We start from the raw sequence: 72,089 nt of genomic DNA on the forward strand, positions 1-72,089 counted from the left end.
CAGGAATTTGCTTATTTGCAAAGGATTAGAATGTGCATGAGAGATGCTTGGAATTCTGACAGAGTATTCCAGAGCAGTTAATAGGCAGCTGGAGGGAGGGTTTGAGAGAGCAGTGAGATAGTCACAGCTGTTGGACTTATCTTATTATAGTATGGTTTTATGATCTACTTTGATTCTGTGTCCCTGTAAGATCCTAGCCAGTAACTTCTCCATGCTACAGACATCTTTTGAACTCCTGAGAAGACTGCAGTTACCATCTTGTCTACTTCAGTCTGCTAATTTATCTGTTAACCTCAACCTGAACTTTTGGTGACTTGATTAGTTTGGTCACTAGATTCCTGATCCAGCTACTAGATATGCTAATTCATCAAAGACTAAATTGGACGGGCTCAGACTAGGCAGTTATATAGGAAGCTTGGAAAAGTAGACAGAGGAGAAGTTAGTATAGCTCCAGCTTTGCTGGAGACTGAAGAAACCCTTGTGGGTCAGAGGGATCTAGGACAGATAGATTTTAAAAGCTTAGGGAAATTCCTAGCCCACCATCCTTACCCAAAATCCTATTTATCAACTTTAATAAACAAACTGTTAAGAGAAAAAGTCAGATCATTTTTGTTAGAGCTCTAGGCCTGAGGGTAGCCATCTTGCCCTTAGGCCAGGGAGGAGCAGTTAAAACAAACTACTATTTTACAAACCTTTTGTAAGGGTCAATATATCATCTTACAGTTGGCCAAGCTAGCATAGAGTTGAACTGAGTAAAGTTGAGAGGAATTTTGAGAGGTAACAGCCATTTTCCATTAGTTGGAGTTTTCAGCCTACCAGACTTTGTAGAGAGCTGTCCAGCAGTCTCTCTGAGGGTTCAGGGTCCACTCTGGCTAGGTATGACGATTTCTGTTGAATAACCATGTGAGAGACACTATGCGCTCAGTCCTACATGCATAATCATCACATAGTGTTCTGTCATGGCACGAAGGTTCATTTATTATATAGGCTTAGTGACTATACACTTTTTTGGCACACAATCAATTTTCTACACACAAGATCTTCTACATTTAATTAGATATGTCACAATTAACAAATCACTTAATCAACATTCCTGTGATATGGCTACAACAAAGGACTCCAAGATCATTTACCATGTTGCTACAATAGACATGGATAGGGTAGTCTGGAGGTTAGTTCCTCTTGACCTGCTGAGAGAATCATTGTGCTTTTGATCAGCTTTCACAGCCAATCACAGTTACTTAGGAGAAGAATAACAAAACATTTCACATTTAGTACAGGGTTAAAAGGTAACTTAAAGCAGATCAGACTTGGGGGTTTCCTCAATTTACAAGTAGGAGCTATACAAAACTTACAAAAGCTCACAGACAACCAGAAAACCCCACATGAACCTGTTAAAACTTCAAAAAGCTATATGGTTCAGACTTCCTTAGAAAAAATATCTAGCTTGAACCCAGAAGCTAAAATGTTTCATCCTACAATAAATAATTTGGAAATTTCAAATCTAAAAGAAGATAGAGCTGAAAATACAGTTGACATAATTGATCTTAGTCAATGTATTGGAAGTGAAACAGCAGTTAGATTTGAAAATATAAATAGAGTGGAAGGCATAACAATTGCTAGGATGGCCAAGAGTTCAAGAGACTCCCATGAAGCCAACAGACTCCCATGAAGCCAACATTCTAAATGGAGGCGGGAGGTCTGGCTGAGTAAAACTATATAAAATTACAGATAGTTATGGTTTAAATTCATATTCCGATGAAGTAGAAAACATAATACAATCAAATTTAGATGAAGATCACTTAGGAAATTATTTAAGCCAAGAAGATTTAACTGGTTCAACCATACAAATGGCATAAGATAATACTGCAGTGCAAAATGAATCATTAGCAATTAATTCAATAGCTACACAAAGACCAGAACAATATGTATGGATTAAGGCAGGGAAGTCCTAATGACATATCCAGGGGATATCAACATAGGGGGTATGGTTTCTGTGACTGGAGCTATGGGAGAGATACAATAGGTCCCCTAACTCAAAAGCACAATGGTTAAACTAGTTCCTCTAACCATTGATCATACATTTCTATCGATCCCTTCATGTCCAGAAAACCTTTTAGAACTAGAATTTTTATGTCAGATCGGGGCAACCCTACAATGAGAATGTTCTGGAAAGATATACCTGTATTTGCCCAAACATTCTCTAAAACACTACCATTATATCTGGAGGAATAGGAAGAAGAACCTTAGAAAATGCAAATTTTGACATCTATATATGAGATACCAAATGATAATGTGGAAACAAGGGGTGTTTGCTAAACATCAGAATGATGTGGGTAGAATAAAATCAGTGGCACCAGTAAAGATTGTAGTCATGGATGGTGTTCCTCCTAAGATACCTCAGTAAAATTAAGCAGAGAAGCCATATAAGGCATAATACCAATTATAAACAGCTTATTAGAACAAAGGCATTTTAAGACCTACAGTGTCTGAATTTAATAGTCCAATTCAGGCTATTAAGAAAAATAATATTAATGCAGATGGAAAACAATATTGGAGATTTGTGATGGATCTTAAGGCAGTGAATAACTTTATTAAAAAAACATACACTGTAACACCTTCACCAAATGATATTATCACACATACCTTCAGATGCCTGGTGGCACACAGTGTTGGATTTAAGCAATGCATATTTTACTATACCATTGCACCCTGACTCCCAAGAACATTTTTGCTTTCCAATGGGGACAAAATCAACTCTGTTACTGTAGATTAGTACAAGGATGTTGTGAATCAGCTTCTACATTTTGTCAACTTCTTCAAAGAGATCTAGCTAACATCACTTTCAAGCATAGCAAGCTAGTACATTATGTAGATGACTTACTGCAAGTATCACCTGACCCAAAAAATTGCTCAGAAGATTCAAAGAAGTTATTAATAGAGCTTTATAAGAGAGGACATAAAGTTTCTGAAAAGAAAATCCAGTCAGTTCTCCCAAAAGCGAACTATCTCAGATTTATCCTGGAGAGGAGCGCCAGGACAATCTTAAGCAAAAGAATAGCAGATATATAAAAGCTAGGCATCCCTAGTACCAAGAAAGAACTTAGGGCATTTCTAGGGGGTGCTGGTTTCTCAAGAGAGTATATCATAGGGTATTCTCATATTTCCAAGTGTTTAACTGACTTGACAAAGAAAAAAGTCAAAGAACCTTTGAAATTAGACAAAGAACATCTACATGCTTTGTCAAAGTTGAAAGAAGCTATTTTAACAGCTTTGGTTTTGGGAATACCAGACTATAAAAAGGAGTTCCACTTGTATGTCCATGAAGTTAAAGGCATCTCTTCTGGAATGTTAGTACAAAATTTTGGGCTGAATTTAAGGGTATTGTATTTTACAGTTCTATCCTTGATCCCATTGCACAAGGAATGTGCATTGCCTGAGAAGCATTATTGCAAGCTCTCATGATGAAGATATAATATTGTACTGGGATGCAAGTTAAATGTGTATTCTGCACATCAAATAGAAAAACTACTATTATCGCAGAATATGAATTCTTTTATGGATGCAAGTATATCTCAGTATGAAATTATTTTGTTAGGAAATAACAACATCACCATTCATAAATGTGCACTGTTAAACCCAGCTACTCAGATTCCTGATTTGCCATTAGGTGGAGAGTCACTTCATGACTGCAACCAAGTTGTGGAAATGATGTATAAACCTAAAAAAAGATCTTAAAGACACACCTTTTACTGATCCAGATGTGGAATTATACACGGATGGATCCTCATACATATACAGAGGACACAGGGTCACAGGGGCTGCTGTAGTTAACAATGATAAAATGCTTTGGTATGCATCATTACCAAGTCATGTTAGTGCCCGGGGTGTTGAGTTAAAAGCTCTGCTCGAAGTCCTGGAGTTGTCTAAAGGCAAAAGAGTGAACATATATGTAGACTTGTCTTATCTTTTTACAACAATTCATTCATCTGGATTTATTTAGAAGAACAGAGGGTACTTCCGGTCAAGATGGCAGCTTAGAGAAAGCTAAAGTTCAGATCTCCGGAAAACCCTTCCCGACCGATCTCAAACTATAAGCTCCTAAGGCGCCGAAATTCAAAACGATCAACAGCACAGACCCTGGGAATCCTCCTCCTGGACCTGGACCTGGATCAAAAGGTACTGCCCCCCTCAAAAGCCAGAACCTGAGATCACTCGGACTTGCTTAATAAAGCAAAGCCAAAATACCAAGAAATTAGAAGAGAACATAAAATATCTCACCAACAAGGTGACAGATATGGAAAATAGAGGGAGAAGAGACAGTTTAATAATAATTGAACTACCAGAAAAGCCAGAAATAAACAGCAAACTCGACATCTTAATACAAGATATAATTAAAGAAAATTGCCCAGAGATTCTAGAACAAGGGGGCAATACAGCCACTGAAGGAGCTCACAGAACACCCTCTACACTAAACCCCCAAAAGACAACTCCCAGGAATGTAATTGCCAAATTTCAAAGCTCTCAAACAAAAGAAAAAATCCTACAAGAAGCCAGAAAAAGACAATTTAGATATAAAGGAATGCCAATCAGCATCACACAAGACCTTGCAAGTTCCACTCTGAATGACCGCAAGGCATGGAACATGATTTTCAGAAAGGCAAGAGAGTTGGGTCTTCAACCAAGAATTAGCTACCCATCAAAACTGACTATATACTTCCAAGGGAAAGTATGGGCATTCAACAAAATAGAGGATTTCCAAGTTTTTGCAAAGAAAAGACCAGAGCTCTGTGGAAAGTTTGATATTGAAAATCAAAGTGCATGGAATACCTGAAAAGGTAAATATGAAGGAAAGGGAAAAGGAGAAAAATGTTATCTTTTTCTTTTATTCAAACTCTCTTCTATAAGGACTATATTTATATCAATCTATGTATATTAATATGTGGGAGAAATGTAATGTGTAAATAGGGGGAAAAGAAAGACCAAATAGAATAATCTTTCTCACACAAAGATTCACACGGGAAGGGGAGGGGAAGAAAACTCTTATAAGAAGGAGAGCAAGAGAGTTTTTACTTAAACCTTACTCTCAGGGAAATCAACTCTGAGAGGGAAGAATATCCAGATCCATTGGGATCTTGAATTCTATCTTACCCAACAAGGGTAGGGAGAAGGGAAAACCAAAGGGGTAGGGGGGAAGGGAACATAAAAAAGGGAGGGAAGAAGAGGGGGGTGGGGGAGGGAACAAAAAGGGAGGGGCTAGAAAGGGAAATATATCAAGGGAGGGGATAAGGGGGGCTGATTTAAAGTAAATCACTGGATTAAAAAGTTAGAGCTGAAGAAGAAAGGTTAGAATTAGGGAAGGATATCAAAATGCCAGGGAGTCCACAAGTGACAATCATAACTTTGAATGTGAATGGGATGAACTCACCCATAAAATGTAGACGAATAGCAGAATGGATTAGAATCCAAAACCCTACCATATGTTGTCTCCAAGAAACACACATGAGGTGGGTAGACACCCAAAAGGTCAGAATTAAAGGATGGAGTAAGACGGGCCTCAACTGACAGAAAGAAGGCAGGAGTGGCAATCATGATATCTGATAAAGCCAAAGCAAAAATAGACTTGATTAAAAGGGATAGGGAAGGTAATTACATTCTGTTAAAAGGGACTTTAGATAATGAGGAAATATCACTAATCAACATATATGCACCAAATAATATAGCACCCAAATTTCTAATGGAGAAACTAGGAGAATTGAAGGAAGAAATAGACAGTAAAACCATATTAGTGGGAGACTTAAACCAACCATTATCAAATTTAGATAAATCAAATAAAAAAATAAATAAGAAAGAGGTAAAAGAAGTGAATGAAATCTTAGAAAAATTAGAATTAATAGACATATGGAGAAAAATAAATAGGGGCAAAAAGGAATACACCTTCTTCTCAGCACCACATGGCACATTCACAAAGATTGACCATACACTAGGTCACAGAAACATGGCATACAACTGCAGAAAAGCAGAAATAATAAATGCAGCCTTTTCAGATCACAAGGCAATAAAAATAATGATCAGGAATGGTATGTGGAAAACCAAATCAAAAACGAATTGGAAATTAAACAATATGATACTCCAAAATCATTTAGAGAAGAAATCATAGAAACAATAATTTCATCGAGGAAAATGACAATGGCAAAACATCCTTTCAAACCTTTTGGGATGCAGCCAAAGCAGTAATCAAAGGTAAATTGATATCCCCGAGTGCATATATTAACAAACTAGGGAGAGCAGAGATCAATCAATTGGAAATGAAAATAAAAAAAAACTCGAAAGCTATAAAATTAAAACCCCCCAGCAGAAAACCAAACTAGAAATCCTAAAAATTAAGGGAGAAATTAATAAAATTGAAAGTGATAGAACTATTGATTTAATAAATAAGACAAGAAGCTGGTACTTTGAAAAAACAAACAAAATAGACAAAGTACTGGTCAATCTAATTTAAAAAAAGGAAAGAAGAAAAGCAAATTAACAGTATCAAAGATGAAAAGGAGGACATCACATCTGATGAAGAGGAAATTAAGTCAATCATTAAAAATTACTTTGCCCAATTATATGGCAATAAATACACCAATTTAGGTGATATGGATGAATATTTACAAAAATACAAACTGCCTAGACTAACAGAAGAGGAAATAGAATTCTTAAATAATCCCATATCAGAAAATGAAATCCAACAGGCCATCAAAGAACTCCCAAAGAAAAAATCCCCAGGGCCCGGCGGATTCACAAGTGAATTCTATCAAACATTCAGAGAACAGTTAATCCCAATACTATACAAACTATTTGACATAATAAGCAAAGAGGGAGTTCTACCAAACTCCTTTTATGACACAAATATGGTACTGATTCCAAAACCAGGCAGGTCAAAAACAGAGAAAGAAAATTATAGACCAATCTCCCTAATGAATATAGATGCAAAAATCTTAAATAGGATACTAGCAAAAAGACTCCAGCAAGTGATCAGAAGGGTCATCCACCATGATCAAGTAGGATTTATACCAGGGATGCAGGGCTGGTTCACTATTAGGAAAACCATCCACATAATTGACCACATCGACAAGCAAACCAACAAGAACCACATTATTATCTCAATAGATGCAGAAAAAGCCTTTGATAAAATACAACATCCATTCCTATTAAAAACACTAGAAAGCATAGGAATAGAAGGGTCGTTCCAAAAAACTATAAACAGTATATATCTAAAACCATCAGCTAATATCATCTGCAATGGGGATAAACTAGATGCATTCCCAATAAGATCAGGAGTGAAACAAGGATGCCCATTATCACCTCTACTATTTGACATTGTACTAGAAACACTAGCAGTAGCAATTAGAGAAGAAAAAGAAATTGAAGGCATCAAAATAGAAAAGGAGGAGACCCAGTTATTTCTCTTTGCAGATGACATGATGGTCTACTTAAAGAATCCTAGAGACTCAACCAAAAAGCTAATTGAAATAATCAACAACTTTAGCAAAGTTGCAGGATACAAAATAAACCCGCATAAGTCATCAGCATTTCTATACATCTCCAACACAGCTCAGCAGCAAAAACTAGAAAGAGAAATCCCATTCAAAATCACCTTAGACAAAATAAAATACGTAGGAATCTATCTCCCGAGACAAACACAGGAACTATATGAACACAACTACAAAACACTCTCCACACAACTAAAACTAGACTTGAGCAATTGGAAAAACATTAACTGCTCATGGGTAGGACGAGCCAATATAATAAAAATGACCATCCTATCCAAACTTATTTATATATTTAGTGCCATACCCATTGAACTCCCAAAATATTTCTTTACTGATTTGGAAAAAAACACAAGAAAGTTCATTTGGAATAACAAAGGATCAAGGATATACAGGGAAATAATGAAAAAAAAAACACAAATGATGGGGGCCTTGCAGTCTCAGACCTCAAACTATATTACAAAGCAGCAGTCATCAAAACAATTTGGTACTGGCTAAGAGACAGAAAGGAGGATCAGTGGAATAGACTGGGGGCAAGTGACCTCAGCAAGACAGTATACGATAAACCCAAAGATCCCAGCTTTTGGGTCAAAAATCCACTATTCAATAAAAACTGCTGGGAAAATTGGAAGACAGTGTGGGAGAGATTAGGAATTGATCAACACCTCACACCCTACACAAAGATAACTTCAAACTGGGTGAATGACTTAAACATAAAGAAGGAAACCATAAGTAAATTGGGTAAACACAGAATAATATACATGTCAGACCTTTGGGAGGGGAAAGACTTTAAAACCAAGCAAGACATAGAAAGAATCACAAGATGTAAAATAAATAATTTCGACTACATCAAATTAAAAAGCCTATGTACAAACAAAACCAATGTAACTAAAATCAGAGGGGAAACAATAAATTGGGAAAAAATCTTCATGGAAACCTCTGACAAAGGTTTAATTACTCAAATTTATAAAGAGCTAAATCAATTGTACAAAAAATCAAGCCGTTCTCCAATTGATAAATGGGCAATGGACATGGATAGGCAGTTTTCAGATAAAGAAATCAAAACTATTAATAAGCACATGAAGAAGTGTTCTAAATCTCTTATAATCAGAGAGATGCAAATCAAAACAACTCTGAGGTATCACCTCACACCTAGCAGATTGGCTAACATGACAGTGAATGCTGGAGGGGATGTGGCAAAGTAGGGACATTAATTCATTGCTGGTGGAGTTGTGAACTGATCCAACCATTCTGGAGGGCAATTTGGAACTATGCCCAAACTATTGTGCTAAAAGGAATAATAAAGTGGGGGAATTCCATGGAGACTGGAACGACCTCCAGGAAGTGATGCAGAGCAAAAGGAGCAGAACCAGGAGAACATTGTACACAGAGACTAATACACTGTGGTATAATCGAACGTAATGGACTTCTCTATTAGTGGCGGTGTAATGTCCCAGTGGAATCACACGCCGGCTATGGGGGTGGGGGAGAGGAAAAGAAAATGATCTTTGTCTTTAATGAATAATGCTTGGAAATGATAAAATAAAATATATTTTTTTAAAACCCTTACCTTCCATCTTGGAGTCAATACTGTGTATTGGCTCCAAGGCAGAAGAGTGGTAAGGGCTAGGCAATGGGGGTCAAGTGACTTGCCCAGGGTCACACAGCTGGGAAGTGTCTGAGGCCAGATTTGAACCTAGGACCTCCCGTCTCTAGGGCTAGCTCTCAATCCACTGAGCTACCCAGCTGCCCCCTAAAATAAAATATTTTTAAAAAAAAAGAGTGTTAGGATCTTACCTACCAGTTTCCCTTACTCCCTTTATAAAATAAACTTTGTTTTTTTATAAGCCAAGGGGTTTGCACTTTACTAGCCTTGGGGAGTTCCTAGGTGGGTTATATCATCTCACATCCTTCTAGGACAGTTCTCTATTAAAACCCTATCATTTATTTATAAATGTTATAGGATTGTGATTAATGATTGTATCTGATTCCAGGAGAAGGGAACAAAAAGAAAACCATTGCAATGCCAAGGAGAGCACAAAGAACAATCTGCATAGTGCCTATGAAGACCAACCTATCCTGGTGGGATTGATTTGAATATATGCCAAGGCAGAGGACTTGAGGTTTGAGGTTGTGGTTGTTTAATATATATCAGATGTCTTCCCTGTGCCACATGCAGATAATTACCAAAGTTTGGCTACCATACTTGCTCCCCCTGATCCTGAGAGTGAATCAGACTGTGGAATGACACTTCCCTTTTACATGAAAATCTAATCCTTTCTTCTCTCTTATAGTATGGCAACTTCTTGTAGTCCTGGCTGCCAATGGGTAAGTGCAATATTATTGCATTTTGTCCTACAGACTTGTGGGACAGAAACTACTTTAACTGGACCCTAATACAAGAAGGGCCTGTTAGGAATTTATTCTTGTTTACTCAGAAATTTTTATATACATAGATTTTTGATACTTTGATTCTGATTTTGATTTGATACTTTGATTCTGATTTCTTTATCCCAAAGTTTAATTTTTCTTCTATTTGTTTTTTGTTTTATGCTTTTAATTTTTTTCTTTTGATAATTGACTTATATATCCCATAACTCAACCATGTATCCTGAGCTGATCAGGGTGTTGGTCAACACCCTCCTCAGGGGGGATTATATATATTTTCATAAAATCAACAATTTAAAATTTGGTTTGAGAAAAATTTCAGGGAAAGAAGTTTGCTAATTCCTTGAGTCCAGAAAATGAACTGTTTGGAGAAAGATGCCTGCAGAAACCTACAGCGCATCAAGAAGATCCAGAATGAACTTTGGGGTTCAATTGATTGACCTGAAGGGGGTTGAACACAATTATTTTGAATGTACACTCTTATGCCAAAGGGGACTGCCTTCAATTGGCTTTTTGTCAATGCACCTAGCAAACATTGGTTTTGCTTTCTCTCTTATTTCCCTCTTATCTCTAACTATTGTAGTTTCCTTTTAGAGGGTGTAATATTGTGTAGACCTGTAGTTTGAAGAGTTTTAGAGGTACAAGCCAATTATGTTAAATGATCAATTGGGGAGACTAGTCTCTCAAATGATCACAGGGTGAAATGTGAAGATAGCATTAACTCTCCTCTACCCATTTCTAGATTTAATCACCAAAAGCATATTCACCCCACTTATCTTTAAGTATAGGGAGGTCTGTGACCCATGTGTGCTATAGTGGGTGACAAATCAGAAACCCACTGACTGCCCCCCGTGCAGTCCTAAACATAGCTTCAATTGGTTCATGTAAAGTGGAAGGAAGGTATACAAAGAGATGAAAGGAAGGGTCTTTAAAAGTGGCAAGAACTTCCTGTCATGGGGTCTTTTGCCTTTGTTGTAAGGGATTTTAGCAGTAGCAAGCTGGAAGCAGGAAATACAGAGGCAGAGGGAGAAAATTCCAGAACACTGAGGAGACTATCTCTCTGGAGGACATTTGGGGAAGCTGCTCTCTGAAGAAGGATATTTGAAACTACCAGGAGACTGGGACTTTTCTTCAAGCAAAATCATCTTCAGGAAGTGTTAGAGGAGCAGTTGAGGATTCAGTTTCTTCCCTTTTGAACTGAAAAGAGGAAGGAGAAATTTCCACTGACCATATCTAGCTACCAATCCCTCATTTCAACTAACCATCTGTCTCATGGTGATTAGATAGAGACTTTTTTTCCCTTTGGGGAAGGAAATTGCCTATCTTTCAGAAGACTCCTTCAGAGCTATATCACTGTGCCAAGAAATACAATCACCTTGAACAAAGGATAGTAAAATTGTCAGGGATTTCCTATTCCCTCTTTCCTAACCTATTATACCAAACCCTTTATCTAATAGATATTTTAACTAGTTGAGAAATCAGATATCCTCAATGTACTATCAATTAAAGAAGAAAATAGAAGACATTGAAGGGGATCATCTCTTTCCCTTCACCTCTAGTCAGATCCAACTCCATTTTTCTAGACAGCTCTGCCTGGGAGCAAAGTGGTGTTTCCTTTTATCTGTTCCCTCCCTCTTAGCTACCTGTAAAACTTTAGTTTATGATCCCCAGGTAGTACACTCCAGACCCATCAGCAAGAGGACATCAGTTGTGAGACTTCTTTGGCCTTGTTCCTGTTCCTACAAGCCCTCCCTAATCTTAAGTAGTAATTAAGGAATCGATTAGAATAGTATAGAAAGTTGTTAGTGAGTTGAGTACACTGACTTTGGGGTTTAAATTTAGATCTCCCCAATTCCCTTCCTTTTCTTCCCTTAGCTTATTAGTTAATTAGTTATAAGTTATTTATTTAAGTGCCTATTATTCTACCCATCTATTTCAGTTGGCGAGTCAATAGGTCAAAACTATAAAAAGTGGCATAGGCCAGAGTAGCTAAATAGGATCTGTAGACCTGGTAGTTGGAAGATCTTGCAATATTCCAATGTCCTTCCCAACACCTAGTTACTCTCCAAGGTCCTGGAACATAGAATACTGACTTTTGATTGACACTAGAGGGTATTTAAAAAATTAAAGGGGTAAATTTAAAAGGGAAAGTTAAAGGGTAAAAGCACATGTGCTAGAGGAATTTTTTTCTTTTTATTGCTTCTGTTTTATTGACTATTACTATTTGTAATCAAGGTGGATACTAATAACACATATCCTATCCTATATAACAACTTTATATATTTGGCATCATGTCAGGAGATGTGATAAATGCTATTTTCCTCTTTTTCTGGGACTGTTTCATGTATATTCCTTATGGGATTTTCACCCTATTCCCTTATGTGTGTTACATGATACTAGGTTATGAATGGATAGAGCCAATTATGTCCTTAACTCTAAGAACTATTTTTGCCTATGTACCTTTACTATGCTTATGTTTGATGGTGTTATATGTAGAATAAGAGAAGAGAGCTTGCATTGAGTAGAGAGACAGGTCTCTTGGAGGGACTAACTGAAGAGAAGTGGAGGAGGGGCAAAGAAAACCTAAGGAAGAATGAGAAGCTTGAATCCCAATTGACAACTCACTTTCAGCCTGGGAGGTAGAGGACAATGTTAGATTTCCTGAAATTGGGAAGAAACCTATTTCTTTGAAGATTTACTATCCCTTCTGAAACCCTGAACACCTCCTCTAAGACTTTCAGTTACAGCAGTCTAAAATCCTCAAGAGGGATTGTGAATTTGGACTTTTGCACAGAGCTATCCAGATCCTTTCCCAAGATTTGTAAGATAAGAGTTAATCCAATATGAGCAAAGAGCAGTCTCTGACAGAAATCAGCTGCAGAGAGGGAGAATGGAGATGAACAAGAAAAAACTGAAGGTTCCAGGAGGGAACCTGAAGCAGGGAGAACTCCAACTGGTCACTCACTTGACCTCACTTCCAGCTGGAAGCCAGAGAGAAAAGGCAGATCTCTTAGGCTAGGAAGAAGCTTGTGTTTCTCTGGAGATAACTGTTTCCTTTTGAACCCCTGGACACCTCTTACTCAGCTCTCAATAACAACAGTCAGAGACATCAATGGATATTGTGGACTGGGGCTTTTAGAAAGCCATCCACAGACATCCCTTTTCAAGATCTCATTCTTCATCTCTCTCCCTAACCTGTTCCTGGACTCCTGTATTCAAAGTTAGTTAACTTAGAAGTAGGGACCAACCAGCAGCTAGCAAGAAGAGGGATCAAGGCTGAGAAGCCTTGAACCCCTAGACCTTGGGGGGGCCAGCCTGCCAGAGGGGACTAGCCATAGGGATCCCTGCTCCCCCATTTTTCCTGCCTGATACCTTTACCACGTCTTCCCTGTTTGAACCCAAATAAATTATCTACTACTTTAGATTTAGGTCTGGCTAGCTTCTAGTACTAAGAAAAGGGTCTAAACATTGGGGCAGGTCATAACTCTCCCCCAAAACAGGGGTTAACCCCAGGATCCCAGTGATCTAAACTACCAGACCCAAGGAACAAATAACTCTCCTGGGCTAGACAGGTTCTAGCTCCACAAGTAAGGGCAGAGAGGAATAATCCTTTCACTCTTTTTCACCCCTTTTACCTCCTTCTCCCCCATTTCTTCTCCTTCTTTACATATACAAATGCAGATACTTGGTTTTTGGAATTGGTAACAAAATAAGAGCACTTGTACAATGAATGACTAAGGGTTCAGAAATGAAACAAATTGCTAAAGTTAATGAAGGAAAACATTGAAGCAATGGAACAATGTATGAAGGATAGAATGATTCAAACAATGGTGTTAAGCATGATTTACAGGGAAATGTTGTTGATAAGGAAATTAATGAGGTAAATGTTAAAAAAATTATCCAGATTAGACAGAGAGAATGTTGAATTTAATAAGACCCAGACTACTTTGTTCCCTCTCAGAGATACACCAGTTGTTACCCAGGATGAAGTGTTTAAAATTAAGACCCATAAGTTATTCTATTCATCGTAGAAATCCTCATTTTTTGATGAACCTAATAAAGTCATAAAGGAATTTCAGAGGGAAATTAAGATCTTTGACCCAGGCTATGTTGATTTTTTCTTGCTAATGGAGGAATTACTAAGAGAGAGAGGAACCAATTTATTGAAGAGACCAGAAAGAATCCACCTTTGACCCTATGGCCTAAATTTTTGAGGATATGGACATGAATTCTGTTACTGCTTACAGACAAATGAAGCAGGCAAGGAGAACAATAACTGAAGTAATGAAAGGCACTCTAGGCATCCCAATGCATGGTCAAAATTTTAAAGTATAGGACAAAAGCAGGATGAAACACCAACTAGCTTCTTGGATAGAATTACAGAAGCAGTCGAATTGAATTTAGGACTGGATGAGTAGGCAGAAGACACCATTGCCCACATCAAAAGATTGTTTGTTAAAAATACATGTCCCAAGATAAAGCAATTTTTTAAAAGAGCAATTGTACAGACTGGGAAGAGCTAAGTTTGGAGGAGTTAAAAAGAAAAGTGACTTATTTATGTTTAGATAATGAGGACAGATCTTATGAAGACAAAGATACAGTGATTGAAGATTTGAGAAAGAAATTAAGGGATGCTGAAAGTAAAACCAGAGAAAGTGAGATCAAAGAGATAAAAGCAGTGGCAGCTCTTAGATCTGTGCAACCAAATAATCAGTACATACCAAAAGAAAGAAGATCAGGACTTCCAAGGCATTATTTATGTAATCGTGTAGGGCATTTCATAATAGATTATAGATTCAGAGGACAATTTTCTAGGCAAATTAATTGGAATAATGAGCTTTTTACTGATGTTTCTGTGCTAGCACCAGTATTAGAAACATTTCAACCACTAAATAGTACAAAACCATATGTATCTGTGACTACTGGAGGCCAGATTTTGGAGCCAGTAAATCAGTTTTCCAAAATCTTCCTAAGAATTATAGAGCTGTTGGTACAATGGAAGTAATAGGTGCTACTAGTAAACCTCAGAGAGTAGCAAAATTACAACCAAAAATGATTGATCCAATAGCTGCTGGTACAATTCCTTGTCTAAGGGGTGTAGCAACTACTGCAATGTTAGTCCAGAAATCACCAGATATACTTTTGGGATGTCCATTGACTACATATTGTTCACATCAAATAGAAGCACTAATGAGGGAATTTTGTACTCAAGCTTATTCAGATCAACAAATTTCTAAATATGAAATTATTCCCCTGGGTAGTGAGAACATCCAGTTGAGGAGGTGTAGTGTATTAAATCCAGCTACACTTTTTCCTGATTTGCCAAATAATGGTGAACTATTACATGAGTGTGTAGAAGTAGTAAATCTAGTGGATATGCCTAGGATGGATTTAAAAGACTTTCCTATTGAAAATCCAGATTTGGTGTTATTCACTGATGGGCCTTAGTTGTGTAATGGAATTAGATGTACAGGTGCTGCAGTGATCACAGAATTTCAGACACTGTGGTATGGCTCATTACTTAGTAACCTTAGTGCTCAAGGGGCAGAGTTGGTCACTTTGAAGCAAGCATGTCTTTCAGCTGATGGTAAAAGTGCAAATATTTTTATAGAATAACGTTATGCATTTTCTGTATGTCATGCTACAGGACAGATCTGGAAACAATGAGGTTTTATTACTGCATGATGAAAACCAATTACTCATGCAGAAATAATAACCGAGTTGGTGGATGCTATCCAAAAACCTAAACAACTAGCAGTGATCCATTGTAGAAGTCATATTTATGGCAGAGATTCAGTCTCTAGAGGAATCATAGAGCTGACTGCAAAATTTGCAGCCAGAAATGCTCCCATGTATGTAATGAATTTATCAACTATTGAATCTGATGGTCTAGAAAAAGCTTATATAGACTCAGAAATTCAGAAGTGGAAGGAGAAATTTGGATCAAGGAAAGAACATGGAACATGGACTGGAAAACTGCTATTATCAGAAGATTTGTATACCTATTTGTGTCAAGCCATTCACACAAAAGGTATTTTTTGTACTCAAGCTGTAGTAGAGTCTGTCAAAAGGCAATGGGTAGCACCAGGAATAAGTACTGTTGCAAATAAGATCTGTACAAGTTGTTCTGTTTGCCAAAAACTCAATCAAGGAGCATTCAGAAAGAAAGGTTTGGGTGGTAGACATTTAGCATATTGTCCATTTGAGAGTATGCAAATTGATTACATCAGCATGCCAAAAGCTGGAAGATACAAGTTTTGTCTTGTAATTGTAGATAAACAAAATGGCCCAAAGCTTTTCAATCTAATACTAATACAGCTAGCTTTGTGGTGAAAATGTTGCTTGAGGAAATTGTTTTTAGATTTGGTGTACCATTTACCATAGATTCTGATAAAGGATCTCATTTATAGCAAGGGAAGGTAAAAGTAGCAAGAGTATGATTGACAGGCCTGGATTCCAAAGGCCACTGGGTCAGGATTCTAAGTTGTTGAAAGGAGGAGGTTTCCAACTGTCAGTCTAGAGCTGAAAGTGAAGTCTGAAAAGTGAAGATCTGATCTCTCCTGGACTCTCCTGGATATCTTGCAAGTAGCCTCTTTGAATACCCTCTGGTGAACAGAGTAGAAACTTGGAGGAACCTCTCTTTCCTGTGACATTTAAAGACTCAGTTGGATTCCTTTACCTGACCCACCAAAGACTCTGTGTGTGTGTGAAAAGTCTGGTTCCCTGTTGTGCTTACCTTTAAGAAACTTGGTTATTTAGTTTAGGGTAGTGGGGGTTTAAAAACTGGGATGTCAGATCCTCCCTTACCTTTCCCTTCTTTGTTAATAAATTAATGTGATGTAATGTAATGTGATTCTTCCCCTGTGTATAACCTTCCTTTCCCCTTTCCTAAAAAATGCACAATAATGGTTTGGCTGAGCTCAGGTAGGTTTAGGACTTAGAAATATAGATTTTAAATAGAAAAATAGAGAGCCAAGAGTCAGTTACAAGCTGGAAGGGAACAACTCATTGGCAAACTTAAGATCCCAAATGGGACACAAATTCAGAGCAAGATTACTTATGCCAGGCTAGAAATTCATTGCTAAAAGCTTTGAAAGACTGTTCTGATAGTCCTAGTACATGAACTAAATTTGAAAATCTTAAGGAAGAAGACAATGAAAACCCCTCCCAGTTTATGGATAGATTTATTAAGCTGGGAGGGAGATATATTGAGTTCGATCTTGATAGAGAACAGGACATTAGAAAAATCAGAATACAATTTGTAAAAAAAAAGTTGTAAGGTAGTTAGGAATGATTTTATGGCTAGCTGTCCAAACTGGCCTACTATGGACCTTGAAGACTTGAAAAGAATGGCAGTTTATGCTTTTGAGGGACATAAGGAAAAGGAGAAGGAGAACACTGATTTAGTGGAAGCATTAAGGAAGGAAATAAAGGAATTGACTGTTAAACAGGGTGAGAAGAATAAAGATAACACTAATTTAATAGAGACATTGAGGAAGGAAATAAAAGAATTAACTGAAACAGTTGGAAAGTCAAAGCAAGGAGAAATCATAGCTCCCTTACAAGAATCCACAAAACAACAACTAATATGTTATTTTTGTGGAAAAGTTGATCATGTAATTATGAATTATAATAAGAGAAATCAGGAAAATAGGAATAGAAGTTTTAGGAACATTGTTTCAATATTCAGTTGTATTGATAGGAGGAAGTTATTCCAATGAGGCAAATCAAGACTCGCAACTGAACATTTGTATTCAGTGCAGGAATTCCCCTCAGTATGGGGGACCCCAGAGGCATGGTCAAAGGAATTGTAATGACCTCAAAGGGTCTGGAGATAAATTTTAAGCCTTTTCAGATCTAATTGCCTTATTGATGTTAACTGTTTTAGTTTGTTCCTCTTGCCAGAATGAAAAAGTCTCTAACACAATTCTAAATACAAGATGTATATAATTTACTGTCAACTACTTCATAAGCTATCAAAATTGAAATATTCTGCTATATTATCTTTATTTGTACCTCCCCTATGATTATATTGAAGAACATATTGTAAAAGCCCATAAATAGCATTTTGTTCCTTTTTTGTGTTTGTTGTCACAGGGAGCTGATGGATGGACTCCATCACATTGGAGTCACACACACACACACACACACACAACATGTATACAAGTTTTGAGAATTTATTTATCTAATAATTTAAATTGATTTTCACGAGTCTTCAAAAGTGATTTTCATATATATGGCAGCATCCCTACCTCTGACTGATCATTTGCCTGCCTCTTGTTTATAACAAGGTAAGGGTCCATTTGTAGTTGAAGTAGAGTGCAATTGCATTGTTGTATTTTCCCATCTCTGCATTTATTGTCAAAGTAATGGATGACATATCTGCAGTGATTTTCACTTTTTAGTCCTTGGCTCCACGTGAAAATGGTTGGGACATATTGGAGACAGTTCTGTCGCACTGTTACAGTCTCATACCAAGAGGGAAGGAGGTGCCCAAGTGGCTTAGTTGCTCTGTGATGTGTCAATCTCATCCAGGAGGTGGGAATGATTTTTCCTGTGAAGTCTTACAATTTCAAAATAGATTTCTTATATTTGTAATTCTTCATGATCAGTACAGAGGTTTTTTTTTGTTTTTGTTTTTCCTACCAAATTTGGTAATAATACCTTTGCCAAGGTTGAATGTTTTTGTTTTTCCTACCAAATTTGGTAATAATACCTTTGCCAAGGTTGAATGATTGACTAAATCTGCAGAACACGTGACAAATATTCATGATTTCAAAGGTTTTTACAGGTCACAGAAAGTCATGTGAATCCTAATCATAGTTGGTTTGTTTGCTATTGTCATTAAATGGGCTCTTATAATTTTGGGGATTTTGGTACTTTCTGGAATCTGTATTAATTATTGTACTACTGTTTTTTGGTAAAAAAAATATGTACACTCACACTGTGGATCCTGGCCAAGTCTTGAGTGAGCACCTTTTGTGTTGTGCCTCTGCTTGGCTAACACAATGTCACATAGAATATGAACTGTGACATGATTTTTTTAAATTATTTTTTTCTCTTTATGCTTACAATAGGATATTTGATTTTTCCCTCTTTTTTCCTAATCTTGGTGATACTTGAAGTACATGAAATCAGTACTAATGTTTTTTTTAACTTTAAGTATATAGTTTACAGTATAAGTTTACAGTATCAGACCTAGTAACTATGAATACCCAAAGACTTTAGACTATAGAAACCTGCCATACATTGATAAATGTTATGGGACTTTGTTAAATGATTGTGTCTGATTCCAGGAGAAGGGAACAACAGAGCCAATATATAGTGCCAAGTAGCATGAGGTCAAAAGGACCAAATTCAATCCAGGGAGGATTGTTGAACTTCTATGCCAATACGAAAGGACTTCAACCTAGTGTGAGAATTGTGGTTGTGGTGCTTGACATATATTAAGATACAGGACTCCTTGTACCACATTCCATGTGCAATATTCTGAGTCAAAATACCTCACATTGGCTATCATTCTGGCTCCCTGACAGTGAAGGTAAAATCAGACCAGGGAATGATTTTTCCCAATTGCTGCTGAAACTTAGTCCTTTCTCTCTTATAGTTTGGCAATTTTCTGTAGTCCTGGCTTCAAACGGGTAAAGTCCTATATATAGCTGCTATTGTGCTACAGGCTTGTGGGACATAAGTCACTTTAATAGAGCCTTGCTGTGATTCAAGAACCTGTTAGAGGTTTATTTTTACTCAGAATTTTATACACATGAGATTTTTATTTTATTTTTATCATTTCTGTACTACGTATTATTTTCATATAGAATTTAATTTTTACTATTTTATTTTTGGATTTTTTGAGGTTTTTTTTGTTTTGACAATTGTTTCATATACCTTATAACTCAGTCATATATCCCAATGTGATTCTGGTGTTGGTCAACACCATGCTCAGGGGGGATTATGTAAATATCCTAAAATCCAAGGTTTAAAGTTTTTTTGGATAAATTTCAGGAAAAGAAATTTGCCAACACCCCAAATCAAGAAAGTGGATCCTTTTAGAGAAGGTGCTTAAAAGATGCCTGAATAAGCCACACACCGCATCAAAAGATCCAGAATGAACTTTGGGGATATAATGAACTGAATTAAGGGGGTTGGACATACCTATTCTGAATGTAAACTCTTATGCCAAAGGGGACTACCCCCTAATTGGTATTTTGTCAATGCGTCTATCAATCAGTTTTTGTATTTTACTATCATCTCTTCTTAGAAAAATGCAATATTGTATGTACTTTTAGTTAGAAGATATTTAGTTATAAAATAGTTATATTTAAATAATCCATTGGGGAGATGGGTCTCCCAAAGGATAACAAGGGGGATTGTGTCAAGGATGTTCATACCCCCTTCTCCTGGATTGTTGATGTGGTCCATCAACATTCTTAAAATGCAAGTGCAGTGTCTGCGAATGTCAATAAAAGAGAGAGGGTTTCTTCTTTGGAATGGACTCGGGAGCAGAGGAGGCAGGTGAAGGGAAAAGAAGAAGAGACTTGTAGGCTAGGCTCCTTGTGGTCAGGTTACTTATAGGAATGATGCGAATTAAACTATGTCTACCCTTTCTAATAAATTTTATAAAACCTATCTGGGTAGAAATATTATTTCAATTCTTACACTACTTATGTTAGTATAGGAATATAGGTAGATAGGAGATTTTATGAAGATAAGACTGTAGATTAATAGGTTAGAATTTAAGATAGATAATTGGACTAAACCTGTCAGAAGGAAGAGAGGAGCATATTTTGCAGGTTGAAGGATCAGCTGGAATGGAGGAAGGGCAGGAAGGAGAGATAATTCTGAAGGAAAGAAGAGGAAGGAAGAGAATGTGGACAGTTGGAGATGGGACTTCTTTCTGGGAAGCTTAACACTCTCCTCCTGTGACATCTGACCCAATTTCCAGAGAAACAATCTGAGTGAACAGGACTTCAACTGAAAGCTGTTCACTCTAAGAAGAATTCCTCTGAATCCCCTGAAAGTCCTTAAACTTATTAAAATAGCCATGGCAGCTAGAAAGTCAAGATATCTTCACAACTTACCCCAGGGTGTCAGGCAAGCAAAGCCTTATCTATAATTCATTAAAAAGACATGGGAAGATGGCAACCTTAATAGCTGGCCAGAAGTTTATGAAGACTTTGATTTTTCTATACCCCTTAACATGACTTTCCTAAAAAAAAAAGCTAGGGAAGATTTATTGGAGGTGATCAAATAATTTTGTACAAGACCAAATACTTGGGGAAAAGTTGATAAATTGAGACAGGAGCAGACAGAACATTCATCTGTATACATCAACAGGCTTCTGGAAAATGCAGAAGCTATTTTGGGTTTCAGTCAGGATAGCCAGGAAGCAGTCCCCCATGTTAAGAAGCAATTTCTGAAGGAAATTCAATATTTAAAGTAATTCTTCAGGCATTTTTGTCCAGAGTTTGAATCTCAGACCTGAGAAACTCCTCCACATATCTGTACAAGACCCATTTAGAACATCAAAAAGTGGAGGAAGAATTAAAACAAAGGCTAGACGAGACCAAAGAAACCCTTAGACAAAAAAGAATAGATGAAGTCAAGAACCTGGCTACCATTAGAACCTTCCCACAACAAACAATACAATACCAACCAAGGGGGCAAAGAGATAATAGGAAATGATTTTTATATCAGAGAGTGGGACACATACTGAGATCATGCCCAATAAAATCTAAATATGAGAAAGGTTACAACAGAGGTTCAAACTACCAAAACAGGTCCACACAGTATAACTATGGAAGACAGCAGATATACAATGAGACAAGACCAAGTGCTGTGACCACTGCAAAATCTGCTTCTCTCTTCCTTCTGACTGGTTGAGTCCAATTCCTCTCTTATAATAATATGAAGTAAGTTACTGAACTATACTACACAATACATTGCAACATACATATACATTACATAGCACATATGCCATAACATCACATATCATACAACATTGTAAATACATATGCAAATATATGTAAATAGTTTGTATTACAGTTAGGATTGTAAAATTGTGTAATAGTGTACATATGTGTGTATATGTAACATATGTAAATGTGACATGTGTATATATGTACCTATATCATGCATATATTATATTATGTATTATGTGTATATATGTAAATTTTATGTAAATAGATAACTTATGTTTAATTTCATCTATTGTTACATGTATTTTGCCTAAGTGACTTTGGTGGTTTGGTTTACTTTTTTGAACAACTTATGCAATGTGTTTATTGTATTTTTCAAAAGTTTGATGTTTATGCATTGCAACAGTGGTAGAATTTTCTGTATTAGTTGATAAGAGTAGGATTTTATGTTTTTCATGAAACTTGTGTTTATCTTTTGATTTTGATGTTATTTGCTTGTTTTGCTTTTGAATATGTTTGATCTATATTTTGAACTTTGTAATTGTTCATTGTATACTTTCCCCTTTTTTCCTTTCCTTGATTAAATCCCTAGAATAGAATAGTATTAGATAGGATATGATAGTTGAGTGTAGGCCGTTTATTATTTTGGGTGCAAATTTTAGTTTAACTAATATGTAAGTTAGTGCACAAATGCCAAAATAGTGTTCTCAACACAATTTAGGCTTTGTGCAAAGGGGGGACTGTAGCAAGGAAAGTTTGCAAAGCTGATTGACAGCCCTCAAACCAAAATTCTACAGAGCTGGCTGGGTCAGGATTCTAAGACAGTTGGAGGGAACTGGCAACTTCTCTGTCAAGCTGGGATTCAGACAGAAAGGTGCACGTCAAAGAGTCTCCCTGAAGAAAAGGTTAAGTATGTGTTCCCCTTTCACACTGGTGGACAGATCTTGTAAGGACCCTACATCTGGATTCTTCAATCTGACCCTATCAAGGACTCTGGAGTTTGTGAGAATCTAGGCCCCTTCTGGACTTTATCTTTTATTTACCTTTTAGTTAGATTAAGCTTAGATTAGAAACCTTAAGTGTGTTAAACTCTGGGTGGTTAAAGATAAGTCACTCCCTGATTCCCCTTATCCCTGTTTGGTTTAATAAACCCCTTTTATATTATTGGGATCCATCTGTTAGCCTTCCCTTTCCCTTTCTCTCCTAAAATATCCCTATTACAGAACTTGACCAGCTAGACAGAATTTCATGTGGATGTTGAATTTTTCCAGTCACAGAACTTCACTTATCTAAGAAAAGCATGTGAGAACCTCCTAGAGGTGATAAAATCCTTCTGCATTCACCCAAATGCATGGAATTTTGAGAGGCTTAGGCAGGGGCAAAAAAAGCATCCATCAGTATATCTGGACAGGTTAATGGAGAATGAAAAAACAATTTTGGGATAGCCACAGGAAAGCCAGGAAGCTGTTCCACAGGTTAAGAGGCAGTTCCTAAAGGGATGTAATGCAACACTTAGGAATTTCTATAAGCATTTCTGTCCACAATATGAGTCACTATCAATCCTGGACTTAAGGGATTCAGCCACCTATCTGCATGATACACACACAGAGCAGCAAAAAGAGAAGGAAGACCTAAAGCAAAAACTAGAAGACACAAAAGAGACTTTAAGACAAAAGGAAATAGAGGAGGTCAAGAATTTAGCAACCATTAGGACCTTCCCACAACAAAGACCCCAATATCTACCAAAAGGGCAAGGGCACACTAGGAAATGCTTCCTGTGCCACAAGATTGGACACATAGTCAAATTTTGCCCAATGAAATCACATTATGAGTAGGGAAACAACAGCGGTGCACAATACAGTAACTGCTCAATAAATATAAGGGATACAGGAACAACAACAGAGAACAAGCATATTATAAACCAAGCAAGCCAAAATGCTCTGATCACTGCCAATTAAAAGAACAAACTGTCCCTGATCTGAAAAAATAAAATGCAACGTATGATCAGTGAAGGGACAAAACCCAAATATTTGGCTGTACTATCTAAGGGAAACTCCAAGTACACCACATGAAGCCAGATGAAAGCCACAGTTAATGCAAAGAGAGTAAAGGGATGGAAAACAGGGGCTGTCACACCAGGGAAGGCAATAAGGGAATTGTTGGTGGGAGAAATAAGGTCTGTAGAGGGAGACAGAGAAAACAAGAACTTAAAAAAGAGGGGAAATAGAAGAGAGGGCGAGAGAGTTACAAAGAGACATTTAGACATGAAGAACAACATATTTGAATCATATAGGAGCACAGAAGAGAGCAATGGGAATGATAAAGAGCAGATCAAGAAATACCTAGAAAATTTCCTGATATACAAATATGGATTGGAAATAAATACCACAGGGATTCCTACCTAGTCTTTCAATCAAATTCAGCACCATAAAAGAACACTAACTAAAAAGAAACCTTGCACTGATTCTCCAAACCACAAAGAGAAAGAAACAAGAAAAAACCAAGAGACAGCCCAAGAAGAGTCCAGAGCTGCAGATCCCAATATACAAACATCTGTACTCTCACATGCTGAAATGCAGGAACAATTTTTTACACACAGGGAACCAAAGGATTTCTATCCCAAAGTAAGAGCAGATTCACTACACTCAGAAAATAATAAATCCATTCAAACCATCACTAGGAATCACTGAGAGGAAGCACTGAGAAGGGGAAAACATTATTCAAAATCCATATTAATGACATGCTTTCCCATGAACCAGCAACTTCCTCAAACTCTAGGGAGATGACAGAGGGAGATATGAAACAAGAGCAAACAGCCAGACACTCTTGGAGTAGCTCAGAATCTGAACATTCTAATAGCCAGAATGCAGAGGCCTCCTCTCATCAACATTCTGTAGCCTGTTACACTCTCCCTGAGACTAAAAACTAAGCAGAAACGTACAAGGAGATAACCAAATCATTAAAATTTCACAAGAAGGAGTAGAGAATCAATACTTAACAGAAGGGAAATGTAAATGAAGATTTTGAGACGTGACAAATGCATCTGCAAAGAGAAGAGGAGCTCAGAACTGTGTGAAATGCCAATCAACTGAGATGAGGAGAAAATTCCATGGAGCCTTGGGAAAGAGCAGTTAAGCAGCTTGTGCTGGCTGAAAGAATTCCTTCTCTGGGTGTTGGACCAGAAGGTGGAAGATTAACTCTCTCTCTAGCATTTGCCTTATCCCCAAGACTGTGTGCTGAAAGGACTTTGGGGGTTTAGCTCAGAAGAAACATGTCAGCATTGCTGTCAATATCTCCCCTTAGGGAAAGATAACTTGGTTTCCTGAATTTGAATACATCTTGAAATCTTCAATCAGCAGGATATCTTAGAAAATTTAGGGAGACCTAATTTCCTCTCACCCTTCCCCTCTACTTCCCTCCTCTACCCAAAAGAATAAAAGTCCTCTTAGTTTTTTATTGTGGGATTTGGTTATTAGGAGAAATCTTCAAGCTTACCATCTCTGAGTATTTTAAGAAAATTGGAAGGGAACAAGAAGTAGAGCAGGGGGAAGGGTTCAAGATCCAGTCTTTCCCTGGCTTGCTTCCTGGTGTTACTTCTCTAATATTTCCCCATTACCATAATTCCCCTAGTATCAATATCTACTACAATTTGGCACTCCAAGAACAGTCTGACCTACCTCAGGCTAAGGGATATAGATTACAGTGAAAAAGATGATGCTGCAAATAGTATGTGGAGTTATGGTAATGGCTGCTTTTGCCTGCTATTGGATTTACAATATTACAGTGCAGTTACTGGTGTGGTGATGGACACTATAGGAATGATAGCTAATTCAACTGCATTCATAATAAATATGCCATTTACCAAAAACACAGTGGTATATCAAATAATCACACAAACCTATGTATTTGCCATGGCAGCAATCCAGACACTAACATACATCAGGAACATCATCAAATTCATGACACCTAAAAAGGCAGCCCAGATTCTAGTAATAGAGAACAACTTGGAACAGCTGATCAGGAAGATGTGTGAAGAATATCTAAAAGGACAGGCTCAAGATGGGAATGGGAAAGAGACAACAGTGCTGGTAGATAAAGAGAATAAAGACAAAGACAAGAAATCAAAGGACCAGAATAAGAAAGGGGCAGAGGGAAAAACTAAGGAGTATACACTCAGTTGGTGTTGTCCACTGCAAAATCCACAAACAATTTTCCACCCAGGAATTGGATTAAATTAAATGCAGATTTCCAAAGTTTATAAATGAGCCTTACCATGTACTCAAGGAGCTGAAAAGGGCCTTTAAAATTTTTGAGCCTGATTTTCAGGATTCAGATTTTCTTTTATCTCAATTATTTAGGCCCCATGAGCACAGATAGTTCATTGAAAAGACCAGAAAGGACAATTTTCTGCCTAGTTAGCCCACAGAGGAGGAAAGAGAAGATTTTGATTTCTCAAATACCACTAGTTTGGCATACTTGAAGAAGTGCAGGGAAGACCTCCTGCAAGCAATAAATTCCTTTTGTTCCAAGCTCAATGCTTGGAGAAAATTTGATAGGTTAAGCCAAGAAAAAGATGAGCATCCTGATGCTTTTATTGATAGACTGGCGGAGACAGTTGAGTCTATCATGGGTCTAAATTAGGACTCAGTAGAATCAGTGTCACATGTTAGGAAACAATTCCAGAGAGGTTGTAACTCTTGTCTGAAGAACTTCTTTGGGAATTATTTTCCTAAATACGATAACATCACAATTAATGAATTATAAGATGCAGCCACTTTTATTTTATTTAATAGCCATAAAGAACAGGAATAGGAAAAGAGAGAGTTAAGACAAAAATTAGAAAATACAGAGCAATCTCTTAAGCAAAAGGAGATTGAACAAATCAGGAACTTACAAAATATTAAATCTTATGCTAGACCCTCATACCAGCAACACAGAGGTCAGAGAGACACAAGAAAATGCTTTTTATGCCACAAAGTGGGTCACTTGATTAAAGATCCAAATCAAATTTGTGCTGTGAGCATTGCAACTTGAAACAAGAAACACCAGACCTCGACAGCATGAAATTGGCTATAAAAAGAGGTGCAAAATCCAAATACTTAGAGGTTTGGGCCAAGGGAAGACACCCTTTATGAAGCCAAGATTTTAAGATACTTGGAAATAAGCAAGGGCATGGCAGAAAGGAATGGCAGAGTGTGACAATTAATAAGGGACTTTCAGGAGTGAAACATAAAACCATACGGGGAGAATAAATTACATGGGTGGTACCTGAAAATTAATTTATTGGGTCTGTGAGAAGTTATGATGAAAAACCAAATCAAAACTTAAGTGAAAAGCAGCAACAAGTAAAGGAGACAGATCAACAGATTAAATATATGATAGCACAGATGAGAAAAGATATTGGAGACTCAGACAGAAGGTGTATAGTAACCAGTCAAGAGAAAAGTAAAGAACAGATCAAAACATATTTAGAAAACTTCTTTGGGTGCAGATTAGGTTCAGGGATTGAAATGAAGAGTAAGAAAATCCATGAAAACTTGCATGCATAAACATAATAACAAGTTGATGGAAGAAACAGTGAAACAAAACTTCAACTCCCTGCAACATGATAGTCAAATACATGCACAGACTAAGGTTACTATGGCATATGTATCTATAGGAGCTAGAAACAATGTACATAATCTCACAAACATAGATAAAACCCCATTTGGACCAATTAGAAATTCAAAAAGCTATTTGGTCCACACTTCCTTAGAGAATATATCTAACTTGAACACAGAAGTTGAATTTTTTCACCCCATACAAATTAGAAAAATCAAATCTAAAGGGAAATGGAGTTTAAAATATAGTTAATATTGATGACAATATTTAATGTATTGTAAGTGTAACATCAGTTAGATTTGAAAACCCAGATAGAATGCAGGACACAAAAACTGCCATGATGGCCAAGGGTTCAAGAAACTTCCATGAAGCCAACATTCAAAATGGAGGGGGTGGTCTGACCAAGTCAAAGTTTATGAACTAACAAATAGCTATGGTTAGATTTCATATTCCAAAGAAGAAGACAATATAGACTCACACGTCAATAGAGATCAGTCAGGAAATTAATCAAACAAAGAAAATTTAACTGGTCCAACTATACAAATAGCAGAAGATGAAAGTGCAGTACAAAGTGACAAATTGACAATTCAATATCCACAGAAAAACCAGAACCATATGTATGGATTAATGTGGGGAAGAAACAATACAAAATTTTCGTGGATACTGGAGCTTCAAAATCAGTCCTAAAGACATTCCCAGGAGATACCACTATAGGGGGTAGGGTTTCAGTGGCTGGAGCTACTGGGGTAATACAGCAAGTCCCAGAGCTCAAAAGCACAATGGTTAAGCTATGTCCTCTCACTATTGATCATACACTTCTACCAATTGCTGGATGTCCAGATAACCTTTGAGGACAAGATTTTTTATGTAAGATTGGGGCAACCCTGAAATGTGAACAATCAGGGAATATATACCTGCATTTACCCAAACATTCTTTAAAACATTATCCATTGCTATATCTAGAGCAATTGGAGGAAAAACTGGAACAAATACAAATGTTAACATCATTATATGACATAGCAGATGGCATAACACAAGGGGTTTTTGCTAAAAATTAGAATGATGTGGATAGAATAAAATCAGCTGCACCAGTAAAGTCTGAAGTCAGGGATGGTGTACCTCCTAAGATATATCAATACAAACTGAGCAAAGAAGCTATAGAAGGCATAACACCAATTATTAATAATTTGCTACAACACGGCTTTTTAAGACCTATAGTGTCTCAATTTAATAGCCCAATTTTGGCTATTAAGAAAAACAAGCTAAATGTAGATGGGACACAATTCTGGCAATTTGTACAGAATCTTAGGGCAGTAAACAACTTTATAAAGAAAACATACATAGTAACACTTTCTCCAAATGATATTATCACACAGATTCCACCAGATGCCCAGTGGTACACAGCAATAGATCTGAGCAATGCATATTTCACCATACCATTGTACCCTGACTCCCAAAACATTTTTGCTTTCCAATGAGACAAAATCAGCTCTGCTAGATAAGGCTTGTCCAGAGATGTTGTGAGTCACTCTGTCAACTACTTCAGAGAGACTTAGCAAATATCAGTTTCAAGCATAGCAAGTTGGTGCACTACATTAAGTTCCTAACTTAAGTTAGGAACAGATATTGTTTATAAAAAAACTTTTACTTAGACTTCATTAGGAAATAAGGAAGTTATATTGTTGTTAACAAACTGTTTAAATTGTTGCATTGGTTACTATTGTTTTCAAAACCATATTTCTGTATTGCACTTTTATGACCTACCCACTCTCCTTAATGCCAAATCTTAGAATAGGGTTAGAAAGATTAGAATAGTAAAGATAGACTAGGATTTTTATTTTGGGGAGGTGTGGAATACTTTAAAATAGTATAGTAAAATAGTCCATGACAGTAGCTCAGGCTACCAGGGAAATACAAAGAGTTCCAAAACTTGAACCAAAGATGGTGAAGCTAGGTCCTTTGTCTTTTGATCACACCTTCCTATTAATACCTGGATGTCTCAACAATCTTTTGGGGAAGTACTTTCTATGCAAAATTGGGGCAACTATTAAATGTGAGCAATCAGGGAAAACCTATTTGCCTTTACCCAAGCAATCATAGAAACACTACCCATTTCTATTTTTGGGACAATTATATGAAACACCTGATCAGCTGCACATAGACAAACCAATGTTTGAAATCCCCAAGACATTCCACAGGGCATATGGGCTGCACATCCAAATGATATAGGAAGAATAAAATCAACAACACCAGTGAAGATTGAGATGAAAGAAAGAACACGTCCCCAAATGCCTCAATATAAATTAAGCAAAGAGGCAATAGAGGGCATAACTCCAATTATCAAGAGTCTACTGATGCAGGGCATATTGAGATCTACAATCTCAGAGTACAACAGCCCAATCCTAGCAATCAAAAAGAACAGAACAACAGCTGATGGAAAAAAAACAACAGCTGGAGATTTGCGCAGGATTTGAGAGTGATCAATAATTGTATAAAAAGCACCCATACTGTCACTCCATCCCCAAATGCCATCATATCAGAGATACCCAGTTCATCTAGCGGGTATACCATCATGGACCTCATCAATGCATATTTTACGGTCCAATTGAACCCCAAAAGTCAGAACATTTTTGCATTCCAATGGGGGGACCAACTGCTGGCCTTGATTAGTCCAGAGATGTTCTGAAAGTATGTCAAATTTTGTTAACTATTAAAAAGAAATCTAGAATCCATAAAGTTTAAACACAGCAAGATAATGAACTATGTGGATGATCTCCTTGCATCCCCATCTGCTAGAATATGCCTGCAAGATTCAAAAACTTTGCTAATAGAACTATACAAGAGAGGGCATGAGGTCTCAAGGAAAAATTGCAATGAGTATCATCTAGAGTAGAAAATCTTGGCTTGATCTTCAAGAAGGGCACTAAAAAATTCTCCACCAAAAGAATAGCAGACATTCAAAAGCTAGCAGTGCCAAGCACAAAGAAACAACTAAGAGCGTTTCTGGGGATTTGTGGATTTTCGAGGCAGTGAGTCATTGGGTATTCTAACATCTCCAAGTGTCTAACTGATTTAACAAAAAATGAAGTGGAAGAGCCCCTAAAACTTCCAAAAGAACACTTGAATGCTCTCTCACAACTGAAACAAGTGATTTTATTAGCTCCAGCATTAGGGATTCAAGACTACTCCAAGGAATTCCATTTATTTGTCCACAAAGCAAAGGGGATAGCTTCTAGAGTCCTAGCCCAGACCTTTGTACTGCAGATGAGACCAATTTCATATTATAGTACCATACCCAGTAACTCAAGGCATGATTCATTGTCTGAGATGTATATATAGCAGCAGTCGCCCTAATAGTGAAAAAAGCAAATGACCTGGTTCTGGGATACAGATTGCATGTGTACTCTACTCATCAAATTGAAAAGATACTAAAAATGAGTAACATGCAAGCATTTGCATCTGTCAGATTATCCCAGTATGAAGTCATCTCACTAGGCAATGAGAACCTGTCCCTAAACTGGTGTGTACCATTAAATCCAGCAACTCTTATTCCCTACTTACCTTTAGCAGAAGAGCCACTGCATGACTGTGCACAAACAATAGATAGAGTGTAGAAGTATAGACAGGATCTAAAAGATACCACCCCCTCATCAATCCTGACCTGGAGTTATTTTCAGATGGATCTTCCTACATACCCCAAAATAAGAGTCACCAGTGTATCTGTAGTCACCCAAACTGACACACTCTGGTATGCCTCTCTGCTTAGCCATGTCAGCACTCAGGGAGCAGAACTAAAAGCTCTTGCCATGTCTCTCATCTTAGGGAAAGACAAAAGACTCAGTCTTTTGTGACTTGCAGTATGCTTACTCGGTTTTGCATGGAGTAGGGGATATATGGAAGAACAGAGAGTTCATTGCGTTGTTTGGGAAACACATAGCTTATGGGAAACATATCACAACTCTTAGATGCAGTTCTTTTGCCAAGTGAGGTAGCTGTGATACATTGCAAAGCTCACTACTTTGGCAAAGATAAGATATCCCAGGGGAATAACAGGGCCGACATAACAGCAAAATTTGAAGCCTGATTTGGTCCCATACATGTGCTGAACTTCTCTCTAGTGGAAAAGCAAGATATCATACAAGCTTACAACAAAGGAGAGGTTCAGTCATGGAAACAATGATTGGGAGCAAAATTAATGAATGGGATGTGGATAACAGAAAGAGGGAAACCCATTCTGCCCAAGATATTGTACTATCATCTCTGCAATGTCATACATTCCAAAGGACATTATGGCACTATGGCATTGTTAGATAAAATAAACAGATTTTGGATAGCTCCAGGGATATCTACATATTGTAGTAAGCAAAGGAAGATTGCAAAAGGATTTTTGCAATATGAACTTCCATTTTATTGACAGGGACATGTGACAGAAAGTCACATGGCAGCCTGAGTCAAGATCCTGAGTCAAGATTCCAAGGTCCCAACTGTAAGCAGTCTCCTGGAGGAAGCTTTTGAAGGAGAGTGATTTTACATCCGTCTACCAGGTTTTGGCCCTTTGAAAGATACCAGCTTTGGACTTCTCTGCTGGACCTACTTTGGACATTTTCTTCTGGGACCTTTGCTCATATACTAGACTTTATTTTGTAAAATTGTGTTTGGGGAAACTTATTTAGCAAAGATAAGTTAGCTATTAAGATAGTTCTAAGGGAATTAGTTTTTGGGTTAAGATCAATAACCTTCCCTTACCCTTTTACCCTCCTTCTTCTCAACCTTCCCATCAATAAACTTAAAATATTTAGATGTTTTCCCTCTTGTTTTTTCCCCTTAACAATCCCACAGTAATAATATGCAATAAGAGTATGTCAGCCATGTGATCTCTGCAGATGATACAACCAGGGTCATTTAAAAAGCAAAGCATTAGGGGGTAGACTGTTAGCTTTCACACTCTTCAAATGCTTGCAGATAGACTACATCAACATGCCTAGTGACAAAGCATATAAGTATGCATTAGTGAAATGGACAGATTAACCTGGTGGACAGAAGCATATCCAGCCAAAAAAGAATAACACAGTCATTGTGGTCAGGACACTCCTGAAAGCGATCATCTCCAGATATAGCATTCCAAACAGCATAGATTCTGATAGAGGGACTCATTTTACATCTAAAATCTTGCAAGAAGTCTATCAGAATCTAGTAATAAAGGGAAATCTACACACAATTTACCATATGGGCAGCTCAGGACAGGTGAAGAGAATGACTAGAGAATTTAAAACTGCAGTGGGAAAATTATGTGTACAAACACATTTCAAGTGGCCAGAAATTCTCCCACTTGCACTATTCCACCTGAAGATGAAGCCCATATCCCCATATGAATTACTGTTTGGACAGCCTCTCTGGCATGGAAGGATATCAAAGCTATCTTACATTTCCATGCTAGAAGGAGAATGCCAATTACACATCTATCGGACAAATATACGGGACAGGCTGAAAGAACTGAGAAATCTAGGCTTAATGGTGCAAAGGGTACCGTTAGACTTTGTACTACACAACATCAACCCCTAAGCCATGATATATGTGAAAAACTTCAGAAGAAGCACAGCAACAGATCCAAATTGGAGCGGGCCATTCCAAGTTGCAGTCACAACACCTTCTGCAATCAAAATCATAGGGAAAGAACCATGGTGCCATGCTGCACATGTAAAACACTACTTTGCCCCAACTAGCTCAAAGGAAATTGAATCAGAAAATGCCCCAGACCACACATAAGAAATACAAACCCAGAGAGAAATTGACTGGAATGAGGAAACACAAAATAAGTACAGCCCCAAAGAAAGTGATGCTGAGATATGAATGATGACAGAAGAAAGACCAATTATAATCCAAGAAGCAGAAAAACCCATTAATCTCCTCTACCCTATCTAACTCTCTATCTCATTCTCACTCACTCTTAATCACACTACGAGAAGAACATGACATACATTCAAATCATGAAGCAAACAAGAAAAAACCTCACACAAAGTCTTACCCACATTCACACACTCAACCACTCTTACTTACACTCATACAATATCAACAAATCTTACATGCATGCATATTCCAGTACAAGGAGAAAGAATGGTACAAGCAAAATGAGAATAGTCAAAATTGTTTCTTTTACAGAGGAAGACTCGGGATCAGAGAAATCCTTCCAAATCCATCAAAAGCTTCAAATGGACAAAAGGAACACAGAAAAAAACTATAACTTATGAACTATGTAGGAAAAGGAACTTCTAAGAACATGTCACATTAGATGAATCACCGCACATCTTAACTTCACATAAAGCACTCACATGCAACACACACATAAGCCCGGTATAAGAAGGATGAAAAATAGAAACAACAGTAAACCTGGGAAGAAGATCCATCTGCAAAGAGTAAGTATGTAAATGCCACAGAACATATTTAGAACATAACCATGAAACAGACAGATTTAAGGGCCTTGTTGTAGATAAGCAAGGTCTGTGAAAATGAAAAATGTATATACTTGTAAATACAGTTCTTGAAAAACCTTTTTCTGTCTGGTTGACTCCATAGCAGAACTCATGTATATATGTAATATGTATGTATCATATATAATGATTACATATATGTAAGCATACTTTCAGAGCACTAACATGCTAACATAGAGTAGGAATAAACTAACATTCTTAACCTTTCTTAAATCAGGGAAAGAGGATAGTCAGGGCTGAAAAGGGAAGTTCAAAACTTAGAAAGCCAGTGATAGGGAAAGAATAGAACTAGCCTAATATATAACATGTAAAGTTTTCAATGTTAAGGAATTGTGATACCTAGAGAATTTAAGAAAGTGTAAGATAATATAAAGAATTAGAAAAAAAATATGACTAACTACAGATCATTGAGATATTGTTACTAGTTGAATTGACATTGTTGTATATTGTTCAAGGACATTGCTAGTCCAAAAGAGAGGTTATGTAATTGTATCAACCTTTGTATCAAACACACTTACCCTGAATCTCTTCCTAGAAACTCTATTTTAGCATAGTTTCACTTAAGCCAAGGTTAAACTAATTTAAGTAAGATTAAGACATAGTTAAGAGTCAAAATATTTTTTTTATTTTGGGAGGGGGGTGTAGGAAATAGAACAGAAATAAGATAGAAATTTAGTGCTAATAAAATAAGGTAAATAATGTATTCAAAGCCTGTGCAATTGTCAGGTTGACATATTTGCACAAAACAAAAGGGGGGATCTGTAAGAGAGAAAATCAGATCCAGCATGGCAAAAGGAACAACCCAAACAGGGAAAGGAAAGGAAGACCCAAGATTTCAGAAAGGAACAGATGAGCTGGGAGGATTAAAAAAGTCACTTCACTTATTCTTGGGAGCTCTCCTGGAGTGGATGGTCTAAGGGAGGACCTATGAGATAGAGGGTCACTCTGGACATTGACTACCTTCCAAATTCCTCTGTTCCAGATGAAGACAATAAAAGTATATTGTGACTTTGTAGAAAGCCATCCACTAAAGATTTCTATCACCAAAATTATCTTTGGACTTCATTTCACAGCTAGATTAGATTAGGAGGAAGGACAACCCCAACAGCTGACCAAAAAAGAGTCAGGTAGGCAACCTGCACCTTCAGGATTTGGGGGAGAGGTCAGTTTTTAGCTCATAGGGATTCCCATTTCCTATTTTCCTCATCCAACAACCCCAATTCTCCCTGTCTTGTGTGAGCCCAAGAATAAAAACAAGTTATCTTTTTAGATCAGATCTGCCTGCTTCCTAACATCACTGAAAGGGACTGAAGCTTTGGGGAGAATTACACCTTTCTCCCTGTTGCAATGGAAGTAATGCTTAGTGCATAAGCATGATTGGCAAGTCCTCCAGACAGAATTTTCAGAGCTGACAGGGGATGAGAGATACAATATATATTGCAAAAACTGGATTTTACAATGAAATTTCATGCAAGAAGGAAATAGAACTTTGGCTGCCAATGGGGGATGGAACTGGAATATCAAATTAAGAACAGCAGGTAGACAGTTGGAAAAATACCTTCTTGTCCCTTCTGAACTGAGAGGGAAAGGAACAACCTTGCTGATCTTATCCTGCTACAATCCCTCGTTGATATGAAGAGACCCAGATTAACCATATTTCCTAATTAAGTGGTGGATATGTACAGGGGAATGATCAGAAGCAATGAAAAATTGAATTTTTGAAGGAAATGTCTCAGAAGAGCAGATGGAACCCCAGAGGACCTCAGGGGATGGGATAGAATTCCAGCCAGGCTCCAAAGGCAGTTGGGAGAAAAACCAAGGGTTCTTCTCATCTTGAACTCTTTGGAGCTAGGAGGGAGAGCTACTTGGCTGTGAAGATACACAAAATCTCTCAATCCTTTTACCTGAATAGAAGATGATTTCATCTCTCAACTGGTGGAAAATCTTTAGGATAAAGACTCTCTTTCTTTCCCTTAGGGGAACCCAGAGGTTATTTCTAAAGAAGTTTCCCTAGTTCAAACCCTCAAGATCTATATAGGGAAAAAATACCTTAGGGATTTCCTCTTCCCCCTGTTCTTCATTACCCTTCAACCCTTTATATCTAAATAAATTGGACATCTTGATTTATAATAGAACTTGAATCAGATTCCATGAGTTAGGAGGGGAACTTCAAAAAAATCCATCATCTCAAGAAGGAGGCTGAGGGAAAGTCTGACTTTAGGTAGAAAATAGAACAGGAACTTCCTGTTTCCCTCTTCTCTAACCTACCATTCCAGACCTATCAACTAATAAATAGATCTTATAACTTCCCAAAGAACTAGACATCTCTTCTTCAGTGTACTAAGGGGATCACAGATAACAATCATCCAAAGAAGAGAACAGAAACCAGAGATTGAAGGGGATTTCCTCTTACCCTTCAGCTCTGCACATTGATTAACTTCACCTTCTCTGGGACAGCTCTGCCTGGGAGGGAAGTGGTGTTTCTCTTTTATTTGTTCCCTTCCTCTCGGTCCTGTCAAGCTTTGGTGCCTGATCCCCCACTAGTACAAATGGAAGTAATGCTTAGTGCAGAAGTATAATTGGCAAGTCCTCAAGAAAGAATTTTCAGAGCTGCCAGGGGAAGATTCCAAAGTTGTTGGAGAGACAGTTTGTCCCAGATGGAGTTGGAGCGACAGGAGTGAAAGAGAGAAATATTGAAGGAAATACAAGGACTGGATTTTGCAGTGTTATCTCATGAAAGGAAGAGATAGAATTCTGGCTGCCAACAGGGGGTGGGAATGGAATCTCCAGTTAAGAAAAGGAGAGGAGCAGTTGAGGATTCAGTTTCTTCCCTTTGTAACTGAAGAGGAAAGGAGCAATTTCCACTGAGTCTATCTAGCTACAAATCCCTCATTCAACAGAAAAGATTCAGACTAACCATCTGTCACATAGTGATTGGATAGAGACTTTTTCCATTCAGGGAAGGCAATAGCTTATCCTTCAGAAGACTCCTTCTAAGCCAGTGGTTCTCAACCTGTGGGTCGTGACCCCAGCTGGGATTGAAAGATCAAAACACAGGGGAAATACATATTTCTGATGGCTTTAGCCGCTGAGAAATTGCACTACTTTACAGCAAGATCTCAAAGAATGAGGACCCTGCTGCCCACACATTATACTAATATTAGTTACCTATCAGCAGCCCTCCCCCTATGAGGGGCGATGGATTTACCCTGTTGCCTGGAGACCGGACTCAGAGACCCAGAGAGACCACCTGGGCACTGGCTCTGGAGGAGTTAAGAACGAGTCCTGGAGCAGATAACAGAGCCGAGTAACCCCAGCAAAGTGAAGCCTCAGCTCAAGCTGGAGTGAGATGACAGGAAGAAGGCAGTGTCTGCGGACCCCCTCCCCAGGCAGGACTTACCTCCCACCCCAGCGCTAAGGCTGCCTCCTATTGGATCCACCCTGTCACCGCTATCTTTGTGCTCCCACCAGATGTGGAGCAGGGACAACCAAGGATTAGAGGCTGAGGAGGACGGGATGGAGGAAGAAGAGTACGGAGAGGAGGGCATGGTGGTGGAGATGGATGTGGAGTGGCATCCTTCTGGGCCGGGCAGGAGGTCCTCATCCTTGGTGTCCTCCAGTAGCGGGGGCAGCACAGGCTTGTTAGGGTATCATCACCGCCCCAACAGTCTGGGCAGCCAGGGGCAGAGGGGCAGCAGGAGAAAGGGAGATGCTGGCACTGGAGTGGGCATAGCTGGCCCAAGTAATGAGCAGCACAATCTGCTGCAGCGTCCAATTGATTTCAATAAGAGGCGGAGAAATGTTTCCAACACATCTCTTCCTCTCCAATTTAAGTCAATGGGAGGCTGCAGCAGATTGTGTTCATATATAGAGCATGTTGCTTAATTTTTCCACACTAGGGTTTTTCCTAGCGCTGAAAAATTTAAGCAACATGCTCTATGTTTGAGCGGAATCTGCTGCGGCCTCCCATTGACTTGAATAGGAGTTAGAAACATGCACCAGAACTGCATTTCTGTCGTACAGTGGATCTACGGAATTCATGAGTCTCCCATTGAAGTAAATGAGATGTGGATTCCCCCTCAGAAACCACTACTTCACAGTATGAAAGAGACCTGAAAGATGCCATGCTATGCAGAAACTGCAGTGTATCCTATGACATAGTTCACACTGTTCCATATAGAAAACTTGCCACTAATCTGGAAAAAAAACAAATCCATTAGGTAAGCATGTTATTAATACAGCCCCCTGGTCATAGTAACAGGTGTGTAATAGAAAACAACACAGGGAATAGTAAATAATAGGAAACTTTAACAAACTCTTTAGAAGCAACCATCTTTTATTTTTTCTTTAGCAAACCATCTCATGACAATGGATCGTGTAGACAAGAATATTAGGAAAAGAAAGTACACTGAGGTTTTCTTGCAGTATGGTTTTACCTCAATAATTACAGCAGGAATTGAGAAGCCACAATGTGTTATTTGTTGTGAAGTTCTCTCCGCTGAATCTATGAAGCCGAACAAACTAAAACGCCATTTTGATAGCAAGCATCCAAGCTTTGCTAGCAAGGATATCAACTATTTTAGAAGCAAAGTTGATGGACTCAAGAAATCTAGATTTGACACTGATGGCCAATACCACAAACACAATGTAGCAGCTGTTGAAGCGTCATATTTGGTGGCACTCAGAATCACCAGAGCTATGAAACCTCACACCATTGCTGAGGATTTACTGTTGCCAGCTGCAAAAGGCATAGTTTGAGAAATGATTGGAAATGAATACATTCAGAAATTGAATGCAACTTCCTTATCTAACGACACTGTCTGCAGAAGAATAGAGGACATGTCTGCCGATATTCTTGATCAGGTGATCAAGGAAATTAAATCTGCACCACTACCAATATTAAGTATCCAGCTTGATGAATCTATAGATATGACAAACTATGCCCAGTTATTGGTTTACATGAGGTATATTAATGATGGCGACTTTAAAGATGAGTTTCTTTTTTGCAAACCGCTTGAAACAACAACAACTGCACATGATGTTTTTGATGCAGTTGGTTCTTTTCTAAAAGTGCATAACATCTCCTGGGAAAAGGTTTGCGGTGTTTGCACAGATGGTGCTCCTGCTATGCTAGGATGTCGCTCAGGATTTCAACATTTGGTACAAAATGAATAGCCAAAAGCAATCGGAACACACTGTATGATACATCACCAAATATTAGCGACTAAGACACTGCCGCAAGATTTACAAGAAATAATGAAAAGCGCCATAACGTGTCAATTTTATTAAGTCAAGCACCTTAAACAGTCGGCTGTTTTGGCAACTGTGCAATGAGCTAGATGTGCCAAACAATGCTCTGTTATTTCACACTGAAGTCAGATGGTTGTCAAGAGGAAGTTTTAAAACGTGTCTTTGAGCTTCGTGATGAACTGAAAATATTTTTTAATCAGAAAGCAAGACCGCAATTTGAAGCACTGTTTAGCGATAAAACTGAGCTGCAGAAAATAGCTTACTTGGTGGACATCTTTGTCATCTTGAAAGACTTAAATTTATCACTGCAAGGACCAAATGCAATGTGCCTTGATTTGTCCAAAAAAAATTAGATCATTCCAAATAAAACTTCAGCTTTGGAAAAATAAATTGGATAAAAATGAAATTTACATGTTTCCTACATTATCTGCCTTCTTTGAGGAACATGACATTGAGCCAGACAAAAAAATTGTGATGATAAACTTCTGTGAAAGAACATTTGTACATGCTTGCAGATGAAATTTCATCATACTTTCCTAATCTACTTGACAACCCATTTGCATTTGCCAGAAGTCCATTCACAGTGAAAGTTGAAGATGTTGTAATTAATATTTCTCAACATATAATTAAATATTGTTTTGTGATTAATCACTATGTTTACCTTATGTTTGATTTGCAGCAAAGAGAATACATAATGCATATCAGGTATTTATATTCCGAATCATAACTGTAGCAAAATTACAGTTTTGAAGTAGCCACCAAAATAATTTTTTGGTTTGGGGTCACTGCAACATGAGGAACTGTATTGCAGGGTCACGGCATTAGAAAGGTTGAGAACCACTGTTCTAAGCTATATCTTTGTGCCAAGAAAAACAATCATCTTGAACCTACAAAGATACTAAGATTGTCTGGGACTTAGTCCCTAGACTTGAGCTTCAAACCCCCTGAAGAAACTATAGGAGGAATATAGTTCAGGGACTTCCTGTTCCCTCTTTCCTATTGTGGAAGAGAGGAATTGGGAAAGCATGCAAAAGGAAGAAGCAGTGGCTGAGTGGTGACCTGTCAGTCAAACAAAAATTCTGATTTGGAATGTTTCCAGGAAAGGCAGTTTGGAGCCAGAAGGACTGTGGACTGGTTTTTCTCCTGGTTGCCTTCCCTTCCAGGGAAGGAAGGAGCTGATTTCTCTCTTGGACTTTGGAAATCAAACTGGAGGTGGCCTGGTGACTTTGAAGGCAGAAGAAGGAAGAATAATAGTTCAGATATCTCTCTGACTTACCCTGTTTATGATAGTAACTGAAATGCCAGACATATCAATCATTCCTCTCAATTTGAACTCTATCCCAATATTCTCCAAACCTAAGGCTCTCTCTAGTGTTAGGGAAATCCCCAACTCTCTTACCTCCATTCTCTACCCTTTCCTGTTTTCCCCAAATAAACCCCTTACTTAAGATAAAGAAGAGTAAAAGTATTTTTCATTTGAGACATCACAAATTCACACTGAGTGATTTAGTAGGAAGTAGAAGAAAAGGGGGAGGGAAGCTGAAGAGGCTGAAGAGGGAGTCTGGGAGAGAGGGAAGAAATGGGAGAAAGGGAGGTGTAGAGGGAGGCGGGGAAGACAGAAGAAATAAAATAACTGCCTGATTTGTCAGTTATCAATTAACCATCAAATATAGTTCCTTATTATTATCTATTACAATTTGCCACCCAGACCGACTGAATTTTACAATCCCTAAAACAACAGCAAAAAAATGTTCAAACAAGTGCTCTATGGGGTAGTTGTGCTGGCAGCCATTACAGGCTATTGGATCTATAACATATTATACAACAAAATGACCAATATGATAGTAGAGTCTGTGGTATACATCAGTAATACCACTATGTTTATACTATAGTTGCCATTTCAAAAAGAAACTATCCTTTAATAGATATTTTAACTAATTGAGAAATCAGATATCTTTAATGTACTAAAGGGGATCATAGATACAATCAACTACAGAAGAAAATAGGAACAGAGATTGCAGGGGATTTTCTCTTACCCTTCAGCTCTGGCCAGATCCAATTCCATTTCTCTAGACAGCTCTGCCTGGGAGGGACGTGGTGTTCCTCTTTATCTGTTCCCTCCCTCTCAGCTACCTGTCAAATTTTAGTTCCTGATCCTCTGCTAGAACACAGGGAAAACTGATAGTGGAAAATCTTATTCTTATTTCTCTCCTGGACTCCATTGGAACTTGGACAAGCAGACCTTCAATCAAGAGTAAGCAGAAGTTTCCCAATACCCTTAGGTGGACTAGGGGGAAGATTGAGGAAAACTACTGCCATTCTATGGACCTCAGCAGACCTCCATTTAGATATCAACAATTGCCTGTCAAGGACTCTATGTAAGATCTCTGTTGGACTGGCCTTTAGGATTTTAGTGTAGGAAGTATGAATGAGAAAATTGGAGAAAACCTGCAATAGAGCAGAAGGAATAAGATTTGCAGAAGCTATCAATCAAGAAGCATTCTGGAATAGAAAGGTCATGGGGGAAACTGTTGAAACCAACAGCTAACCTGTGAGAAGTGGTCTCTTGATCTTAAGACAGGAAGGAGTAAGGACTGAGAGGATTCTTCTCTTACTGATTTCTCCCTACTGGGCAAAAATGACTAAAAACCCTCAACCTGTTAGCCATATCCCTCAATTCCAGACTCTATTCTACTATTCTTCAATTTAGGAGTATTTTAAGATTAGGGAAACCCTAAACCCTCTCTCCCATCAAACTTCCCTGTCCTTCCCTTTTCCCTAAATAAACCCCCTTTTTTTAAACTATCCAAAGAGAGAGTTATCTATTAGATTTATCACGAAACTTAATCAGAGTTGTCTTCCAGTGTCACCAACTGGGCGGGGGAGAAGGGAGGGGGGAGAAAAGGGAGGAGGGTGACAGATCTGATCTCTCAATCACCATAACCCTTAAATTGATTACCTACTACAGAAAATAGGATTGTTAGTTAGGAGTTTACATTAAGGGTTTAAGGTTTAAGATTTCCTTCCCCCTCTCCCTCCTTTCCCTAACCTCTCCTCTCTATTAAACCCCCCCTAGATATTTATATGTTAATCCTTCTGTGTTGCTCCCTATAAAACCCTCCTAATTAATACTAATATTTCAGTTGGCTGAGCCAGGTAGACTGTATAACTTAATTTTTATGTATTTTCATCTATGTAGATAAGGTTTCATTAGAGACAAGGCAGTTAGTTGGAACATTCTAAAATCCCTCTGAGAGTGGTACAGTCCAGAGTGGGAAGTCAGCAGAATTCTAAGGCTCTTGGAAAGCTGTGGGACATTTAAAAACATTACAGGGTGAACCTTAAAAAAATTTTTTTTGTAAAATTGTAACCTTTTGTAATTGTATCTTAAAAACTGTTCAAAGTGGATCATAATAATACAAATACACTTGTTAATCCTGCATTATTGTTTAATGTATGCATGTCTGGAGACATGTTAGTTACTATGTTAATGATGTTGTGGGAGTACATTCTGTATATTCCCTATATTGTATTTGTTTTGTTTCCTAATATTTGTTTAATTGTGGTAGAATATGACTGGATGGAACCAGTAATGGATGTAAAAGTTAAAACTGTTGTGGCACATTTCCCTGCAAATTGATTATATAAGTATGCCAAAAGCTGGAAGATACAAATTTTGTCTGGTCATTGTTGACAGATTGACTAAATGGCCTGAAGCTTTTCCATCAAATACAAATATAGCTAGCTTTGTGGTGAAAGTGTTGATTGAGGAAATTATACCTAGATTTGAAGTACCACTAACCATAGACTGTTAAGGGATCTCATTTCACCCAAGACATTGTGAAAAGTGTCTATGAGAATCTAGGAATAACACCAAAATATCATGTTCTTTATCACCCACAAAGCTCAGGTCAGGCGGAGCAGGTAAATAAAAAACTATGGTGGGGAAGATCTGTGCTGAAACTCATCTCAAATGGCCATTCTTCCCAAAGCTTTGTTTTACCTACATAAGAGACCAAGAGCAGATTTACATATATCATCTTATAAAATGCTCTTTGGATATGCTCCACTACAGGCAAAATCTTGTAAGACAGCTATACATCTCTCTTAGGAGAAGATTACCAACTTGCTTCTTACTTAAGTGCTTTACAACAAAGACTCAAAGAATTACATGATATGGGAGTATTAATTCAAACTGGTCCTTTGGATTATTCTCTGCATAATTACAAACCAGGAGATGTTTTAGCAAAATTTTTGACATATACCATATCAGCAACACAAGAGAGTTCATGGTATCATTGTTCACATATCAAATTAGCACATGGTATAAATAATGAAAATGTACAAATCATTGAAGAAGAAAATGAAGAAGAAGAGATTGTAGAAAGTTAGAATCATCAGTCAAATTGAGTCTGCAGTCAAAAAGATCAGTAAGGAGAGCACCATTCCTGTGGAAGAGGATAGAAGAGGACAATGCAGATCAAAAGGAGAATTCAGGAATTAATGGACATTGTTAAAAGACTGAAAATTTTTAAATTTAAAGATTTTGAGAAATTTGCAATGAAGAGGATCACAGGATTAATGGACTAATGAATTGATACTTTGGGTACATTACCCCAAACACTTATTCACACACAAACATAAATATATTTATTACTATGGAATTGCAGAAGAAGACGTCTTTTTTTTTTTTCCAAACCCTTACCTTCCATCTTGGAGTCAATACTGTGTATTGGCTCCAAGGCAGAAGAGTGGTAAGGGCTAGGCAATGGGGGTCAAGTGACTTGCCCAGGGTCACACAGCTGGGAAGTGTCTTGAGGCCAGAGTTGAACCTAGGACCTCCCATCTATAGGCCTGGCTCTCAATCTACTGAGCCACACAGCTAGCCCCAGAAGAAGAATTCTTCAAGCAAAAGAAGATGAGCAGAGAAGGAAAGATCCGCAGTAGTAGTAAGTATATATTGCATGCAACAGTAACATAACATTAAAATAACAGTAACACTGACATTACACTAGCAAAACAACATAACAAAACATAAACAGAAAACAAACATGGTTAGATTACATTGAATCACTACTTAAATGAGTGAAACAATGTATAGTTAGGGTACTAACAGTGTTATAATTAGCTATAGATGAGTTAGTTATTAACAAAATGTAGTTAGATACTTAGATTTCATTTAAGTATAGAAATCTAGTTAAAAGAATTTGCCAATAGGGATTCGTTAAGTAGGATTAAGTAGATAAGAAAATTAGATACTGACTTGCACTACATTATATATCACACAACACAAATGACATATGACATCACATAGCAAACAAAATTGTAATTAGGTATGTAAATATATGTAAATACTGTGTATAATAGGTTTATAAATTAATCATATTATAGTGTATGTACATGTATATATATAATATATGTAACATGCATAAATATGAGATGTATATAAGTGTATGCATGTGTAAATTATGTACATAGCTCATTTATATCTGTTGTTACATGTATTTTCATAAGTAAGTTTAATGTTTGTAAAATCAAATCAATGTGTGTAGTGTAATTTTCAAAATTTTTCTCCAAGTTTGATGTTAATATAGTACAATAGTAGTAGAATGTTTTGTGTTACCTGATGAGTTTGATGTTTGCATGTATTTGTATTTGCATTTTGATTTTGATGTTATTTGCTTGTTGTGCTTTTGCATATGTTGGATCTGTATTTTGAACTTTGTAATTATTCATTGTATACTTTCCCCTTTTTCCTTTTCTTGATTAAATCCCTTGAATAGGATAGTATTAGATAGGATAATATAGTTGAGTGTAGGCTGTTTGTTATTTTGGGTAGATATTTTAGTTTAAGTAATATGTAAGTAAGTTAGTGCACAAATGCCAAAATAGTGTTTTTCAACACAATTTTGGTTTTGTGCAAAGCGGGGAATGTAAGAAAGGATTTCTAGCAGGGCATAGCAATGCAGGCTGGCAGCCTGGGATGGTGCAATTCCACAGACCTTTTCTGGGTCAGGATTCTAAGGCAGTTGGAAACCTCTCCCTCTCTGAAACTAGTCAGATTTGAAGGTGTGCCTAGTGGTCTCTCTGAAGAACCAATTGAGGAACTGTCAAGGACTTTTGGATTATCAAAAGGTTGAATGAGTGTTTCCCTTCACAGTGGTGGACATTGTGAATGGTGAGAACTTTCTCCCTTTTTGGACACTACAACTTGATCCTGCTGTCTGACCCTAACCATCTGGAGTTTGTGAGAATCTGGCCCTGTGGACATTGATAACCCCTTAGTAATTTGTAGTTTAGTTTAGTTTAGCTATTACTTAGGTGGATTATCATTATTATTAGACACTCCTAACCCTTCTTAATTCCCTTTACTCTTTTAAATTAAATATACCCCATTTATATATATTGTTGTTATTATATGTTACCCTTTCCCTAAAACTATACCCAAATTCCTTACTTTAACAAATGCATGCTCCATGTATCTTCTGCATACCAGCTAGAAAAACTGCTGAAATCCCAGAGTATGCATGCATTTACATCAGCAAGGCCATCCCAGTATGAAGTTATTTTGCTTGAAAATGACAACCTGACCTTACACAGATGTGCACCACTAATCCCAGCTACATTAATCTCTGATCTACCATTGGGAGAAGAACATAAAACCAGATCCCAATTTACAAATATTTTCTGATGGCTCCTCTTATGTTTTCAGAGGAAGAAGGGTCACGGGAGCTACTGTAGTAACAATTAACAAAACACTCCGGCATGTTTCACTATCAAGTCATGTCAGTGTTCAAGGTGCAGAAATTAAAGCCCTCATAAAAGCATTTGAACTGTCAAAAGGAAAAAGGGTCAACATATACACAGATTCAGCCTATGCTTTTGTCATATGATTCACAACTGGACAAACATGGAAAAACTGGATTTGTTACAACAGCTGGGAAAAAGATAGCATACAAAAATCTCATATCACAACTCAACAATAGTGGAATTGCCAAAAGAAGTGGCTGTAATTCAATGAAAAGCACACTCTTCTGGCAAGGATGAATTATCCCAAGGCAATCACAGAGCAGATGTGACTGTGAAATTTGCTGACAGATTTTGTCCTATCCATGTTCTGAATTTCTCTCTGTTTGAGAAGCACAATATCAGACAAGTCTATAGCCAAGAGGAAGTTCAGTAATGGCAAGAACAACTAGGCACCAAATTAGTCAAAGGAATCTGTATAGCAGAGGGAGGAAAACCCATTTTGCCCAAGAAACTGTACCAACACCTCTGTAATATCATATCTGTATGATATGGGAAATATGGAGTGTATACATGTACATGTATAGCATGCATGTAGATATTATATGTGTGTACTATATATGTACATTATGCAAATACATCATTTACGTATAATTTTATCTGTTGTTACATGTAGTTTGCATAAGTGAGTTTAATGTTTGGTTTAATTTCTGTGTAAAATTTATGCAATGTGTTTATTGTAGTTTTCAATTTTTTTCTCTGAGTTTGATGTTAATGTATTACAATAGTAGTAGAATGTTCATTAGTTGATAAGAGTAATATTTATGAGTTTGTTGCTTGCATGAAAGTTGTGTTCATCTTTTGCTCTTGATGTGCTTTTGCATATGTTTAAAATTTTATTTGTTCATTATTTAATTCCTTGTTTACCTTTCCTTGATAAAAATCCTTAGGATAGGTTAGTATTAGGTAGATTAAGATAGTTGAGTGTAGGTTGTTTGTTGTTTGGGTAGATATCTTAGTTTAGGTAATTTGTAAGTAAGTTAGTTTGTGCACAAATGCCAAAATAGTGTTTTCAACACAATTTAGGCTTTGTGCAAAGTGGGAATTGTAGTGATGGGTTGCAAAGCATGATTGACAGGCAGATAATCCCTAGAGCTGGCAGGGGAGAAGTTCCAAACCATTGGAGAGACAGTTTACTTGACTTGGGAGTCTGCAGCAGAAAGGGAAACTGGAGGTAGCAGATCTGAGATCTTGTGGGCACCTTTGGATCATCTTACAAGCAGCCCTCTGAAACAAGAGTGGATAAGAGTTTCCCAATACCCTTAGGAGGAGTAAGGGACAAGACTGGGAGATTTCAGCCATTCTCTGGGCTTCCCACTTGGACACCTGCATCTACCTGCCAAAAACTCTATATGTGAGATCTCCCGAGTTTCTGTTGGACTGGCCCATAGGAATTTACTGTAGTTAAGATAAGATTATTAGATAGTGGTTTAAAATAGGGGTTAAGCTGCCATATCTCCCTCTCCCTCATTCCTACCCTCCCCCCCACTACTAAATAAAAATCAAAATATTTAAATGTTATTTCCCCTGTTTCTTCCCTAAAACCCCTTCTAATCTATTTGTATTATAACATCCTAATTGTACTATTTCAGAGGAGATGTCAATTTGCTTCATATTTAAGTGCATTATAATGGCTTAGAGAACTGCACGATATGGGAGTATTCATCCAATCTTGTACATTGGATTATTCTCTTCATAATTTTCAACCAGGTGATATGGTGTATGTGAAAATTCTTGCAAAAACATCAGCAACCAAGAGAGTTGTGTTCATTTCACCATCTTCAGTAAAAGTATTAGGAAGAGATTCATGGTATCATTGCTCACATATTAAATTAGCTCATGGAATTGATAGTGAAAATGTAGAAATTCTTGAAGAAGAAAATGAAGAAGAGTTTGTGGAAAGCTGAAATTCATCAGTCAAATAGAGTCTGTAGTCAAAAAAATCAGTAAGGAGAGGACTATTCCAGTGGAAGAGGACATTGCAGTTGAAGAGGAGGATTCAGAAAATTGATGGACATTATACAAAGACTCAAAGACTTATAACTATTAAGCAAACAAAGACTTTGAAGAGAATTTTCAATGAAGAGAATCAAGTGATTAATGGACTAATGGTTCTAAGGAATTTGGGTAATGTAATATAACATAACATAACATAACATATATTGTTGTAAGGGATTTTAGCAGGAGCAAGCTGAAAGCAGGAGATCCTACTGGCCAAAATTCCAGAACTCCACTCAGAAGCTGAGAGTCAGTTAAGACCGACAGTTGACTCTCTGGGAAGGAAACGGGGAGTGAGTGGAGTTGGCCCTCTCTGAAGAAGGAGACTTTGAAGCTGCCAGGAGACTGGATCTTTCTTTAATGAATTCATCTTGAGGGAGTGGTTGAGTGAGTGATTACATTACACAGGTGGACAATGTTGTGTTAAATCATCATTCCCCTCCTGATCTTGTGTGAACCTCTGCTGGGACTTCTGCTAGACCCAAAGAGGACTCCAGTTTTGTGAGAATTACTTTGGCCCTTGTTCTTGCTCCTAACAACCCCTCCCTAATCTTAAATAGTAACTAAAGAGTTAGTTTAGAATAGTTATAGAAAGTTGTTAGGGATTTAGTCTCTGATTTGGGTGTAAAATTTGATATTCCCTAATTCTCTTTCCCTTCTTCCTTTAGTTTAAATAAAACTTTTATTTTGTTACATATTTATAGTTTTGTCTCCTTATTCTACCCACCCATTTCAATATTCATAAGCATTTATCAATACATATTACTACCAAGGATTTTGGAGAAGAAGAATTCTTCAAACAAGAGGAGAAAAAGGAAAAATCTTAAGTTTTGGTAAGTATGTTGCATACAACAGTAGCACAACAGTAACAATGACATAATACTAACAAAATATAACATAGCATGAATAACAACATAACAAATGCATATACACAAAACAAACATGGTTAGGATACATTGATTAACTTGTTGAATGAGTGAAACAATGTAAAGCTAGGTACTTACAATGTTATAATTAGTTATAAAGTAGTTAGTAACTAACAAAGAATAGTTAGCTACTTAGTATGGAATTAGTATAGGAATATAGGTAGATAGGAGACTTTATTGAGATAGGTCTACAGATTGATAGATTAGAGGTAAGATTGATAGGATAAGGTAAGATACTGAATTTCATTACAAAATACATTGCAACATACATAACAAAATACATTACATAACACATAACAGATCACAGAAAATATAAATACATATGCAAATATATAAATAGTGTGCATTATAGTTAGGATTGCAGAATTAATTGTATTATATTGTATGTATATAACACACATGTAAACATGAAGTGTGTATGTGTATATATATTATATGTATTATATGTACATATGAATATTATGTAAATCTATCATATTTGCTTAGTTCCTAACATAGAATAAGATTATGTTTAATTTTCATCTATTGTTAAATGTATTTTGCATAAGTAAATTTGATGGCTTGGTTTAATTTTTTAAAGACTTAATTTTTTCAAAAGCTTTTTTCTGTTTGCTCTTTATGCATTACAATAGTAGAATTTTCTATATTAGTCGGTAAGAAAATATTTTATGATTTTAATGTTTTGCATAAAACTTGTGTTTGCATTTTGATGTTATTTGCTTGTTTTGATCTGTATTTTGAACTTTGTAATTGTTCATTGTATACTTTCCCTTTTTTCTTTTCCTTGATTAAAATCTCTAGAATAGGATAGTATTAAATAGGATAAGATAGATGAGTGTCAGTTGTTTATTATTTTGGGTAGAAATTTTAGTTTAAGGAAAATATAAGTTTGTTAGTGCACAAATACCAGTTTTTCAACACAATTTAGGCTTTGTGCAAAGGGCAGAACTATTGTAAGGGAGCAAGCTAAAAGCAGGAAGTATAGTGGCAGAGGGAGAAATTTCTGAAACACCGAGGAGACTGTCTCTCTGGGGACAGTTGGGGAAGCTGCTCTCTGAAGAAGGAGATTTGAAGTTTCCAGGAGAGTGGAACTTTTCTTCAAGCAAAAATATCTTAAGGAAGTGGTAGAGAGAGTGGTTAACATTATACCCGTGGTCAGTGTGTGTTAAACCATCACTCCCCTTCTTGATCCTGTATGTTGCTGATCTCTATTGGGATTTCTCCAGACCTATCAGGAAGAGGACATCAGTTGTGAGACTTCTTTCCCCTTGTTCCTGTTCCTACAAGCCCTCTCTAATCTTAAGTAGGAATTATGGAATTGATTAGAATAGCATAAAGTTGTTAATTTGGGGTTTAAGTTTAGATCTACTCAATTCCCTTCCTTTCTTTCCCTTAGCTTAATAAATAGTTATTTAGTTATGTTATTTATTTAAGTACCTATTATTCTACCCACCCATTTCACCTTCAACTTGGCCCTGGAGGAGCTCCAGCTTGGGGCCTCGGACTGCTCTTTGATTTTCCCTTAGAACTACCACATGGGTGAGTGAACAAGGTTGACTCCCTTTCCATGGATTTTCTGGCGGTACTAGCCTACAGAGAGGTCCCTTGTCTTGGAGGCAGTCTCATGGCTAAAATCCTATTTAATTTACCTCTGGCCCCTTTTGCTGGGACCTCTGAAGCCCTGCTTGGTTCAGATTGGGCTGGAGTAATTACCTCTGATTCCCCTATTTTCACTCTCTCTTTTTGTAAATAAACTACCATAAAAAGTCATTCTGACATGAGTAATAATATCTCCTGATTACATTTTTCATATATTTAGTCCAACCCTTTAATATTTTAACCCTTACAATAGTTAAAGATTCTAAGGAGAGGATTTTGTAAGGATAAAATAGTTACAATGTTTAAGAGATTGTTATAAGATTTTTAGCTATATTAGTATTACAGTGAAAGATCATTTTGTTTTAGAACTGTTTTGGAACTGTTTGCATTTTGCAATTTTTATTTTCTTGTTATATTTTGTTTCATTCTGTATGTTGAGTTTTACTAATCTTATTGCAAACTTTGTATTTGTTTTCCTTTATGTAATTGTTTATTGGAATTTCCTTTTCCTCCAATTCCTTAGTGTAAGGTAGATGATAGAGAGGTAAGAACTATTTGTTTTATTTTTAGGTAAGTAAGATAGAATGGGCTTAGAATAAGAGGGGATTTATATAGTGATGAGCATATGACAAATCTATAGATTTAATCAAATGATCAGAGGATGGAATGTAAGGATAAGGGATAGGAAAAACGCATAGATTGTCTTTAAGAGGAAAGGAGACAAATTTAGTCACAAACCCTGGGAGAAGATTCTGGAGGGAGAAGTTTTTGGAGGGGAAGATCCTGGGAATTACAGAATGTAATGGTCACTCCTGAATTGGCTTTTCTCTGAGCTAGAAGGTAGAACTTTTGCTCTTCCATCTCTTGGGAACAGACTAATCTTGTAGAAAGATTAGGAACTTCCTGGGTTTGGAGAACTGCCTTGGAAAAGATCTGGCTTTCCCTGACGTGCTGAGAACTGACCTGGCTGAAATAACTTTAAACCCAAGGGTTTTTCACATGGGACTTTGGGTTTACCTAGGAAGCAACCCAGACTTTGGGTAAGGACTTATATCTGTGAGTCCTATATATCTTTAGCCTTTTAGAGACAATCTATAATATTTAGGTTAAGACAGTCAGGTGTTTGGGGTTTAGATAACTCAGGAAGTTGATAGGAAGGGCTTGAGAAGACAAGAAGGGCAATCACAATTGGGGGGGGGCATAGAAAGGTGGGAGGAGATAAAGCTATATAGATTTAGGACCTTATCTACCATTTCCCTAATCCTCAATCAACTTTTGTTTTTATATACTCAAAGGGTTGTTCTGGCCCTAGGAAAATCTCTAGTTGGGTTTTTTCTATCACCAACCCATCTAGGTCATTCCCAATAAAGCTATCTCCTTTTGGGGGTAGATTTCTTTTTCAATTCAAATAATCTGTTAATTAGTAGCCCCAAAGAATCCAGATTCTTCTTCTTAAAGATTGCATCATTTGAACACTATATCTTAGCACATTTTTTTTTATCCAATTTACCTAGGACTTTAATTTAGTCCATAGTATATATTCACAAATTGTTTATGATTTTCGAAAATCCATGATATATGCAATTCCATCAAGCATATGTTTATATTCAAACAATGAAATCATTCTTATCCCAAAAGTACTTTTTTTTTAAACCCTTACCTTTCGTCTTGGAGTCAATACTGTGTATTGACTCCAAGGCAGAAGAGTGGTAAGGGCTAGGCAATGGGGGTCAAGTGACTTGCCCAGGGTCACACAGCTGGGAAGTGTCTGAGGCCAGATTTGAACCTAGGACCTCCTGTCTCTAGGGCTGGCTCTCAATCCACTGAGCTACCCAGCTGCTCCCAAAAGTACTTATTTTAACAGCAATCCATATGACACTTAATGATATTTCATAAAGCATTTATCATTATTCCAAACTACGGATACATGTTCCATATCAAATTTACAGATTTGGAACTTTTTCTTTCCCAATGCTTGTAACATTTTCACTTGTGAGCACTTTCCTTGGATTGCACAAAATCTTAATGTTTTTTTCTTCTTTCTTCTATAAAGCTGGTACTAAATTTTTGACATGTTAATGAATCATTGCTTTTCATTAAATAGCCAATAATTATTATGAGTTTGTTTCTCATCGTTTACTGTGGAATTGCTTCTTGGTCTTACTTAAAGCAAGCTCTTTCTGACAAATAGGCTGGCTACCCATTTTCAAGATTAGGAGAGACAGAAGTAAATTCTCAGTTTTAAATCACTAAGATGAATATCATTCATGATATACTTAAAATTTTAAATCATTTAACCATTTTGTTCACTTTAAATAGATTGGTACAAAATAGCAATGTTTTGGGGGAAAATACCTTCTCTAATCTTATAAACCTGATAGAGAATTTGCAATACTAAATCCTGAATCTTTATATTCAGATTTTAAAATGTTGCTTAGTTCAACAAGCACAATTAAGAATTAGGATGTTATTTTTCAAGGCCACATGTACATATATTCCAATTTTAAATAAATGTTGTTTAGGAAATGCAATTGAGAGATTAAATACTTTTCCCTGTCCTTTTTCCAGCTTCCCTCTCAGTAGAAAAGAAAGGGAGAAATTTTGAACAGATCTTCTTACCTGCCTCTAATCTTTCCCAAAACAGTGGGTAAAACCCATTGAATAATTCCTTTTCACTTTTTGAGCTATCCTAGAGTTTGAGAAACTCAAAATCCATAAATCAAGTTCTTTTTAACCTCTTAACCCACTCTCTTGCCCTCCTAATATCCCCAACATTCAGGAATGCAGGGAGAGAGACATCGTTGTAACATAAATCACAGAATTTTTTCCAACTGTTTAGCTTATGTGCATACAACAATGCAGCTTTAAAAAGACAGACAACAAGCAGTTTAAGCTTTTCTTCAGGTTTCAATTAGTCCCAGGGTCCCTTCCCCCACATACCATTCTCAATCTGCTTGTCTCCAACCCCCATTCTCATATCTGCCATAGCAGGAGACAGGGCTTGGGTTTTTCTTGCAATAATAGCTATTTGGTGGTACAGCAGAAAAATCATTCATTTCCTTTTTACACATATTCTACAATCATTGTATGAGTAAGGGGAACAGGGAAATTCTTCCCTTTCATTCCTGCCACAATAAGTTTTCTGTTACTAAGCTTAACTCCTGGGGCAGCACAATAAGGGAGTATCTGACGACCCTAGTATCTATCAGAAAAGTGATTTTTGCCCCCTGGTTCTTTTAGTCTCCCAACTCTGTGAGAGAGAAGACCTTCTGTTCCTTTAGTTTCTCAGGGCAATTTTTCTTCAAGTGTCCAACTTTCCCACAGCCATAACAAGCAAGGGAGCAGGTGCATGTGCACTATCCCCTGAGGTGAAGTTCCTACTTCTGGTGGCCAGAAGATAGCATAAATACACTTTTCCTCACTTCAGGGCTGCTTGTTATTAACATAAAGGTTTAGGAGCTGACATACCCAGTCTTGTAAGGAGCTGTACCTGGGCCAAAGCATGGCATTTTTATCAACAGTACTCAATCGTTACCCTTTTATCTTTATCCTTGTATTTTGGCAAATCATCCAATTTTCTAATTTTCCTTCGATTCCTTTTATCTAAATTCCTATTATTTCTGAGATTCTTTCTCTCTTGGCCTATCCCGGATCTTTACCCGTATTAAAATCAAGATGTCTAGAACTCTGTCAAATTCTTGCCAGCAGACACCAACCTCAGGTGTCTTGCAAGCTAAAACTCTAGTTTGCTTACTCCTCAAACTCACCAGGCTCTCACCCATCTCTCTTTTGGGATCTAGTTGCTCACTCCTGAGATTCCCAGCCCAGAATATCTTGCAATCTAGCCAAGGTGTTTCCATCTTGCAAAATCTCAACAGGTTTGGGATGTGGGCCTGTGTGCACAAACTTACATGGTCCTTGTCATAGCTTCATGGTCCGGACATTCTCTGTTTTCTACTCCCTTCAGGCTTGGAGACTGGCAGAAGCTCTTCCAGGGCCCCTCCTCCAAGAGGCTATCAGAAATGGCCAGTTGGATGTCCTTGCCCACCAAGGGAGGGAACTGAGGATCTCTCCACAGTTCCAGGATTTCTGGCCAATGCACCAACCTTGTAATACAAAGGCAAGCACGAATGTCCCCCTCACTTAAATAAAAAAAAAAACCTGGAGTCAGAGAATGAGAGTAGAAGAGACAGAAGTTTATTTCTTTTCCTCATGAGGAAAGGCCTGATGCTAAAATGCAAATGCCTGTCTGGGTGCAAATACAGACATTTTCTAAGTTCCTGACAGGAGATTCCCCCCCCCCCCCCCCTTTGTCCGGCTTCCCTTTGACTAGAGGCCAAAACTTACAATCTAGGTATGAAGTCTACCCCCAAATAGCAAAATACATGAGCTTATCATATGGGAGGGAGTAAGGGTATAACCCTAAATTTTCAAGGACAAGATAAGGGAGGCAGCTGAAATTGGGCTTTCCCATGTTTCTTTAGCCTTGATGATATCCTTGAAGTGAGATAGTTTCATCCTAAAATAATCCAAAATTCCTTGAAGCTGAAAACAAACTTATTTACAAATTTCATATCTGGTGGGGGGTGTAAAATGGGGTGCTTTATTTTGAGAATATGGGGGGGTGTAAACTAAATTATTTACTTTGAGAATTATACACTTAATTTTATACCATTCAGTCATCTCTTTCAAAACTCTACTTTAGAGAGGATAATTCTGATGGACTGCCCACCATTGTTTGAATAACAAATGTATGTTTTCTTAAAAGACTATGTTCAAATTGTTTCCCTGCCTTACTCCCTGAGATGGCAGGCAATTTGATATTGGTTGTATATATGCAATCATGTAAAACACATTTCCATGTTAGTTATCTTGTGAAACAAAACACAGACCCCCCAAAAATCCCAAAAAAAGAAAAATAGTATGCTTTAAAAAACAAATTATAAAAGACTATTTTAAGGAGAACTCATACAATGCAAGTGCTCACACAGAGGTCAGAAGATGTGATACAAGGATACTCTCAAGGTCTCTCAGAATAAATTTAGTAGTATTGAGGCACTGGCATAGGACCATCCAGCATGGAGTGCCCATACACTGTGCTCTATGAGTAAAGCAGAATTTCAATAGCTCAAAAGAAATGTGAGACACAAAAATTTCTGTTACAAATGTTCATATGGGCTTTTTGTGTCCAACTTGTAGTAGAGCCTTCTGAACTCATATTGGTCTGACCAGCCACAGATGAACACACTGTGCATTTACCTTAATGTTGTGATGCCATTTTGGTCCCTTTCAAGTTTTAAGGACAACAATCAATCCATTGCCACTATCCCTACTTTTAAAGTATATATGTAGAATTATTACATGTGTTATGTAATGCATATATATTTTATATATATATATACATATATGTTTTATTCAGTTTTTTCAGTTATGTCTGATTCTCTATGACCCCATTTGGGATTTTTTTTTTTTTGGCAAAGATACTGGAGTGGTTTGCCATTTCCTTTTCCAGCTCATTTTAAAGATGAGAAAACTAAAATAAACCTGTTTATTATGTGCCTTGCCCAGAGTCACACAGTGTAAACCTTAAAAATTTCTCAGACTTATGAATGTTAGGGATTTCCCCCATTGGGGAATCTTCTACTTAAAAAAATTCCCTAGCAGATGGTGAGAACTCTACTTGAGTGTGGGGGCTCCTAGCTATGGGAGTGTCCCTGCTCCACCCTACTTAAGACTGCTTTAGGACAGAAAACTGCTTGCTAAACAATGAAAGTACTTTGATCCATGCTTATGGAAGGGACAGGAAGTTCTTTGAGTCATGACTGTTTTAGAATTGATACAATGGGATACTAAGTACCTATAAAGGTGGGGAAACTTGTAAACTACTTAAACCTAAAAGGGTGATAACTTATTCAGAGGTTTTTTCTTAATGAAATTTGTCGACACAGCAGCATTTTTTTCTGACTTACTAAAGAGATTAAAACTACTCAGCTGTGAATTCAAAATGGGCAGTCCTTTAGAAATATCTACAGTGATTGATTGGTAGATGTAAGGACTTAGGGGAGGTGACAGAGGAGATTTTGCCCTTAAAAATAAGAGCTTGGATCTCATTCAAAAATCTCGATTTCTGATTCGCATTCTGGAGGATCTCATTCTGAGAGACTCATTTCCTTGAGGACTGATGCTTGAGGGCTCTTTCCTTGGAGATAGATCTCTTTGAGGAGAAGTGCTCTTGGAGGAAATCTCATTCTGAAGGAGAGCTCCTTGAGGAGCTCCTCTGAGGGACTCTGTCCCTCTGGGGTAGGAGCTCTGGAGGCTCTTGAGAGAGAGGCCCTTTGAAACAATCTCTGGCTGGAAGACTCTTTGAGGAAGGATGCTGGCCTGGTGTCACTAGTATCCTTGTTTAGTCAGACCTTGTGGTGAGTGTTAAAAAACTGATTTCTCTTTTAAGACTCAGGTCTAGGCCATATTGGCTTGAGGCCCTTCATACTTATTCCTTTCTTACTCTCTCTTTCTTTGATTACTCATTATATTGTTAATTAAAATCTCTATAAAACCCAATTGACTTGGGCATATTCATAATTGTTTCCCTTTCCCTGACTTCACCAATTTTAATTATAACAGTTTATGGCCCCCAACTCTTTTATCTACAACAATCTAAGCCCCTCAACTATTTAAATATCACAACAGCTAGTATCTTTGTGTGTGTGTGTGTGTGTGTGTGTGTATAAAACTGAAAGGGTTAAATAGAAACTCACAGTTTCATATACAATCCTCTTTTGTATTCTCTGTTCCTTTAGGTGTTAAAAGTTCAGAATTTTAAAAAGTGAAATTGGAATTAGAAAATTTCCTTTTCAGCAAAAGGTGGGGATTAATTGACTCAATAAACCTATATATGTGTACCTCTACCTAGATGGATACATATACTGGGGCAGCTCAGTAGTGCAGTGGATATTGTGTGACTCCAGTATCTTTGCCAAGAAAACCCCAAAAAGAGGGTCATGAAGAGTTGGAAGTAATTGAAATGACTGAGCAACAATAATATGTACACACATACAGAATATGTATATATGTGTGCGAATATACATGTATTCCATATGTTACTTTCAGAAGTGTCCTGCTTGTCTATGCTTCCTTCTGATCTTCTGTGCATTAAAATTTTTTTCAATGGTTATTTTATTTTTTGCATCACTATATTTAAATTCCCTGACTCTGTAGCCCCAGCTCTATTAAGAATTGAGAAAAAACAAAAAACAAAAACAAAACCCTGGCACCAAATAATAATAACAACTGTGCCAGGAACTATTCTAAGAGTTTTACATTTATTGTGACATTTAGTCCTCACAACAAGCCTGGGAAGACGCTATTATCATTCCCATTTTATAGGAAAGGAAACTGAATCAAACAGAAATTAACTGACTTGCCCCAGGTCACACAGTGAGTAAGTGACTTGAGGCTGGATTAGTTCTATCCACTGCTGTCTTGGTGATATTTAAGCTTTTGGAGCCATTTTTCTCTTGACAATGTTGTCCTTATAAAATTTGTTCTAGTTCTGCACACTTCATTTTGCTTAAGTTCATACGGCAGAGGATTTCCTGAAGTCATTGCTTATCATTTCTTATGGCATAATATTTTACTGTATTCATGAAGCACAAATTATCCCACCATTTTCCAATTTATGGGACACTCCATCCCCATCCCAAATTCTAGTTCTGTTTGTTTTTTTCCCCCTTTTTAAAAAAATTCTCTTTCAAATCACTCTCTTTAAGACCAGGAAGTTTATTTTCTTATTGTTATCTTTCTATTATTGGCTCCAAGGCAGAAGAGTGGTAAGGGCTAGGCAATGGGTGTTAAGTAACTTGCCCAGGGTCATACAGCTAGGAAGTGTCAGAGGCTAGATTTGAAACTAGGACCTCTCATCTCTAGGCCTGGTTCTCAATGCACTGAGCCACCCAGCTGCCCCCTATCCTTCCTCTTAACCCCTCTGGTTCCCAGATTGTTTCCTTGCATAGAATTTGATATGTATCTAACAAACTATTTGTGCACATATTCAATGCTCCTTTTCCCATCTCAGTTAAGAGATTTATCCGATACCCAATTCCTTGCCCATTTTCCATATTTGTATTTTCTTCTTCTAATGTAGCTTCCATCTTCTTTAAATAATAGTGAAATTAGCCCTAGCCTTTACTCCTCTTTCCTCTCTTAAAACTCTCAGAAAAGAACTAATCCAGCTCTCCTTTGAAAGGACCTCTGTTTTTATTAATTTATCCCTTTCAATACCCATTGAGAATATTAAAGTTCTAAAAGGACATTGTTTCTTTTTCCCTTCTTTGAATACTACATCACACAATCCCCTCTAATTGTTCAAATAAATTTACTTTTTTAGGTTTCTTTTTCTTTTTCAAAGTTCCTACTCTCCTCTCATCTTATAAGTGCCTGAAAGCCCTTTATTCTGTCAGATTCATTTTTTTTAACCTATGGGATTGTGTTCCACTTTTCTTGGTAAGTTATTATTGCTTATACTCTTTTGCCTTTTGAAATATTTTTATCTCAAGATACCTTCTCAGTTATATTAGGATCTGCCAGATTTTGTGTGATGCTGTTTGTGGTTTCTTGGAACTTGAAATGTTCCTTGCTGGATATACTAGATTTTCTTTGACATAGGAAAGACATTTGGATTTTGACTATGACATTCCTGGGATTTGGGGGGAGAAGAGGTGATTGGTGGGTTCCTTAAGAAGGTATTCATAGAAATAAATTGATCTATATACTCCTTTAACCTCAATTAGAGAATGTTTTGTTTGGTATTGAGTACAAAGTTAGGATTTGGTAGTGGTATGGAGTGGTTCAAGTATGATTGCTGCTTATGACTGTGGAAAATGAATATTGAACTATAATAATTTTCTTCAAAACTCTGAAGGTCAGCCAACTTCCAAGTTAAAGTAATTTACTCCCAGATTTCAGGTCATCTCCCTGGGCTCTCTTTTATTGGAAGGCAGGGTGGAGACCTGTTCCTTTTTTATCTATAAACAAGAACTCTCTTGGATGATGAAGTCAACAAACTCTAGTTAGGCAGGTGCCATTTTGGACTACAGTGGTCTGGCCACATGGTAAAATGTGTTGGCATCCTTAGTATACTCCCCTTCCTGTGATGGGGAGGGGTTGATATCTCTGAATCTACTTCTTGTGTGACTATTTTCTAAAAAGTCTAAACAGAAGAGTCCTAGGAAGGGTCTGAATGATGATATCACAAGGGATATATATTGGCTTGTACCACAGGAAGTCCTTCTCTTCTGGCATGTTGTCTCTTGCTTATCCATCTCTCCTTCCTAGTTGGCTGTGCTTTTGCCTCTCTGTTGGACCCTGCTTTTTGCCCCACTTGTGTTCTTGGGCATCCAGACTGGGGGTGGGGGGTGGGACATCTATTGCCTAGTTAGATTTTCTTGAGTAGCTGATTAATAAATTCACCTAATTTTAATATAAATTTAACATGAACAAATTCACTTAAATTTAATATACATGGCTTCTGGAGAATCCCATTCATTACATGCCTTGGAATCCATTCCTTTAGGATTATTCAAATGCATTTACTAATATAGGTTGGCTCAAATCTTGGTTCATTATTAATACAACAATCGAAATTAAGATAGAGACAACAAAGTTCCAAACTCAGCAAGCCAAAAGGCCCCAAGGAGGGGTTTATAAGACTTGTTATAGTTTATGCAAAGTGGATAAAAACAGAACAGCAGGTGAGTAGGATAGAGGATTGTCATATGGTTTCTTTTGGTGGAAGGGATGAGATTTTCTTTCTTGTTGGTAGAGATATCTGATTGGTTGTGTCTATCTGCATCCTTGTAAAGTCAGGTACTGATACAGAGATTAGCAGGTCTCCTTGATAAAGATAGAACAGTGGGGGTTAACCAAGATGGCAGATTTAGGGCAGCCACCCAGTTGAACTCTCCCAACAATTCAGCAGAAGTCTATGGTGCCAGGACAGAGGTCTTCCTCAAAAGGGTCAGTGGCAATAGCAGTTACAACAGCAAAAGTAGCTTCAGCAGTTTGTTAAGCTCAGAAATGATAAGGGAGTTGAACAACTCATTCAAGAGATTATAGGGGATTCCTTTGCTGGCACTTGGTACAGTTGACATGGATTGGCAACTATATTCCCCATTCACAGCTCTAAGTCATAGTTCTAGGGTAGAGATGAATGCTGATGGTCTGTCACAAAAAAAGCAAAGGGAGTCTGGTTGCATTTCTAAGGCAAAAAGAAATACTAGTGCTCATAACTCTTGGTGACCAGGGGCCTTTCCTGAGTACATTTCAGAGCACAGACCAGGACAGCAGTGACCAAAGTTCTCCTAGTATCATACCAACTTGGAAGCACCAAAAACTTGCAGACTAGCTCTGAAAACAGCAGCGCTAATAGAAGCCCAAAGCTTGGGACAATGCCTCCTCACCCATTGGTGAGCAGAGCTCAACTTAAATATAAAGTTTCAAGTAAAAAAAAATAATAACAATTGGCTATAAAAGGTTGCTTCTGAGGCAGGTAAGACCAAGGCATAAACTCTGAAGAAGATAACAATGTGAAAATAGCGACAATCAACACTTCAAAGAAAAATGCTCAGTGGATCTAAGCCCAACAAGAATTTTTAGAAGCAGTAAAGAAAGAACTAAGAATGGTAGAGGGGAAATTGGAAAAATAAATGACAGTGATGCGAGAAAATTTTGAAAAGAGTATGAACAGGTTGGTTGGTAACAATATACATTACTTCTACTTTTGATTTAGCATTTATGAGTCATCTGAGTCTGGTGCTACTTTTTTTTAGAGCAAGTATTTACTTGTTTATGTGATTTATTTTTCCAAGATTAAACTATTTACATTATTCACATTTAATTCTGTGAATTTAGTCATCTTTTGCTTTAGAGCCTCAAACATATTAGCATAAAGCTATCTCTGTACTCATCTCTGATAATTTTCTTGATTTATTTTATCCTCAAAATTTCTCATTTCTAATTTTAGTGATTTAGGCTTTCTTTTTAAAAACTGATGGGTTAAATTGTTTATCAGTTTCCTTAAAAAAAAATAGCTCTTGCATTTAGTTCGCATTTCACTAGAGCTATTATTTTCAATAATGTTGATTTCTTCCCTGATCTTGGTCATTGCCCCTTTGCAGTTTTCTCTGGCCATACTGTTTTATACCTCTTCTGGGTTTTTAAAAGTACAGAATCAAATTTCTTCCTCATTGATATAGGCATTCAGGACTATTATATATCCTCTATATATGGTTTTAACTGAATCCTACAGATAATGAAATGTAATGTCAAGAGGCAATAGTGCTAGATTAATAGTCATTATTCATATTCAAATTCTGTCTCTGAGGCTTACTATTTGTGTGACCACCAACAAGTCTCTTAACTTTTTTGAACCTCAATTACCTCTCTATAACCCTCATTTTATAAATTACAAACCCAAGTCACCAAAATTATTACCATATAGCTCAACACATTTACTACACTACTGGATTCTTTAAATTTGTTGTACATTAATGTTATTAATGACATTAATAGCTCACAGTGATGTTTTGATACCAATTAAGCTATTTTATGATTTAATAAATTGTTAATTTTTTATTATTCAGTAATATTCATACTTATTAAGCTATTTCTTCAGAAATAGAATGCTTCTTTTATGAAATTTATTACATAATTCTTATCTGTGAATATATTCCAAATTTATATAATATCAGTCAGAATTCTAGATTAAGAATTAGAAAGGACTTTTGGAATCTAAAGCTGTTTATTCCCATTCTTTCTGGTTTGAATTTGACTTTGTCAAATTTTTTTTTCTTGACATTACCATGACATGACATGGTTTTTATACTGTTCTTCAAACTGAATTTGTATTTAGACCTTTCTGAGTTAAATGTGTTTGGTAAAAACAACCTTGTTGTATTCTCTTTCCCCCCTCTATTCTATAGCTTCTTTTTTTATGTAGAATTTAGAACATTTATAATTAGCATCCCAGTAGTCGGGTTTTTCTTTACTTTAAGCATCTCTTTTAGTTGTTTGATTTTTTTCCCTGGAAAATATATACTTTTATATTCTTATTATTTCTCCTTTTAACCCAAACTTGACAAAAATCACTCCAGACAAGATTCCTATATTATATTCAAAATTGTGTTGATTTCTTTGATTTGGATGTTCTCCTTATCAATAAGCATTTTCATTTGGGCATTCCCCTGCCCTTTTTCTTTATTATTCCGTGACGTAGATAATAAAATATTCCTAAGAGTCTCACATTTTACTAGCATATGAGTCATCTTTATTTTAGTGACAAATTATTTTAAGTGATGATCTCTGGGCTTTGGGTGCTTGGCTGCTTTTCAACATCTTTCCCAAAAGACATATATTTCTCTGCAAATTGTTCAAAGTATAAATGCTTTTCAATTGCCAATTGTTGGCCTTCCTATAAATATACTAAAATCTGTTTGGTACAGGGTCCTAAATCTGTATATATATTAGAATCCGATTTTTCAGTTGTGCCTTATCTTTTGGAGAAGTCCACTGTGATACCAATTGACATTCTTTGTTAGGCTATTTCTGTTATCCTTATATTTTTCAGTTTCTTAATCATTATAATGGTAGAGTTGATCTATGATGTGTTTAACAGAAGTTGAACTTTAGGTTTTTCTTGTCTGTATATTTTTTATATTTTATTAATTCTGTGAAATCTTCTTTAGCGATTTCTTGAAATACATTACTTATTATTTTGGTTTTTCTAGGGCAGAAAGTTATTTAGTCCCTTGGAAGGGATTACTTCTCCCTGAATTTTCCTAATTTGCCACCTGATACTGGCCCCATAGTACTGAAATGCAAACAATGTCATATTGCTTCGCCACTTCCTTATCAATGTAAAATGTCTGTTTGGCTCAGAAATGCTAAGATGCTCAGCTCCTGCTCTCTGTGGATCTTCTCCTTCCAAATTACCCTTGTGCACACACTACTTCTGGGTCTAACACTTCAACACTTTTTCTTTTTTTAATTAACTCTTAAAAGTAGTGCCACAAGTTATCACAATGCTATAGAGATTTGGCTTCATAGACAGTGTTGCACACATCCTACAGTATCCTTTTTCTTTTATATATTTTTCACATTAAGGTAAAGTTGTTATAAAACAAGGCTATAGCTAAATGTTTTTTAAGAAAGAAATTCCTGGAAAAATCTGTCATCTTCTACATCTTGTCTCATAAGATTATGATTGCTATTCTAGAAATACATAGGAAAAGTCACTAAATTCTTCCTGGTTAATCATAGGAAGACCTTCCTTATCAATTGGAATTAAAACTGACTCTTCTCTTATAAAGTCAGGGTCAAAATTACCGCCATCTTCTCAGAATTTGATTCTGGGTCTGAAGGGTGGTTCTAGTTGGCACTGGTTCAGCTGGACCTCAAGTCATACTTCCCAAATGCATGTTGGAGCTTTTAGTCATGCAAACTTGAAAAGATTCCTGTGGCATCCTCTGGGACTCATGTAGGGTAAACAACTTTATCATTCAACATGGCTTAAAAAAGATCACCATTTTTAGCTTCAGAGTGAGCATGGCCACAGAGCATCTCATAGAGCAGCACTTCCATTGCCCACCAATCCATTCCAGGAACACAAAGTTATTTCCAGGAGAATCTCTGGGGGCAATGTCATTGGGTATGACATACAACATTGCAGTGGTGATGCCATCACACATCCTTTCCTTACACTTTCCAAAGTCAGCTAATTTACGCCAACTTTCATTCATATTCTGACAATATATTATCCAGTTTCAAATCTCTCTAAATGATCTCTAAGGGCAGAAATTGTTTCTGTAGCATAGAAGTGGGTTTGTGCTTCATCAAAATGATGGGATTTCTGGATGTGGAACATTAAGTCCCTTCTATTCTCATACTATCACAAAAAAAGGTAGATTAGGGGTCTGGAAGCAGCAGAATAATTGGAAAAGGAATTGTATGATATTTTTCTATCAACATATTGAGATTTTCCTGTAATTTCTTCAATATCCTCATTATCATGTTTAGGAATAAAATTACATTATAAAAATAATTGGTGAGCATGTTTTCTTTATATTGAGCAAATAAGTCTATAATTTTATTCTTTGAAGGTTTGAAAAAAAAGGTTTGAATTGATTTGTATGCAAAAGCCACAGAGTCCTGTGGGAAGAACTTTCCTAACTCCTAGAGAGAGAGGAGATTATGTGTATTGTTCACTAGAGTAGTGTGGAATAAGCTTAAAAAGGCAGGTGTTGCCTCTTGGTGTCATCCTTATCTTGTGAACACCAGTTTGAATTGATTTGTTTAGTCCTGTAGCTTTTTTACCAGGCAGCTCCTTCTTAGAAGGCTATTGCAATAGTCAAAGACAGGAATGAGAATCCAAATGATGGCTGTAGGAGTGAAGTAGATTGATACAAGAGATAATATGGAGGTAGAATTACAAGATCTGGCAACTGATTTGCACTGGCCCATAAAGGAGAGGGGAAAAGCAGCCTAAGTAACTAGAAGTATGGTAGTGCCTACAACAGAAATAGGGGCCTTTGGAGGTGGCTTAGGGTGAAAGGTTGACTTTCACTTATTTTGGATATGTTGAGCTTGAGATGCCCATTGGTTATTTAGTGGGCAAGTAAGTGGTAATGTTGACCTAGAGATCAGGAGAGAAATTGGGACTAGCTAGAAAGATTTGTAAATCATATTCAAATTTAATTTAATCTATGGGAGCTGAAGAGTTTATCCAGAGACAGGAATAGAGAAAGAAGGCCCAAGAAAGTGAACAAGAGTACATTTAGGATTTGGAGAGTAATCTATCCAGCAAGGGTGATGGCAAGTAGGATAGTATTATGGCAAGTGAACTGGGTTTTGCCTTTAAAGGGATGTGAATTCTCACTCTACCACTACCTACCTGTGTGACTTTGGATAAACCACTTAATATCTCTAGGGCTTCAATTTCCTCATCTATAAAATGAAGAGGTTGAACTAGATGGATTTGGGGATCCCTTGTAGCTTTTGATCTACAGTCCTATAATGGGTCACACTAATAGGAGTTGAATCAAAAGGGAAATGTCACAGAACTGAGGGGGGACAGATTATCTAAGAAGATGATGGGGCCAATACTGTCAAAAGCTGTAGAGAGGCCAAGCAACTGAAGACTGAGTAAAAGCTATCAGACTTGGTAATTAAGCAAAGAATTTTTTCAGTACAATGGTGAGATCAGAAGCCAGATAGCAAGAGGCTGAGAGCAGTAGAGGAGGAGTGATGGCATGAGGTATATACTCTTTTTCCCCCCTTAGTTTGGCAATGAAAGGGAAGATAATTTAAACAATTAACATGACTAACTAGGTGCCAGTTAAGTCATGGTGGTCAGGATAGGTGTCAGCTCTAAAACTCTCCTTCACCCCAAATAGACCATCCCTGTCTAAATGAAGGTCCTACCGAAGCACCCACCATGAGGATGGCAAGTCCTGGCTCCAGATGGGACAACAAAAAGATATGTGCTTAAATGGTCTCAGTCCCCATTGTGTGAGGGCAGGGAATGGTAGAAAATAAGATGCCTGCAAGAGTAGTTGCTGATGGTAGCTTGAAGCCATGCTTATAAGCTGCTGCCTCTTGCTGGTCCTATGTATGAACTAGGTGCTCAGCTGCTCCTTGTATCCCTATCCTCTAGCCCTATTCTCCCACTCCCATTCTCACAACCTATCCTTCTCTCAGCTGAAGAGGGAAAGAAGGCCATAGGGTGCTGAAGCCACAGAGCCCTGTGGGAAGAGAAAATACCTGGTATAGACTTCCCTAAACGTTAGAGAGAGGAGATTTTTATAAAGGTGTATTGTTCACTAGAGGAGCATGGAATAAGCCTAGAAAGGCAGGTGTTCTTGCCTATCTGGTGGACACCTGGAGGTGCCATATTATTATTCTCTAAAAATGGCTATCCCAGGACAGTCTCACTTTCTGGAACAGAGATTGTGGTTCTCCTCTATACTCTGTTGTGACTGTAAGCTAAATGGTGATTTACAAATATTGATGTAGAGGAAGAAAGAGTTAACCAGTGGCATTATGATTTAGGTAAATATTTTGTTTTATTTTGCAATGCTCATAAAGAATAGTATTTGCTGTTTAAGGTGGAGCCTGTGGGATTAGGGCTGCATCTTACCATTTGCACGTTATTCTATTTTGATCTTAGTTTCACATATTAGATTGAACTCTTCTATTTTAAGAGATTCACCAAGTTAGAAGACCCATTTGGTACTAGAAATGAGTGATATGGTGGGCTATACTCAGTGATCCACCAACCACTAAGGAAGATTGTCAGTAGATGTATTATTAGTGGGTTCATGAAAACAAAACCAAAGTCAGAATAAAGGTCCTGTATTTCATATCTAAGCATCAGCTTGATCCTAAGTGGAGATAGGAGAGCATTTGGTGATGAAAATTCTCAAGGACGGTGGCAGAATTGGTTTTATTCTTTTGAAAGGGGCATCTTCTACCTACCAGCCTGGCTATTATACCCCCTGGGTATAATACAGACATATATTACATGAACCAACAGCTCTGGAACCAAACTTTTCCCAGGATCAAAATAGGATTCAAGGAAAACAGCCCCAATAAAACTATAGCAAATCAATTGGCAATTCTCAAAGTCTGGCATAATACCATCAATGTCATCAAAAGAGTACTCCTCCTCCTTTTATGGAAAATTCTTTTGGTACATAAAGAAGATACCCAAACTTCTCTAAATTGATTTCTTGAGTCTCTGTTATTACTTGTACTTAGAGGGTACAGGCCATTGTGAAATAGATATATAACAGAATAGTACTTCAAAGACATCCTTACCATGGAAATCCATGAAAGACAGAACAGGGGAATGAAGAATAGGAGGGGACTCCTTATAGTAGATCCAAGCTCTTTGGTGACAGAATGTCACAATGTCGGGACCTCTTTTCCTACAGATCCCTTGACCTATGTATTTTTGTGTATGCACCTTGCTAGACCTCTCTATTTTAAATTACCCCCACACCAGCAATTATTGCTACCCTATTAGAAACTGTTCTGCACTTATGAAGTCAGAAATGGGATCATGATGCTTACCGGAGCCTGGCATATTCCTACCTATGGCAAGAACTAAAATTTGCTTTCCCATTCCTACAAAAGCAAATGCTATGTGTGATTTATTCTACTGAAGAAGGGATAGAAATCCCCAATGTTCCACATGTCAATTAAGAGGAATCACAGAGTGCTTGGCAGAACTGAGTGTACCAAGGAAAAAAAGTGGCCTCTCCCCAGAGCCTCTTCCCTCAAGGATTTGGGAAATAATGGCAATGGCTACTATAACAAAAATTTCTGTGACTTACCCCTCATGTAACTGAGACCCAGTTGTATCCATAATGACAAGCAACTCAGACTCTTTACTATCATTTGTCTTAAATCCTGCTTCCCTTGTGATTATTCCTCTATGTTTCTGGTATTTCATATGGGTATATTATTATTATTATGGCTTAAATATCCTGTCATGGTAGTAATCTGTATAGTACCCCCCCTCCAAAAAAAAACCCCTCATAGCCTTACCTATTATTGACCTGACTAGTTCTCTGTGAAAACTTTAGTCCCTGAAAAATCTAAAACAGCCTTTCAAACAATTATGCCCAAATTCCCAATATTTTCTTTTTCCCTCTGTCCCCCAACTCCTTTATTTTCATAGCCCCTTGGATGTGTAGCTTCACTCAAGGCAATATAAATCCAATTCCCTTGTACCTGAAGATTTCCCCCCTGCCCATTAGAGTATAATTCTTGACAATGTCAGAATTCACTATCAAAGGCATCATTGTAATGATGAGTCTTTTTACCCCCAGATAATTGAGAAGATACCAGGAAAGTAATTAGAGACAACAAACAGCTTTCACAACAATATGTGAATATGAAAGACCCTAGCAGACTCGCAGGAAAATTTAGACTATGTAGTGGAGGAAGGGGCCTATATATATTATGCCCTCATAATCAGTCCTGTAGAAACCAGGATGACCAAGTCTGATAGCCTAGTCAATATTATGGATACTTGTAGGGGCTGCCTTCCTATACCTCTTCTTTATATTTTATTTCTTGTGGAAATAATGGTCCCTGCACTGTCGGCAGAAAACAGTTTTTGCTTAGCCTTATTTAATTCTAGTGCCACTTGGGAACTCAGGGTATTGATAAGAGCTGTCAAGGGATGAACATAAAGGACTGCAGTAGATTGGTAGCCCTTAGACTACCGTTTTGGAGAACCCAAGGCTTATTCTGACTCCCTGAGCACCAGTGCGGCAGGAACAGATGACTCCTCCTGAGTTCCTCCTGCCTCCCCCAAAGGTAACCTGCACAAGACCATCCCAGGCTGGATATCACCATATATGATAATGATAAAATTCCCTGCCAGGGCAACAGAGCCACTGTTAGTACTTTTCCATTGACCCCTTTCCCTTTTAGGTTTAAAGCAAGTTTAGCACCCAAGAAGCACAGGACACTAAGTTCTAGGTTATTGTCCTGAAAGACAATTCTCCTTCCCATTTAATATAGGCTACTGTACCTCCCAGATTCAGGAATTCAAGTGTTCAGGGTGATTCTGTAGGGATCTTGTTTTTCCTTTCAATGAACCCTGACCAAAGCTAAAACTGTGAGGGTCTCATGTGCTCTTCCCCTACCTCTAGACTAGGTATGGACCTTGACTTTCTGGACCAACATAGCCTCAGAGGGAAGAACTAGGAGCAATATACGGAAGGCACAGAATGGATTGACTTTGGCACTATGTCAGCATGAACTTCTTAATACTAGAGTTGTCCAAAAGTAGAATGAAATGTCTCAGGAAGTAATCGTTTCAGTCACTAGAAGCCTTCAGGCTGAGGCTGGATGATCACTCATCAGGCATGTTGGAGAGGGGGTTCTAGTTCAAGCATGTGTTGGACTAGATGATCCCTGTGGTCTCTTCCATCTCAGAGATTCTGTGACTCTGAATCTCCAGCTCCAGGAAGAAGAACATGCTCAGAATGTGTGGGTGGGTTTCCTGTTAGTAAGAGAAATGTTCGGACCATTCAGACTTAGCAAGGGAAGGCAGAAGTTGCAATTGATTGGCAGGTCTTAAGATTTAGAATCTCTCATGAGTTGGCAGGGTCAGAGTTCTAAGCTGTTGGAAAGGAGCAGTTTCCAGAGATGGTGAAGCCTGAAGGGTGTGTGTACCTGGACTCTACCTAGACAAGATCATCTTGGAAGCTGACTGCCTCTGAAATAACAAGGCTGAGAGAAAGCTTTCCCATACATTTCTGGCGGACAGAGTGTTTGAAGGAGTCTTCTCTCTATTCTCTGGGACATTTGAGGACCCAGCAGCTGGATTCCTGTTACCTACCTGTCAAGGACTCTGTGAGATTCTGGCCCCTGTTGGATTTACCCCTTAGTAATTTGCATTTTAGTTTTAGTTTAAGGTTATTTATATTTATTACCTGGGTAGGTTATTAGTAGTAGGACGCTCATAATCCCCTTCTAATTCCCTTTACCCTTATTTAATTAAATATACCCCTGTCATATATTTACTTGTGTTATCTTCTGTTACAATTCCCTAAAACCTTCCCTAAACCCTTACTATAACAGTTTGGCAAGCCAGGTAAGCTAACCTGAGAAAATCTGTTAGATAGCAAAGGCGTAGTTACAGACTGTCTGGAAGATTCCATTCTCACTCCCAGCAGTTGGTACCTTCCGGGGGGGGGGGGGTGGCCACGAAATTCTTTGACTCTGGCTAAGCTCTGACGGGGTATTTAAACTTTAAAAGGCCCAAAGGCTCATGTGCTAGGTAGCCATTTTTTTTGTTGTTGATTTTTTATTGAATTTTTTTGTTGTTCTATTCTTGGGTGTTAATATAATCAAAGTGGATAATACTATAACATATTCTGTGTCTTATAGAAACATTATATATACTATAACATCATGTCAGCAGACATGGCCAATGCTGTTTTGCTATTTCTAAGGGAGTGTATACTATATGTCCCTTATGCAATTTTTACTGATTCCCCAATGTTATTATATGTTTCTTGAATATAAATGGATGGTGCCATTTATGAAAAAGTATCATTCTGACCAAGAATATTTTCCTAGACTACTCAGAGATCAATACTATCCCAGACCACACACACACACACACACACACACACACACACACACACAGAATGAGGAGCTGGAACTAGGGCTGAAATGTTAGAGGATAGATGTCCCTGTTCCCCCAAATAATTCCTGACTGACTTTCCACAAGCAGATGGGCCACTGTGTCTAAAGGGTGCTTATGAGAGCAAAGCTAAAGTGTCATTCATTTCTCAGAAACTGAGGGAAGACAAGTCTCTAGGCCAGTGTGGCCCCAGAGAGGATGGGAAGAGGGAAGTTGGGCAGAGTTGAGGGCCAGGAGGAAAGGATTCCTCTCCCTCAGTTTACTCTTCTTCTCAGTATCTCACTGTAACTCCATTCTATAAAATTGAAAATCATTGGGTCAAGTATATACTTAAGTATACACCTTGTAAAATTAGGTGCCATTTCATGAACTATTGAGGCTAGGATGCAAACAATCCAGAAGAAGCCTCAAATTTATGAAGGAAGTTGCAGAAAATACAGTGTGTTATACTTCCCAAAGTGCATCTTGGGATGCAGCATGGGATGACAATAAGAAAGGGAAAGCGGTTAAAAAACCAGGAACTACAAGCAACTCTAAATACAGAGACCACAAGCTAACCTGCCCACCACTCCCATTGGGTAATGCCAACACAGTGGCTACTACTGTTAGTCTGCTCCAAGACATTCCACCCACCCCTATTTCCTAGGGTGGGCTCAATAGAAAAATCTAGCCGATTCATTTTTTATTCATTCATTAAAGAACTCCCCCACCCCCTCCAAAAATGAAGGCCAAAATAAGAGTTAAAATCAACTCAAAGTCAGAGTAAGGAAGAATTGGGGTCTAGATCATTAGAAGAATGCACTCCTTCAAGGAGGAATCCTAAGAAAATATATCTCAGAAAAGATACTCTATTTTGTCATCCAATGGTTCTTCTCTATCAAAAGAAGGGAACTATTGGTGAGTCAGGTGAGGAAATATCTGTTATGCTAATAAAGTCATGCATGTTAGCTTCTCTGACAACTCTGATGCCTTTTCCAAACCCTTGGTGCTATAATGCCTCTATTGAGACTGTGTGCTCTCTACTCTTACTGGAAGGTGGTAGTGTGGTTTTCAGTTTAGAGCCATAAGGAGAGTACTAGGCTACAGGGCAAAACCAGTCAGCAAGAGCATCACAATAATGATTTCCATTGCTAGGACTGAGAAAAGGACTTAGGAGAAGAGAGTGAATGTTTCAGGAATGTTATGGACTCTTCCAAGCTTTTACCCCTGATTCTAACCTCAATAGTTTGTGCAAGTAAATAACAGCTATCTCCACAGGAAATGCAACCAAATTCCAAGTCTCATAGTAAGTAAATTGTCTTTTCTACGAATTCTGAGATTGAATTCAGCTCTTTCATTTATCTAGGTTCTAGGAAGACAGC

General features: G+C 37.5%; 1 protein-coding gene across 1 annotated transcript; it reads left to right on the top strand.

Annotated features, from left to right (window-relative positions):
* Nucleotides 1-25,752: 25,752 nt before the first annotated feature.
* On the top strand, nt 25,753-54,657 carry LOC130457302 (zinc finger BED domain-containing protein 5-like). Its single transcript, XM_056817723.1, is given in 9 exon segments — nt 25,753-25,929; nt 37,402-37,672; nt 37,913-38,029; nt 38,282-39,203; nt 39,205-39,324; nt 39,326-39,521; nt 39,523-39,660; nt 39,662-39,781; nt 54,478-54,657. Coding segments are annotated over 9 exon segments (2,241 nt in total).
* The last annotated feature ends 17,432 nt before the right edge of the window (nt 54,658-72,089 follow it).

The sequence above is a fragment of the Monodelphis domestica genome, chromosome 1, assembly GCF_027887165.1.
Source record: "Monodelphis domestica isolate mMonDom1 chromosome 1, mMonDom1.pri, whole genome shotgun sequence".
In the NCBI taxonomy this organism is placed as follows: Eukaryota; Metazoa; Chordata; class Mammalia; order Didelphimorphia; family Didelphidae; genus Monodelphis; species Monodelphis domestica.